This window comes from Dendropsophus ebraccatus, chromosome 8 (genome assembly GCF_027789765.1).
Source record: "Dendropsophus ebraccatus isolate aDenEbr1 chromosome 8, aDenEbr1.pat, whole genome shotgun sequence".
Taxonomy (NCBI): domain Eukaryota; kingdom Metazoa; phylum Chordata; class Amphibia; order Anura; family Hylidae; genus Dendropsophus; species Dendropsophus ebraccatus.
Genome location: NC_091461.1, coordinates 4,635,853 through 4,707,941, shown reverse-complemented (window position 1 = coordinate 4,707,941; position 72,089 = coordinate 4,635,853). Strand labels below are relative to the sequence as shown.

Genomic DNA, 72,089 nt, shown 5'->3' with positions numbered 1-72,089 from the left:
GGTCCCCTCAAGACCGGCTCCGCCTGGGGCTCCTCCGAGACCACTGTTGGCCAAGCTCCTCAATTTCAGAGATAGAGATGCTATATTAAGGGCGGTCAGGCTCAAGGGAGAGGTTATCTACAACAACACGAAGGTCTCCTTCTATCCTGACTTTTCAGTAGCGGTTCGGAAACAAGGGGCAAACTACACGGAAGTCCGCAAGATCCTTCGAGAAAAAGGTTTCTCGTATGCAATGATTTTCCCGGCCAGACTGCGGGTAGTTGATGGACAGACCACCAGATTCTTCAACAACCCTGATGATGCTATTGCTTGGGCTCGGGCCGCGAGAGGGGGAAGAGTCGGGAGTCCGAGGCCTCCGAACCCGTGACCATTACATGGGGCATAACTAATGCTACGACGAAATGTGCCTTTCTGTGTAGCTAGGGGTAAAGCTAGACTTCATAGTTAGGAGCTGTAGGAGCTAGGTATAAGTACATGTTTAGTTCAATATCTCCATTTCATGTTAGCTGGTTGTGTTAGCTGACTCACTCTACTCTAGAGTTGTTGGGTATAGGTCTGCACGAGTTGGGGTTAGTGTTAGACAGGGTTTAGGATACCCCGCGGTATTCTATAGTTAGGATTGCTGTTGTTGTTTTGTGTTTCTTTATTAATGGTTGTGTTTTCCTTTTCCTTTTTCTCCATGCATAGGTGGAAGTCCTTGTTTGTGTGTGACTGGTGTGTGTTTGGTCTGCGACCTCCCGCTCCCCCTCCCGGCTCCAGGTATTTTGGAGTGGCGCTGGTAGTGCTGTCTCCCCTCTTCGGACGTGTATCCTAATGGCGGTCATTAAGGTATTGGCCTGGAATGTCCGTGGCCTCAATTCCAAATTCAAAAGAGCCACTGTGATGGATTTTGTGAAGAAGTACACCCCCCATGTGGTTTGTCTTCAGGAGACCCATCTCACTGGGCAGAAAGTGTTGGCCCTGAGGAGGGCATGGATAGCGCATGGCTACTATGCCTCCTATTCTAATTACTCCCGTGGGGTTTCGATCCTGGTGGCCAAGTCCCTCCCGTTTACCGCTTATAGGGTGGAATGTGACCATTATGGCCGCTATGTGATACTTCATGGGACAGCGGCTGGGTTTACGTTTACGTTGGTTGCTGTGTATGTCCCTCCCCCATTCCAGATCTCACTCCTTGAATCTGTCACCTCTATAATCTCCACGTTCCCTCCAGCCCCCACACTAGTGATCAGGGATTTTAATGTAGTGCCCAATCCCTCCCTAGATCGTATGTCTGGATGTGATCCTGCTAGTGGGTCGTTGACTTCCTGGTGCGATTCATTCGGCCTACACGATATATGGAGGTTGAAAAATCCTTCTGCTAAGGTCTACTCCTGTTACTCGGCTTCACACAAATCCCTGTCCAGAATTGATTTGGCTATGGGGTCTCCAGATCTCCTTCCGCTGGTCTCTGATATTATGTACACTCCGAGGGGTATCTCTGACCATTCAGCTATGGTTGTGGTCCTCCGGACTCAGCCTGCGCCTCAGTCTAAACTGTGGCGTCTCCATCCGGCCTGGCTGCAGACTCCAGAGGTGACGGACGCAGTTCAGAGGGCCCATACTAATTATTGGGAGATCAATTCCTCTCACCCTAACCCCCATGTTAGATGGGATGCGTATAAAGCAGTGATCCGGGGGGCGTTCACATTGGGAATTGCTACTTTCCGGAAAAGCCTACGTGCCCGGGAGGTAAAACTTGAGGGGAGACTGGAGGAGGCCGAGACTCGGTTCACCTCCGATCCGACGGAGTCTCACAGATGCGCGTGGCTCCAACTACAGAGGGAGCATGTTCTTTTGCAAACTGACAAAACCAAGCGTCGTGTATTGTCCACTCAGGCCTCTGTGTTTGCCTTTGGGGACAAGAACGGTAAGCTCCTGGCTTATTTAGCCCATGCTGAGAGTCCATGCGCGTCTGTGCCCTGTATCTCCGCGGGAGCTGGTTCCGTAGTCTCTCATCCAGCCGCGGTTAATACTATTTTTAGAGATTACTATGCTGACTTATATGAGACTCGTCTCCGTTCTGATGGGGAGCATGTTAAGACCTTCTTAGACTCTCTCCCCCTGTGGAGGCTATCGGTGGAGCAGGCGGCCGCCTTGGAGGCCCCCATCTCTCTGGAGGAGGTGGCCTCAGCTATCGCCTCCCTCCCTCCGGGTAAGACACCGGGGTTGGATGGACTGGTGAATGATTGGTACAAGAGCCAAATAGAAATTCTAAGCCCGCATCTCCTCTCACTATTCACCGAGGCTTTGGAGCTGGGTTCTCTCCCTGCCAGTATGAGAGAAGCCCTAATTGTAGTACTCCCCAAACCGGGGAAAGATCCCTTACTCCCTGACTCGTACCGCCCCATATCTCTTCTCAACACTGACATTAAGGTCCTAGCCAAGATACTCTCCAATAGGATGCGAGGAGTCATCTCCTCCTTAGTACACCCCGACCAATCCGGTTTTATGCCCGGTAAGGCTACGGACATTAATGTCAGATGGTTATTTCTTAACATAGATGCATGTAGACTGGGGCGTCAGTCGGGGTTCGTCCTCTCACTGGACACAAGAAAGGCATTCGATTCGGTTGAATGGCCTTATCTCTGGGAGGTGTTGAGAAGGTGCAATGTGGGCCCGGTTTTCCTGTCCTATATCCAGTTATTATATTCTGACCCTATAGCCCGCGTTAGGACGAATTTAGAGGTCTCTGCCCCCTTCCCTCTACGTAGAGGCACAAGGCAGGGCTGCCCGTTGTCCCCATTCCTGTTCGCACTGGCCATAGAGCCCCTGGCTGTGGCAGTTAGACAACTAGTCTCTATCAGGGGTATCCCTCGTGGCTCCTTGGTGGAGAAAATCTCCTTGTATGCGGACGATGTCCTCCTCTATCTGGCGGATGATGGTCCGTCCCTCACTGCATTGTTGTCTCTATTGCAGCAGTTCGGGGCGTGCTCTGGGTTGTGTGTGAACTGGGATAAATCACTCCTCTTCCCCCTTCCAGGTTCAGTGTCGTCACCTCGGGCTCACCCTGTCCCCATTGCTGTAGTCCAACAATTTAAGTATCTGGGAGTGGTAGTCTCCCAGGCCGTCTCTAATTATAAAAAGTTGAATTTGGATCCCCTGCTAGCCTGTACCGAGACTAAACTTAAGCTGTGGGCGCCTCTCCCCCTCTCGCTTCTCGGGCGGATCAATATTGTTAAAATGATCTACCTCCCTAAATTCATTTATCTGTTTCATAATTGCCCCACCCCTCTGTTGCTCTCTTATTTCAAACAGCTGGATAGTGTCTTGCGGGCCTTCTACTGGCAGGGACAGTCCCCCCGCTTCAGCCTCCTCACCCTGCAGGCGCCCAAGGAGTGCGGTGGATTGGCTGCTCCTAATTTTTATGCGTACTATCTTGCCTCCCAGTTGGTTTATGCCCATTGGTGGCTGGACTTGGACTACAGCAACGCAGCCACGTCATTGTATGGGGCTCTAGCGGGTTCATATGAAGGGCTGGCGAATTCGCTGTACAGATATAAAAAGCCGGGTGATGCCCCCCTGCTTCCGGTAAGAGCGGTGGTGGTGGCGTGGGCTCAGTCCCAGAGGAAATTGACTGATGCTACCGTTTGGCTGTCACAAAAAACTCCTCTGTGGCTGAATCCCCATCTGCCTCGCTTAGCCAGACATCCAGCGATGAGATATTGGACGGATAGGGGATTAAAATATTTGGGACAACTATTCTCTGGGTCATCTGGGCTCCTGTCGGCTCGGGATCTGCAGACCTCGCTGGACTGCCCTCCAATCCATCCATTTAGGTACCTGCAGTTGGGACAGTTGGTGCGGGCTGAGTTTGGGACAGGTGCTGTCACCCTAGCGGAGTCTACTCTGGAGACCCTGTTGCGAACGGAAGATCTGGACAAACCCCTGACTAATATTTACACCCTTCTTCAGTCTGTGAGCCAGAAACCATACGATAAAGCGTATACTAAATGGCTAGTGGATATCCCTGAACTCACGGCTGATGAGTGGGAAGATGTTACGGATTACTTTCTGTCCTCTGTTGTGAGTGCCCGTGACATTCTGATACAGTTTAGATTTTTGCACCGGGTCTATTACACCCCGGCCCGCTTGAAACTGTTGGGAATGGCATCTGATGACAACTGTTTCCGTTGCCGGAGCGACACGGGAACTTTCTTACATTCAGTGTTTTCGTGCCCTGGGGTGCTACCTTTCTGGTCTTCGGTACTATTGTTTTTGAATCAGCATTTTGAGTTTCCTAGGATTCTATCTCCCCAGGTATGTTTACTGGGTGTTATAGATACCGTGGTTTTTGGAACGTACCGGCGTCTCTTTTTCCGGATTTTGTTATTTTGTGCCAGGAAGGTGGTGATTATGGCATGGAAGTCTCCTGAAACCCCGTCGCTCTCGCAATGGAAAACACTAGTGAATTCCTATGTTCCCTTATATAGGGTGCTGTATCAAAAGAGGAACTGCCCTAAAAAATTCGATAAGATCTGGATGCAGTGGTTGGCGGTACCTGATACTGCTTCACCGGTGCAGGTTTAATTGGAGGAGACCGGTACCCCCGCGGGGGTTGGGGTGGGGGGACGGGAAGGTTGCAGTGTATGGATGACGAATGAATGTGTTTATGGGTGTGATTGTTCTATTTGTAGTGAGGCTTAGGATTTGGGTCGCCCCAGTTCTGCTAAACTCAGTTGATTGGGCTGCTACGAAGAACAGAGTTTAGTCCTGGACTTGACTATCCTGTTATATATACAGACTGTCGGCTAACAGGTTATGTTTTCTTTTTCAATCTGGTGCATACCCTCTGTGCAAAGCTGTAATGCCCACGTGTACAATGTGTGACCCAAGGTTTATGGGCAGCCTCTAGATGGATGTCTGAAGTGTACTTTGTTATGAGATTGGTATTCATTAAAATTGCAAAAATAAAACCTTTTAAAAAAAAGTATGTCATTAAGGTCCTATCTTTATGAAGCCAATTGGCATCAACATAGAAAATATATAAAACATAAAAGCCTCTTATCAGGCCACTAAAACGAAATTTTATTCTTGAGTTCTCTTGTGTGTTCACACGTCATACTGTCCATCTGCAGCAGCCCCCTCTTGTGTGTTCACACGTCATACTGTCCATCTGCAGCAGCCCCCTCTTGTGTGTTCACACGTCATACTGTCCATCTGCAGCAGCCCCCTCTTGTGTGTTCACACGTCATACTGTCCATCTGCAGCAGCCCCCTCTTGTGTGTTCACACGTCATACTGTCCATCTGCAGCAGCCCCCTCTTGTGTGTTCACACGTCATACTGTCCATCTGCAGCAGCCCCCTCTTGTGTGTTCACACGTCATACTGTCCATCTGCAGCAGCCCCCTCTTGTGTGTTCACACGTCATACTGTCCATCTGCAGCAGCCCCCTCTTGTGTGTTCACACGTCATACTGTCCATCTGCAGCAGCCCCCTCTTGTGTGTTCACACGTCATACTGTCCATCTGCAGCAGCCCCCTCTTGTGTGTTCACACGTCATACTGTCCATCTGCAGCAGCCCCCTCTTGTGTGTTCACACGTCATACTGTCCATCTGCAGCAGCCCCCTCTTGTGTGTTCACACGTCATACTGTCCATCTGCAGCAGCCCCCTCTTGTGTGTTCACACGTCATACTGTCCATCTGCAGCAGCCCCCTCTTGTATTTTCGCTGTCTTTAATCATCTTGTCAGTCGTGGTTCATTGCTTTATATGAATTGTTAAAATCATGTTATAATAAATAAAGTGTATTCATTTTTGTGATAAAAGGAGAGGTTCAGTGTCTTCTTATAGGTAATTGATTAATAACTAGAACCCAGGTTACAGTAACACTTATTCCCCCATCCAGAACACAATACATATTTTCCTTGGTTTGGAGGAGATCTGCCTAACTTTACATATGTGCATCCATACATTATTGTATTGGAAGAAATATCCAGAAAACCCGGATGTTATAAGAAGCGTCCATATGATGCCGCCTCATTCAGGCCATGAGGGATCCATCTTTTAGAGCAAGGATTTGACTTCTATCCCCTCCGCGTATTGATGGATAGACACGGCCATTCCCTCTCACCCTAAGTCCAGTTGGATCACAGTTATGATACTGTTTGAAGTTTCTGGCAAGAGGAGGCAAAGTCCAGAGATCGTCACTTTCTTTGGCAGCTATAATGCCTCCAACATGTTCTCCTACCCGAGTTTTCCAAAGTCTTGATGTTAAGCCGACATAGATCTCTGAGCAGAATCCTGCAACATAGATCACAAAATCCTTGCTCAAAAAGAGACTTGTTGGATGTCGGTATTGAACCCTTGGATCCCTCATGGCCTGAATGAGGCGGCATCCTATGGACGCTTCTTATAACATCCGGCTTTTCTGGATATTGCCATTTCTTCCAATTCAATAATGTATGGATTCTACCTTTTCCAATTTCTGATCCATAGTCTTTGTTGTCAAAGTGGGATCAATTTTAAGATTGGGGGGGGGGGGTGGTATTGTTTAGTCTTTGATTTAAATCTTATTATTAATTTTAACTCGAGAATAAAATTTCGTTTTAGTGGCCTGATAAGAGGCTTTTATGTTTTATATATGTTCTATGTTGATGCCAATTGGCTACATAAAGATAGGACCTTGATGACATACTTACCTTGTGTATATTGGAGACGTATTGGCAGTAAGTTTGTTTCTCTGTGTTCTGTGTGTCTCCGCTTTCTCTCTTTCTGGTTTGTTGGCTTTTCTTCCTCTTTTCTTCTCTTTTTTCCCCTTTTTTTTTTTTTTCTTTTTCTCTTCTTTGTCTGTCTTTTGCTTTCTTTTTTGGCTCGCTCTTCTTCCGCTCTCTGCTTGTTCTTTCTCTCTTTTTTGTCGTTTTAGAGGCTGTGCAGTAGTGCTGTAATCTGAAAGAATTGGAAATGCATTACCAGAAATGGACACTAGGTGGCGACATTGCCTCCCTCTATTCCTTTTCCCTCACCCATTGATAAATACCGCACCCAACACTTTCCTAGACGCACATTACACAATTCTTCTGTTATTCCCATAGAGCAAATGATTCTATATCTATTTTTACTATAATTCACTAATATGACCAATTTCACATTTGTACAGATTTTTGCACATATATATTGTAATTGATTCCTTGGAAAATAATTTATCCCCCATATAATACATGATTGATACACAATAACACATAATCCATTTCGACAATGATAGCACAATATAGCACATATATCACAAGTAAGTGTCGTATATTATATTTAATGTATATTTTTTTCTATTATTTGTATGATAACTGTGTCAATATATTATAAATAGTTTTGTATGTTCTTAGTTTCTTTTGCACTTTTATCACTTTGCACTTTACGGTTTTCACTGATTCACCTAATTATGTGTGATTTTTTAATTATTTTTATTTTTATATTAGAATTATTATGCGCTGTGTGTTGTGTTCTTTGGTAATCATGCGTCTACCTATCTTTATGTATATCTGATTGGCTCTTCACCCTATAAATATCTAGCTCACCTCCCATCATGCACCTCCTGATGAAGGGCGTGACCGAAACGTGCGTTGGGGTGTTCCTGAGGGTAAGAGAGCTGCACGGCTCTGCTGCATGTGGACACTGTTTTTCAGCCCTATCTCCGCTACATTGTGCGGCATTTACCTTTAGCCACTTGTTCCCTATTGACTTCTGCAATTGTTACTTATGGGACTCCCTTTTTTCTGGCTCGGTTATATATGTTCACACACATGTATATCATTTATTTCCTATATCATTATACATGACTAAGATTATCTTTATTATTGCACTTTACCTCTGTTATTTTCTATTGGCACTTAGCACTTTGATATACTGTATATTTATTCAGTATTCTTTACATTCGTGGGCCGTGCAGTCTCTCCCCTTATACTGTGTCTATTTGATTTGCTTCCTTTTATACAGTCATGTTATATGTACTTTATAAATTATTTTTCTTATGAATTTGCAAATAAAACTTATGAATTAATTTTCAAAACTAATTGTGTGGCTCAAATGTTTTTTTTTTTTTTTTTTTTTTTTCATTTTTCCAGTGACGTGTGGTACGCCTTGAAGCGATCTAGTATGCAGAGGTCGGGGGGATCAGGACAGGTGTCACACTGGTAAATGGCGTCCCCCTGTTACGCCACACTCTGCAATTCCTCTGGGGTCTCCTGTTTTCCAGTGTGGGGGACGTCACCTGGAAAATGTTGTCCTGGTGCGATACGGGGTCCTTCATATCCAGAAGCGCTGGGTCCGCTCCATGGCTGCTAAATATTAGGGCTTTATTACTGCTTCTGATTTTTTTGGATTGTGGCAGCGAGGGACCAGAAGAGGGGGTGCTGGTATAAAAGTTATCCCCGTACAGGTGGTGGTGACCTTTATCCAGCAGTGAGAAGATCAGTTCCCAAACGATCTTCCCACTAACTTGGAGGATGGGGGGGGAGGGGGCATCTGGGGGCTGGATTAGGGTGTTCCTTCCTTCATACACTCTAAGGGTACGTGCACACTGCGGAATGGTGACAGATAACCCTTTGCTCATTCTGCAGCTGGCACCTGCCGGCGGACTGATGCGGATTCCATTCTGTGCACTGGTGGATTCCGCCCTCCATCCAAAGAATGAACGTGTGGAGACGCGCGCGCCCGCATCAGTCTTCCGGCGGGTGCCAGCTGCGAAACGAGCGAAGGGTTATCTGTCACCATTCCGCAGTGTACTCTCACAGAGTTTGTAGAGCTTCCCGCCAAACCGTCATCTCTTATTGAGAAGGTACTGGGGGGAAAAGACGTTTCTGGGGGGCAGCGTACGCTACGCTACCCCCAGACACGTCACTGGATGAATGGAGGAAAAAAGGATCCCCCCATTCATCCTCACTGGCTGTTTCGGTGTCGGAGGCAATATTAGCGTATGCGTCCACCGAAAACACCCTGGGGGCCATCGTTATACGGGGATTAGTATATGGGGTATGTAAATGTGTAATGTGGTGTAGTGTAAAACTTTATTTCATGTAGTGTGGTGTAATGTAGTGTTTTTTTTTAACATTAATAAAAAGTAAAACCTACGCCAACAAAGGAGTTGCTGATAAATGCCGCACTTATCATCAAACGGTGGCGGTTGTATATAGGAAAAAAAAACCCCTACGCAAAAAAAGGAGGAGTTGCTGATTAGCAGTCAGCGTCGAAAAAAAACAAACACTCTCTACAACCCTATAGCTACTGATAAGTGTATTATATACACTTATCAGACGCTAGTGGGCAGTAGGACGCAAAAGACGGAAAAAGCGGAAGATAGACGATGGGGGGGGGGCCCGAAAAAAGCCGAAGATAGACGACGGGGGACTGGAAAAAGCCGAAGACAGACGACGGGAAGAAGAAGACGCTGTGGGACCCGGAAGACACTGCTCCGGACCCGGGATCAGGTGAGTATGGGTCAAATACCTGCTCTGAACACCTCAGCCACCAAGCTGATGTGTTCAGAGCGGGTATTTAACTTGTTGGGGACACATATCGCCGTGATCAGGACCATGGCCACCATTACTTTTTACAGTAATGGCGATGGGTGCTGTCTCAGACAAATGTAAATAAATGTAAGCCCGTTTGCTTTAAGGCACGGTCTTCGGGGGGCGTACATTTACGCCTGCGGTCGTCAAGGGGTAAGAGACCCTGGAATTTGAATGTTCACACTTGAAATCCTTTAAAGAGTATCTAAGAGAAGGCAAATTTAAATTGAAAAAACACCCACTACTACCGCCTCTACCAACCTTATTGATCCTGCCTGGTAAACAGGGACTTCTTTCACCTAAAAGCATATTGAAAGAAAATTAGCAGGCCCATGAAGTGAGTTTGAGGTGAGATTTTGTGGCCCTTAAGATGAGGCCTATAACATTCCCACTTGATTCGAATTAATTAAAAAAAAAAAAAAAGTTAAAGTGTGTGTGTGTGTGTGTGTGTGTGTGTTTGTTGGGGAAGGGGTGGGGTAGTTGGTCACAGACATCACAGTAGACAAAGTGCATCATGGGAAAGCCCAAACCAGGAAGTAAAGAAGAAATGAATACAGAAACTGGAGGTTCAGGGACCTGCAAGCAGTGGGAAATTCAAATGGAGACACACTCAGGAGGGATGGTAAGTGTGAAAACTATGTTTATGATTGATTTTTTTTTTTTTAATTAGTGCGGCAGTTTAATTTGAAAAAAAAAAAGCTGCTGAAGTGGCCTTTATTGACTTGCCTGCTTCTGCCTGAAACAGCTACAAAATGAAAGGAAGGTGAAGGACACCCCCAACAATTTTTTTTATCCAGAGAAAAAATGGTTCAAAATGGACAACATAAGGATCCTACTAAAACAGCAAGATTCTGATTAAAAGTAGAAATGCCAAGTTTTTGTCCCACACCCTGATGCAATTGTGCATGAGAGCCTAATTATTGGAGGTAAGGAAGCCAGAAGGCACTAAAATTCAATTATCAATACCAATTGGGATGAGCATTGACAAAGAATAAATTGAGTCCTCCAAAATGAAGTTCAGGCCCTTGAGTTGAGCCCTCCAAAAATGGAATTAGACAACTTTTAATTAAAACTTTCTGGTTCAATAGTTTTTATTTGTATATGTTTTCATAAAACAATCGTAAACACAATTTGGTATGTCTACATAAGCAATATTACAACATGTCAAGATGTAACTAATCACAGTACACAAATCCAATATTATGGATGTGTTTCTAGTACACCTAAATTATCAATAGCCAAATCACAGAAAGGGGTGTAGGACATCTAAAATATAACTTTTAATTTATCTATGTTAAAAAGAACCCCACATACACAGACCAACAAACCACAAAAAACACACATATATGTAGCTACTATAATATATACACTGCTACCAACCAATATACCTTATGCCAATATACGGCATACCAGAACGGCATACCCAATAGGTTGTATAAGGTATATTGGTTAGTAGCAGTTTATATATTATAGTGGCTACATATATGTGTGTTTTTTGTGGTTTGTTGGTCTGTGTATGTGGGGTTCTTTTTAACATAGATAAATTAAAAGTTATATTTTAGATGTCCTACACCCCTTTCTGTGATTTAACATGTCAAGATGAACATACAATTGGGTAACAGAAGCAGTTGTAGTTCATTCGCATTTGAAATATAAACAGAAACAAACATAAAATAAACTTGCAAAATACAAAAATGCAAAAGCACATCCAGGAAATCTACAGTCTTGGCCAAAAGTTTTGGGAATGATACAAATATTAATTTTTACAAAGTCTACTGCTTCAGTTTTTAAAATGGCAATGTGCATATACTCCAGAATGTTATACAGAGGGATCAGCTTAACAGCAATTATTTGCAAAGTCAATATTTGCCTAGAAAATGAACTTTATTCCCCAAAACACATTTCAACATCATTGCAGCCCTGCCTTACAAGGACCAGCTAACATCGTCTCAGTGATTGCTCCAGTAACACAGGTGTGGGTGTGGATGAGGACAGGGCTGGAGATCAATCTGTCATGATTAAGTAAGAATGACACCACTGGACACTTAAAAAGGAGGCTGGTGCTTGGTATCATTGTTTCTCTTCTGTTAACCATGGTTATCTCTAAAGTCATCATTGCACTGCACAAAATGGCCTAAAAGGGAAGAGTATCGCAGCTAGAAAGATTGCACCTCAGTCACCAATCTATTGCATCATCAAGAACTTCAAAGAGAGAGATTCCATTGTTGCCAAAAAGGCTCCAGGGCGCCCAAGAAAGACCAGCAAGAGCCAGGACCGTCTCTTAAAAGTGTTTCATCTGCGGGATGGGGCTACCAGCAGTGCAGAGCTTGCTCAGGAATGGCAGCAGGCAGGTGTGAGGGCATCTGCACTGTGCACTGTGAGACTGCGGAGACTCTTGGAGCAAGGTCTGGTCTCAAGGAGGGCAGCAAAGAAGCCACTTCTCTCCAGAAAAAACATCTGCAAAAGGTCCAGGGAGTGGACTGCTGAGGACTGGGGGAAAGGTCCAGGGAGCGGACTGCTGAGGACTGGGGTAAAGTCATTTTCTCTGATGAATCCCCTTTCCGATTGTTTGGGACATCTGGAAAACAGCTTATTGGGAGAAGACGAGGTGAGCGCTACCACCAGTCTATTCTCATGCCAACTGTAACCGGCATCCTGAAACCATTCATGTGTGGGGTTGCTTCTCAGCCAAGGGAATCGGCTCTCTCACAGTCTTGCCTAAAAACACAGCCATGAATAAAGAATGGTACCAGAATGTCCTCCAAGAGCAACTTCTCCCAACTGTCCAAGAGCAGTTTGGCCACCAACAATGCCTTTTCCAGCATGATGGAGCACCTTGCCATAAAGCAAAGGTGATAACTAAATGGCTCAGGGAACAAAACATAGAGATTTTGGGTCCATGGCCTGGAAACTCCCCAGATCTTAATCCTATTGAGAACTTGTGGTCCAGAAGTTGTATGAGAGCAGCCGGGGAGAATTGCAGAGGTCCTGAAGAAGAAGGCGAAACACTGCAAATATTATAGACTTGCTGCAGTAACTCATTCTGTCAGTGTAAGATTCTGTTACTCAGAATATGATTGCAATTCTATTTCTGTATGTGATAAAAATATCTGACAAACAAACAGAAAAACCAGAGGGCAGCAGATCATGGGAAAATAGAAGATTTGTGTCATTCTCAAAACTTTTGGCCATGACTGTAGCCATAGGCTTAACCCCTTAGTGACCGCCGATACGGCTTTCTACGGCGGTCACTAATGGTCCTTATTCTGCTGCCATCAGCTTTTTACGGCAATGGCAGAGAATAAGGCTGCGGGGCCGGGACGGCCCCCACCCCATCCCCCCGGCTACCGGAGGTAGCTGAGGGGTTGGGGCAGTGTGTGGGGTCCGTCCCGGCCCCCCCCTTACCGACGATCGCCGCTATTAACGTTATAGCGGCGGCCGTCGGTAAAGGGGATTACCGGTGCTGCCGCCGCCTTTCATCTCCCCCCGCCGTGAATCTACGGCGGGGGGAGATGAAATAAGTGTATATCAGACCCCAGATCAGACCCCCCTAGTGCCCCGATAACTAACCCCCCTCCCCCGGCGGCCATCATTTCCAAGATGGCCGCCGCCATCGCTGTGAACCGACTAACGTCGGTTCACAGCGATGAAAAAGTTAAAATGAATGAAAGCCCCATGCTCTCCGCCACCGGAGGTAGCGGAGAGCATGGGGCAGCCATCGGGGACCAATTTGGTCTCTGTCACTGAACTATGATTACTGAGATAGAAAATATCACAGTAATCATAGTAATACAGTGAAAATGAATATGTAAAGTACAAAAAGTGACAAACACACAAAAAAATAAAACACACACTTTTTATTATAGTAATAATTGCAGTTTACTCCCAAATTACCCCTAACCCCTCCCCAGATTACCCGTAACCACCGCACGTTGCCCGTAACCACCGCACGTTGCCCGTAACCACCGCACATTGCCCGTAACCACCGCACGTTGTCCGTAACCACCGCACGTTGCCCGTAACCACCGCACGTTGCCCGTAACCACCGCAAATTGCCAGTGACCCCCTCCAGATTGCCCGTAACCACCCCAAATTACATGTACCCACCCCAGATTACCTATAAGCACTTCAGTTTATCAGTAACAATCCCAGATTGTCTGTAACCCTTCCAGGTTGCACATAACCCCCCCAGGTTCCCCGTAATCATGCCAGATTACATGTAACCCCCCCAGATTGCACGTAACCACCGCGCGTTGCCTCTGACCACGCCACGATGCCTCTGCCCACACCACGATGCCTCTGCCCACGCCACGATGCCTCTGACCACGCCACGATGCCTCTGACCACGCCACGATGCCTCTGACCACGCCACGATGCCTCTGACCACCGCACGTTGCTTCTGACCACCACACGTCGCCTCTGACCACCACACGTCGCCTCTGACCACCACACGTCGCCTCTGACCACCCCAAATTGCCAATGACCCCCTCCAGATTGCGGTGCCCATGTCAGATTACAGGTACCCACCCCAGATTGCCTATAAGAACTTCAGTTTATCCGTAACCACCCCACATTGCCCGTAACCACCCCACGTTGCCCGTAACCACCCCAGATTGTCAGTAAGCACTGCAGGTTGCCCGTAACCACCCCACGTTGCCCGTATCCACCGCAGATTGTCTGTAAGCACTGCAGGTTGCCCGTAACCACCCCACGTTGCCCGTATCCACCTCAGATTGTCTGTAAGCACTGCAGGTTGCCCGTAACCAGCCCACGTTGCCTGTAACCACCCTAGATTGTCTGTAAGCATTGCAGGTTGCCCGTAACCACCCCACGTTGCCCGTATCCACCCCAGATTGTCTGTAAGCACTGCAGGTTGCCCATAACCACCCCACGTTTCCCGTAACCATCCCAGATTGTCTGTAAGCACAGCAGGTTGCCCGTAACCAGCCCACGTTGCCCGTTACCAGCCCACGTTGCCTGTAACCAGCCCACGTTGCCTGTAACCAGCCCACGTTGCCTGTAACCACCCCACGTGGCCGTAACCACAGCAGGTTGCCCGTGACCACCCCATGTTGTCCGTAACCACCCCAGATTACCTGTAACCACCTCAGGTTGCCCATAACCACCCCTGGTTGCCTGTAACCACCCCACATTACCTGTAATCTCATTTTTTTTATTTTATTTTAGTAACTGCGCTATTCTAATAACTATTACTAGCTGCGGTTTTGCTCCTGTAAATTGGCGCTCCTTCCCTTCTGAGCCCTGCTGTGTGCCCATACAGTGGTTTATGCCCACATATGGGGTACCGTTGTACTCAGGAGAACCTGCGTTACAGATTTTGGGGTACGTTTTCTCTCCTGTTCCTTGTGAAATTGAGAAATTTCAAACTAAACCAACATGTTATTGGAAAAATTTGAGTTTTTCATTTTTACTGGCCAATTTTGAATACTTTCCTCTAATACCTGTGGGGTAAAAATGGTCACCACACCCCAAGATGAATTCTTTGAGGGGTTCTCTTTCCAAAATGTGGTGACTTTTGGGGGGAATCTATTCTGCTGACACTACAGGGGCTCTGCAAACGCACCTGGCGCTCAGAAACTTCTTCAGAAAAATCTGCACTAAAAATGCTAATTGGCGCTCCTTCCCTTCTGAGCCCGGCTGTGTGCCCATGCAGTGGTTTATGCCCACATATGGGGTACCGTTCTACTCAGGAGAACCTGCTTTACATATATTGGGGTGACATTTCTCTTGTGTTCCTCGTGAAATTGAGAAATTTCAAACTAAAGGAACATATTATTGGAAAAATTCGAGTTTTTCATTTTTACTGTCTACTTTTGAATACTTTCCTCAAATACCTGTGGAGTCAAAATGCTCACCACACCCCAAAATAAATTCTATGAGGGGTGCACTTTCCAAAATGGAGTGACTTATTGGGAGATTTTACTCTGCGGACACTACAGGGGCTCTGCAAACGCACCTGGCGCTCAGAAACTTCTTCAGCAAAATCTGCATTGAAAAAGCTAATTGGCGCTCCTTCCCTTCTGAGCCCTCCTGTGTGCCCATGCAGTGGTTTATGCCCACATATGGGGTACCATTGTACTCAGGAGAACCTGCGTTACAAATTTTGTGGTACTTTTTTCCTCTTGTTCCTCGTGAAATTGAGAAATTTCAAACTAAACGAACATATTATTGGAAGAATTCGAGTTTTTCATTTTTACTGTCTTCTTTTGAATACTTTCCTGTAATACCTGTGGGGTCAAAATGGTCACCACACACCAAGATGAATTCTTTGAGGGGTGTACTTTCCAAAATGGGGTGACTTATGGGGGGTTTTCTCTCTGCTGACACTACAGGGGCTCTGCAAACGCACCTGGCGCTCAGAAACTTCTTCAGCAAAATTTGCATTGGAAAAGCTAATTGGCGCTCCCTTCCTTCTGAGCCCTGCTGTGTGCCCATACAGTGGTTTACGCACACATATGGGGTACCGTTGTACTCAAGAGAACCTGCATTACAAATTTTGGGGTGCTTTTTGTCTCATGTTCCTTTTGAAAATGAGAAACTTTAATCTAAACATATATATTATTGGAAAATTTAAATTTTCAATTTTTTTACTGCCTAATTGTGAATACTTTCCTCCAGCCCCTGTAGGGTTAAAATGCTCATTATACCCCTAGATTAATTCTTTAAGGTGTGTAGTTTCCAAAATGGGGTCACTTATGGGGGTTTTCAGGATACCAGACTTCTAAATCCATTTAAAAAAAGAACTGGTCCCTAAAAAAATCTGTTTAACGAAAATGTGATAATTTGCTGATACATTTCTAAGCCCCATAACACCCTAAAAAAGTAAAATATGTTTACCAAATTATGCCAGAATAAAGAAGACATATTGGTAATGTGACTTAGTAACTAATTTATGTGCTACGACTTTCTTTTTTTAGAAGCAGAGAATTTCAAAGTTCATAAAATGCAAATTTTTTTAATTTTTCATGATATTTTGATGTTTTTCACAAAAAACACACAAAGTAGTGACCAAATTTTGCCACTAACATAAAGTGCCATATGTCACGAAAAAACAATCTCAGAATCGCTAGCATACGTTAAAGCATCACTGAGCTATAAGAGCATAAAGTGAGACAGGTCAGATTTTGAAAAATTAGCCTGGTCATTAAGGCCCAAACTAGCTGCAGCACGAAGGGGTTAAGATCTGATCTACCGCATTATAATGTAACAGGTTGAATATTCGGTAAAAGAAATTATAAAGAAACAAAGTACCAGAGGTTATATTGTTATCAAAGGAGAAGTTAGCTGCAAAAGTGTTAGTAATAGAGAGGAGAGAATTGCAAAACGCAAGAGTTATAAGATCATGTGTTACTAAACAATAAACGTCAACTCTCTATCATTGATACAATAAGTAGAGGATTGTCAAGGTCAAATACAAATAAAAAGAACAGGTGTATGTCATAAACCGCCAGGCACACAACTATATTTTCAAAGGTATATAAACATCATCTTTATTAATATATTAGTACATACAAAAAACAACCCTACCCAAGCCCCCAAAACATTAAAAACACTTAAAATACCCAAAGAAATATCCAGGAGGGACCCTTAAACAATACATAGGATCCCTGCCTCCCCACACTCAGCTCAAAGTACATGAACTCCACCAAATAAATGCAGGTAATATGAGAGTCACAAAGATGAAACAGATCACAGTATACCAAAGTGCAAGTGCCTACAATCTGCAAAGTGCAATATTCAATGTGCAAATATATAAATAGAAAATATAAGTCAGAATGACTAACTGAACCAAGGTACACAAAATAAAATGTCCCCCAAAGGAGTGTGGTCAGCTGAGTGGGCTCCAAAGTGGTTTATGACATACACCTGTTCTTTTTATTTGTAATTGTGGGTTGTCTGGTATGTCACACCATGAGAACCAGGGATTTGGCTGTGCATGACCCTGTCTTTGTGGTGGGATTGTCAAGGTCCCCATACCTTATGAAAGTTATCCATATTCACAAGACCTCTGGCAATAATTTGTTCATACTGGTATGTTTTATTAGATGCGTCAATGAATTCTTGGTTGGTAGGTAAGAGAAACAGATCACTGATCTCAGGGAGACCAGCCCAAGATAACACTAGCGGCTTCTAGTAAAAGCCCTCAATGCAGTGAAATCCTAGGTGAATTGCCCCCTGGGAAAAATGAAAATGCGAAAGAAGAGCCTGTGGAGGCTCATTAAAGAGTCTTGAGAAACAGGATCAGCCAGATATCCCTCCGGGAAGGACCCAGCCAAGGGGTGGCTCCTTTAGGGAAACCACCAAAACAACCATATTAAGTGGCCCTTTAAGTCAATTTAATGACAAGGGAAAAACCAAGGCCAGGTATCCATCCACAGCTGTATTCAGATGCATTCGATAGATGTTGGCAGCTATGTGGTTCTCAGGGGTCATGACTTCATATAATTAAAACTTTTGCCCTTGAGGTGAGCTCTCCAAAAATGGAGTTAGACAAGTTAGAATTGAGACCTTCCTAAAATTGATTATGGTGCCGTTGAGGTGAGCCCTCAAAAAATTTATTTAGATGCCCTTGAGGTGAGCCCTCCAAAAATGTAGTTTGAGATGTTAAGTGAGCCAAACAAACATACATTTTTAGGCCCATGTGGTGAGTCCAACAAACATTACTTTTAGGCCCATGAGATGAACCCTACAAAGAATGATTTTTAGGCCCATGTGGTGAGTCCTTGAAAACATTATTTTGAGGCCTTTGAGGTGAGCACTCTATTCTATAGATGGCCTTTGATGTGAGCCCCTCTTCATATGCAGTTTAGCCAAATATTTCATAAGACAATGGAAATCCAGCCTAGAATTCTAAAAAATTATATGGAGGCCCTTGAAAGAGCCCCCCAAAATATTATGAGCATAGCACTCTAAAAAATTATATGGAGGCCCTTGAAAGAGCTGCAGAAAAAATTATGAGCATAGCCTTAGAAAAATTATATAGAGGCCCTAGAAAGAGCCCCCCCCCCCAAAAAAAAAATAAAAAAAAATAATAATAATAATTATGAGCATGGCCCTTCAGGTGAGCCTAAATGCATTTTTTTTGTCTACGCTGGTTGAGGAGGAGGAGGAAATGAGCTGAAGCAGACACATAAGATCAATACTAGAGAACTAGATATCCCCCAGTGGCTAAAATGTAACTTTTATTCCAATACTTAAAATGTTCAAAGAGCTACTGTAGTGTACTGTAAGTGCGAATTTAAAATATCAGTGAGACAACCTGTGGTACATCGAATTACCCCTTGCGATCCATATGTGGCATTACTTCATGCACCCATTGGTATACATGGAAGGTATCACAGAGGGGGCAGTGTACCATAGTGTCCCAATTGGGGACCAAGCGGAAAGGACAATGGTATCCTGAACTCTACAGCGTATGGTTGAGTCAACCGCTCAACCGCTGTAAGCGTTATGCAAGGCTATAGTAAGAGTAAAAGGAATGAGGACTGGCTAGTTACTGCCTAGTCATATTTCTACTGAGCGATTTTGGTATACGCTCTACAACCCTCAAACTAGATCACTCCTTACATGCTTAACCATAACGCTCAATGTCTCAATAATAATTAAAAAGAGCCATGACAACTGACATGTTTCGTCAGATATTTCTGACTTTTTCAAAGGGCAAAGGGATCAATAACTATCTGAAGTAGACACATGGCACTTCCCTTTTGGCTGCTTTCCACCGGCGGAGAAGCAAAGTCTGTGTCAATCCAGTGGCTGTTTATTTTTATAAGCGTCAGTCGGTCAGCACTGTCAGTTGCGCTGAACATCCTTTCTTTCTGAACACTGGCAGGAGAGCAGGCCAGCACCTCCAAGGCATACAGGGACCGTTCCAGCCACGTGTCCAGCTTGGAGACCCTGTAAGTGTAGGGCGCCAAGGGATCGGGGAGGATAGGGCTGCGGTTGGCCAGGTACTCCCATAACATCTGCCTATACTTCTCCCTCCTGCTCCCTGCATGCCCCGCAGTTCTGAAAGTTTCACGAGGGGGTGCCATGAACGTGTCCCACACCTTGGAGAGTGGTTTCCTGGTGGCTGTGGACCTGATGGATGTTTTTAGGTTCTGGGAGGAACTCTCCTCTCTGCGGCCAGCGATGGCAGGTGGGAATATTTCCATCATGTTCTGCAAGATTTCTTTATGGTATTCCTGCAATCGATGGCTCCTTTCCTCCACCAAAATAAAAGAGGACACCTTATCTTTATACCAGGGGTCGGGAATACCAAACATCCAGTATCGTTTGCTTTAAATTTTGTGCCAAACAACAAAACTTGTCTCAGCGAAGGAAGGTGGAAAAACAAATGTTTTTACTGAGTGCAATAAAAGCCACAGGAGCAAACAAGAAAATACACTCTTCAGGCTTACACTGGGATTCCCTCGGCCTCCAGCACAACGTAGGTTCCGTACAAATCACGGCTATTGCAACAACGACTGTGATTCATATGGAACTTCCGGTGTGTGAACATGGCCTAAGGGTCCATTAGGAGCACTTATGGATAAATACATAGGTGCAGGAGCAGACTATCATCTGCTTAACCCCTTATGTACCCCAGTGTGTAAGTGACCCAATGTTTAGAAGAGAAGGAAATCTTTGCTCTACTGCTGGTGCACTGATAACCCCTTACCTCTGCACAGGAGGCAGTAAAAACAGAGGTCAGGGGTTATCAGTGCAGGAAAGCAATTTTTTTTCCCCTTCTGATTGTTAACCCTTTTTTGTGTTGGAGCATGTAAGTAAACATTGGGTCACTTACACACTGCAGTACATAAGGGGTTAAGCAGAAGGACACAGGGCCCCCCTCCTGCATGGCCCCGGGCCCCCCTTCCTACACAGCCCCATAGCAACCGCCTACCCTGCATCTATGGTAGCTACGCAACTGCGTTGTACCACCAAATTAAAAACGTGGGCTAGGCATGGTACATGTGTGAGTTTGGCAAGCCCCAGAGCTGCTACCAAGTTACGGCCATTATCGCACATTATCCTAGCTGCAGCAGTGACAGCCACATCTCTGTCTGCTGCAATGTGGTGTACATCCCCTCTGGGGCGCAGTGCTTCTTATCGCCCAAGCTGATGAGCTTGGGCACAACCTTCTGATGTCTCCCCAAACCAATGCTGCAGCGTTTCCAGCTAGCGAATAAGAACGATGTTACCCCGGACGAGAAGAAGGAGTTGTCAGAACCAGTGCTGTCAATCTTGGGTGGGGGTAGGAGGTAGGCCATCCCTGGTTGCCACCCAGTCCCAGCTTTCACAACATTCACCCAATGTGCATGTCACTGGCCACAGGCACTTGTCCACGTGGCCACATGGCTAACTGCATTACTCAGGGCCTGCCCGATGTTAGGGGACACATGCTGATGCAAGGCTAGGGGCGAAGTAGCGCGGTGCGGCCGCCACCATCAGGTTGCGGAAGACCTGTGTCTCCACAAGCCTAAACGGCAACATCTCCAGGGCCAGCAGTTTGGAAATGTGGCAGTTTAAGGCTTGAGCATGTGGGTGACTTGAGGCGTACTTGTGCCTCCGATCAAATGCCTGGGAGATGGACAATTGATGAGACAAGGCGCATGATGGTGGAGGCAAAAGGGAGGTTGAAGAAAAAGGCCCCAAAGTGGCCAAAGTAGAGGCAGATGGGGAGATGTCCTTGCTGGAGGTCTAGACTGCACAAAGGGAAGAACCAGTGGTGGCAACGCCGGGCACAGATTGTCGTGCGTTTGCTCTCTCCCCCTCAGCCCAGTGCTTGGCTTCCAAGTGACGCCGCATGCCTGAGGTGTTCATGGGGCTTTTCTTAGAGTCCCATCTCAGCTTTTAGTGGCAGAGTGTGCAAACTGCTCGCTTGTTGTCGGCGCACACGTTAAAAAATCTCTACACCAAAGAAGGTGTCCTCAATTAGGAAATTTTTCGCGAATGGCTGCTACAGGGAAAAGCTGGAGCCCTGCTGCCTCTGCCCTATGTTCTCTCAGTAGCTGTCCTCTGCCTCTAGCCAGGGCCGTCTTATCCATTGGGCAGGGTAGGCGGCTGCCCGGGGGCCCTTGCGTCCTAGGGGGCCCCTGCCCTCTGAGACATATCTGTATTTTTAGCTTTATAAGACGCACTTATAGAACTAAGTGCGTCCTATAAAGCGAAGACGGCTTCCAAGCAGGGCTGAGCACCGCAAGGAAGCCGTCCCGCCCGCCCCCTCTATTGCCGCTCACTAAGCATATGCATAGTGAGCGGCCCTGAGCCACCCCCTCCGCCCGCCCCTTCTATCGCTTCTCAGCTGAGCCGATCAGAAGCCCAGGAAAGTGCAATGAGCAGTACTTTCCTGGGCTTCTGATCGACTCAGCTAAGTGGCGATAGAAGGGGCGGGCAGTCCAGGAACTCACCCGTCCGCCGGCCCCAGCAGCTGATGTCTCCCGTCATCCTCCGGCACAGGCAGCGGGGTACAGAGACGCTGCCTGTGTCCCGGAGTGTTGTGCAGCCTCTATCATTCATGATACAGGCTGCAGGACACTTCCGGCACAGACAGTCTCTCTGTACCCCGCTGCCTGTGCCGGAGGATGACGGGAGTGCGCGATGCCGGGAGAGGAGCTGCTGGGGCCGGCGGACGGGTGAGTAACTGGTTTGTTGTTTTGGGGGGCACTGGCTACTATGGGGGCACTGGCTACTATGGGGGCACTGGCTACTGTGGGGGGCACTGGCTACTGTGGGGGGCACTGGCTACTATGGGGGGCACTGACTACTATGGGGGGCACTGGCTACTATGGGGGCACTGGCTACTATGGGGGGCACTGGCTACTATGGGGGTACTCGCTACTATGGGGGGCACTGGCTACTATGGGGGGCACTGGCTACTGTGGGGGGCACTGGCTACTGTGGGGGGCACTGGCTACTATGGGGGCACTGGCTACTATGGGGGCACTGGCTACTATGGGGGCACTGGCTACTATGGGGGGCACTGGCTACTATGGGGGGCACTGGCTACTATGGGGGGCACTGGCTACTATGGGCGGCACTGGCTATTGTGGGGGCACTGGCTACTATGGGGGGCACTGGCTATTGTGGGGGCACTGGCTACTATGGGGGGCACTGGCTATTGTGGGGGCACTGGCTACTATGGGGGGCACTGGCTACTATGGGGGGCACTGGCTACTATGGGCGGCACTGGCTACTATGGGGGGCACTGGCTACTGTGGGGGGCACTGGCTACTGTGGGGGGCACTGGCTACTATGAGGGGCACTGGCTACTATGAGGGGCACTGACTACTATGAGGTGCACTGACTACTATGGGGGGCACTGACTACTATGGGGGGCACTGACTACTATGGGGGGCACTGGCTACTATGTGGGCACTGGCTACTATGTGGGGCACTGGATACTATGGGGGGCACTATATGGGGGGATTGGCTACTATGGGGGGCACTATATGGGGGGGATTGGCTACTATGGGGGGATTGGCTACCATGGGGGGCACTATATGCAAAGATGTGGGGGATTTGATGGTGGCGGTTGGGGGGGGGGGCAATTCGCACCTCTGCCCAGGGGCCCATAATACTGTTAAGACAGCCCTGCCTCTAGCTGCCTTTTGTGGTGCTGCACAGCCCTCCTCATCTCCACTGCTTTCCCTGCTGGACATCCCCCCTGGCCAGGTCGGGTGGGTGACCACCATTTGGCACCTCCTCTTCCACACTCTGCTCCTCCATGTGCCCACTGAACATACCAACAGCCTCCCCTAATGGCAACTGTGTCTCATCTTCATCAATCACAATTTGATGTGCAGGTTGGCGGTACACAACACCAAAGTCACCAGGAGATGGCGGATGCGTCAGTGTTTGGGCATCGCTACACAGAAAATCCTCAAGTTCTTTAAAGAGTCCATTTCGGGAAAAGGACCAGAAAAGAGCTCTTGGGAGTGGGCAAGGGTGACATGACTGGTGAGATTGGGCATAGTTGAGAGGAAGGAGTGGACTGGGTAGATGATTGGGTGCTGGACAAGTGAGGGGAAGCATTATCGGATATCCACTTTACCACCTGTTCCCGCTGCTCGGGCCTCAGCTGCGGTGTACCCTGGCCACTGCTTAATTGTTCAATGAACCCAGGGATGCTGGATGACCGTAATGCTGGCTGCCCCTCACCAGCATGCATTGCATCTCCACTCTCTTGACAACGGCTTGTGACCCCCCCTTTCCTCCGTCCCCTCGCGCTAGCCTTACGCATTGTATCCGTACAATGGTTTTCAATTGCGCACAGCACTCAAAAGAGTAGTACCACTCTTAGATTTAGATTTTTTGCCTTGTGACGCATTAAAAGAATGCCCTACGGCAGGCAACAGGCGTTCAACTTTATTAAGTGGTGCACAGCACGCAGAACAGTAGCACCATGCTTACATTTTTTGCCTTGGCACACAAGAAGTATATAGCCGTATACCCTATACTGACAGATACACTGCAGCGTATTCCTCACAGTGCACTCCAGCTGCCTGTCTCTCTTAACACACTGATGTGCTGCTAGCCGGTTTAATAGCTGTATATCTTTAGATAAATATATTCTTTTTATAATTTTAGCCTTTTTGGGGTCCCTCCTGCCTAAAATCCCCTACTGTCACACCTGACTGTCCCTGCTACACACTGTCTCCCTGTCTAACACCTGACTGTCTCTACTACACACTGTCTCCCTTTCTAATACCTGACTGTCTCTGCTACATACTGTCTCCCTGTCTAATACCTGACTGTCCCTGCAACACACTGTCTCCCTGTCTAACACCTGACTGTCCCTGCAACACACTGTCTCCCTGTCTAACACCTGACTGTCCCTGCTATACACTGATTCCCTGTCTAACACCTGACTGTCCCTGCTACACACTGTCTCCCTGTCTAACACCTGACTGTCCCTGCTACACACTGTCTCCCTGTCTAACACCTGACTGTCCCTGCTATACACTGATTCCCTGTCTAACACCTGACTGTCCCTGCAACACACTGTCTCCCTGTCTAACACCTGACTGTCCCTGCAACACACTGTCTCCCTGTCTAACACCTGACTGTCCCTGCTATACACTGATTCCCTGTCTAACACCTGACTGTCCCTGCTACACACTGTCTCCCTAACACCTGACTGTCCCTGCTACACACTGTCTCCGTTTAATACTTGACTGTCTCTGCTACACACTATCTCCCTGTCTAACACCTTACTGTCCTTGCTACACACTGTCTCCCTGTCTAACACCTGACTGTCCCTGCTACACACTATCTCCCTGTCTAATACCTGACTGTCCCTGCTACACACTGTCTCCCTGTCTAACACCTGACTGTCCCTGCTACACACTGTCTCCCTGTCTAACACCTGACTGTCCCTGCAACACACTGTCTCCCTGTCTAACACCTGACTGTCCCTGCTATACACTGATTCCCTGTCTAACACCTGACTGTCCCTGCTACACACTGTCTCCCTAACACCTGACTGTCCCTGCTACACACTGTCTCCCTGTTTAATACTTGACTGTCTCTGCTGCACACTGTCTCCCTGTCTAACACCTTACTGTCCCTGCTACACACTGTCTCCCTGTCTAACACCTGACTGTCCCTGCTACACACTATCTCCCTGTGTAACACCTGACTGTCCCTGCTACATGCTGTCTCCCTGTCTAACACCTGACTGTCCCTGCTACACATTGTCTCCCTGTCTAACACCTGACTGTCCTTGCTACACACCGTCTCCCTGTCTAACACCTGACTGTCCCTTCTACACACTGTCTCCCTGTCTAACACCTGACTGTCCCTGCTACACACTGTCTCCCTAACACCTGACTGTCCCTGCTAAACACTGTCTCCCTAACACCTGACTGTCCCTGCTACACACTGTCTCCCTGTCTAACACCTGACTGTCCCTGCTACACACTGTCTCCCTGTCTAACACCTGACTGTCCCTGCAACACACTGTCTCCCTGTCTAACACCTGACTGTCCCTGCTATACACTGATTCCCTGTCTAACACCTGACTGTCCCTGCTACACACTGTCTCCCTAACACCTGACTGTCCCTGCTACACACTGTCTCCCTGTTTAATACTTGACTGTCTCTGCTGCACACTGTCTCCCTGTCTAACACCTTACTGTCCCTGCTACACACTGTCTCCCTGTCTAACACCTGACTGTCCCTGCTACACACTATCTCCCTGTGTAACACCTGACTGTCCCTGCTACATGCTGTCTCCCTGTCTAACACCTGACTGTCCCTGCTACACATTGTCTCCCTGTCTAACACCTGACTGTCCTTGCTACACACCGTCTCCCTGTCTAACACCTGACTGTCCCTTCTACACACTGTCTCCCTGTCTAACACCTGACTGTCCCTGCTACACACTGTCTCCCTAACACCTGACTGTCCCTGCTAAACACTGTCTCCCTAACACCTGACTGTCATTGCTACACACTGTCTCCCTAACACCTGACTGTCCCTGCTACACACTGTCTCCCTAACACCTGACTGTCCCTGCTACACACTGTCTCCCTAACACCTGACTGTCATTGCTACACACTGTCTCCCTAACACCTGACTGTCCCTGCTACACACTGTCTCCCTAACACCTGACTGTCCCTGCTACACACTGTCTCCCTAACACCTGACTGTCCCTGCTACACACTGTCTCCCTAACACCTGACTGTCATTGCTACACACTGTCTCCCTAACACCTGACTGTCCCTGCTACACACTGTCTCCCTAACACCTGACTGTCCCTGCTACACACTGTCTCCCTAACACCTGACTGTCATTGCTACACACTGTCTCCCTAACACCTGACTGTCCCTGCTACACACTGTCTCCCTAACACCTGACTGTCCCTGCTACACACTGTCTCCCTAACACCTGACTGTCCCTGCTACACACTGTCTTCCTCTCTAGCTCCAAGTCTCATCTGAAATCAAATCTCAAATCCACTATTCTATTACTGTGAAGATCACATGGTTTAGCCAGCCAATGAATGCAGATGTTTTTGTTTTTTTTGTAACGCGTCTGGGAAGGTGGGAGGGGATTCAAATTTTTAAAGCGTTTTTGATTGAATACTCGAACAAAAAGGAGTATTTTAAATAGTGTACTACTAAATCAAATATCTACTCTCAGTACTCAGTCATCTCTAATATAGTTAGTATTAAGCTATTGCACCAACTCTGCTGCTGACCCTCCATACCAGCTGCCGCCTCACACAAGGGATTTTAGTCTATCCCGATTGTTTGGTGTCCAGCATGTTTCCCCTTGTAGGTTGTATTGATTCGGCAGCGAGTTTGTGGATGACGTAAAATGACACCATGTGTGGATCCACCCTCTGTATTACAGCTCTCTATTGTAGAGTAATACAGCCACCATATGGGTGTCCGAGCCCTCTGCATTACAGCTCTCTATTGTAGAGTAATACAGCTGCCATATAGGTGTCCGAGCCCTCTGTATTACAGCTCTCTATTGTAGAGTAATACAGCCGCCATATGGGTGTCCGAGCCCTCTGTATTACAGCTCTCTATTGTAGAGTAATACAGCCGCCATATGGGTGTCCGAGCCCTCTGTATTACAGCTCTCTATTGTAGAACAATACAGCCACCATATGGGTGTCCGAGCCCTCTGTATTACAGCTCTCTATTGTAGAGTAATACAGCCGCTATATGGGTGTCCGAGCCCTCTGTATTACAGCTCTCTATTGTAGAGTAATACAGCCACCATATGGGTGTCCGAGCCTTCTATATTACAGCTCTCTATTGTAGAGTAATACAGCCGCCATATGGGTGTCCGAGCCCTCTGTATTACAGCCCTCTATTGTAGAGTAATACAGCCGCTATATAGGTGCCCGAGCCCTCTGTATTACAGCTCTCTATTGTAGAGTAATACAGCCACTATATAGGTGTACGAGCCCTCTGTATTACAGCTCTCTGTTGTACAGTAATACAGCCGCTATATAGACGTCCGAGCCTTCTGCATTACAGCTCTCTATTGTAGAGTAATACAGCTGCCATATGGGTGTCCGAGCCCTCTGTATTACAGCTCTCTATTGTAGAGTAATACAGCCGCCATATGGGTGTCCGAGCCCTCTGCATTACAGCTCTCTATTGTAGAGTAATACAGCTGCCATATGGGTGTCCGAGCCCTCTGTATTACAGCTCTCTATTGTAGAGTAATACAGCCGCCATATGGGTGTCCGAGCCCTCTGTATTACAGCTCTCTGTTGTAGAGTAATACAGCCGCCATATAGGTGTCCGAGCCCTCTGCATTACAGCTCTCTATTGTAGAGTAATACAGCCGCCATATAGGTGTCCGAGCCCTCTGCATTACAGCTCTCTATTGTAGAGTAATACAGCTGCCATATGGGTGTCCGAGCCTTCTGTATTACAGCTCTCTATTGTAGAGTAATACAGCCGCCATATGGGTGTCCGAGCCCTCTGTATTACAGCTCTCTGTTGTAGAGTAATACAGCCGCCATATGGGTGTCCGAGCCCTCTGTATTACAGCTCTCTGTTGTAGAGTAATACAGCCGCCATATAGGTGTCCGAGCCCTCTGCATTACAGCTCTCTATTGTAGAGTAATACAGCCGCCATATAGGTGTCCGAGCCCTCTGCATTACAGCTCTCTATTGTAGAGTAATACAGCTGCCATATGGGTGTCCGAGCCTTCTGTATTACAGCTCTCTATTGTAGAGTAATACAGCCGCCATATGGGTGTCCGAGCCCTCTGTATTACAGCTCTCTGTTGTAGAGTAATACAGCCGCCATATGGGTGTCCGAGCCCTCTGTATTACAGCTCTCTGTTGTAGAGTAATACAGCCGCTATATGGGTGTCCGAGCCCTATGTATTACAGCTCTCTGTTGTAGAGTAATACAGCCGCTATATAGGCGTACAAGCCCTCTGTATTACAGCCCTCTATTGTAGAGTAATACAGCCGCTATATAGGCATACGAGCTCTCTGTATTACAGCTCTCTATTGTAGAGTAATACAGCCGCCATATGGGTGCCGAGCCCTCTGTATTACAGCTCTCTATTGTAGAGTAATACAGCCGCTATATAGGCGTACGAGCCCTCTGTATTACAGCTCTCTGTTGTAGAGTAATACAGCCGCTATATGGGTGTCCGAGCCCTCTGTATTACAGATCTCTATTGTAGAGTAATACAGCCGCTATATAGGTGTACGAGCCCTCTGTATTACAGCTCTCTATTGTAGAGTAACACAGACGCCATATGGGCGTACGAGCCCTCTGTATTACAGCTCTCTATTGTAGAGTAATACAGCCGCCATATGGGTGTCCGAGCCCTCTGTATTACAGCTCTCTATTGTAGAGTAATACAGCTGCCATATGGGTGTCCGAGCCCTCTGTATTACAGCTCTCTATTGTAGAGTAATACAGCCGCCATATGGGTGTCCGAGCCCTCTGTATTACAGCTCTCTATTGTAGAGTAATACAGCCGCCATATGGGTGTCCGAGCCCTCTGTATTACAGCTCTCTATTGTAGAGTAATACAGCCGCCATATGGGTGTCCGAGCCCTCTGTATTACAGCTCTCTGTTGTAGAGTAATACAGCCGCTATATGGGTGTCCGAGCCCTCTGTATTACAGCTCTCTATTGTAGAGTAATACAGCCGCTATATAGGCGTACAAGCCCTCTGTATTACAGCCCTCTATTGTAGAGTAATACAGCCGCTATATAGGCGTACGAGCTCTCTGTATTACAGCTCTCTATTGTAGAGTAATACAGCCGCCATATGGGTGCCGAGCCCTCTGTATTACAGCTCTCTATTGTAGAGTAATACAGCCGCTATATAGGTGTACGAGCCCTCTGTATTACAGCTTTCTGTTGTAGAGTAATACAGGCACTATATGGGTGTCCGAGCCCTCTGTATTACAGCTTTCTGTTGTAGAGTAATACAGCCGCTATATGGGTGTCCGAGCCCTCTGTATTACAGATCTCTATTGTAGAGTAATACAGCCGCTATATAGGTGTACGAGCCCTCTGTATTACAGCTCTCTATTGTAGAGTAACACAGACGCCATATGGGCGTACGAGCCCTCTGTATTACAGCTCTCTATTGTAGAGTAATACAGCCGCTATATAGGTGTCCGAGCCCTCTGTATTACAGCTCTCTGTTGTAGAGTAATACAGCTGCTATATAGGTGCATGAGCCCTATATACTGCACTATACTTCATGTGTCTCTGATTTATACTGGGTTATTTTTTGTGGACTCAGCGCTGATCCTGCCTGATCCATTGGGTGTATTATCCTGGTATTCTTCTCTCCGTCCACTTACCTATATCTATATATAATACAACATGCAATGGAGAACAGTATCATGTTTACATGGAGTTTAAAGGGTTTGTTTCATGTGTCTGCACTCCATGTACCCACAATACAGATGAGCCCATCCGGTCACCCAATACCCCGCTCTGTGCGGCTGAGGGGCAGGAAGCCCAAAGCAGCATCTACCCCGGGGTACATGTACAGGAGTATAGGGGGGCTGCCTCCAATGGGCGGCACTGGATGGAGTTTTCTTTCTTCTGGAGAAGATCAGTGACTCCATACACCAACTGGACGTCCCCCCTGAGAACCAATACCTGCAGTGTAACACACGGACATCCCCCTCTATGGAGTCCGTATGTCCTGATACTAAATGTCCATAAAGAACGTCACACACAAGGTCGTATGCTGGAAATTTATTGATTAACAAGATGATTGGAAGAGAAAAGAGAAAATTTAATATCAATCAATGGTAAAGAATCCGAGAAATCTGTAAGGAGATGATTGTGAGAACTTTCAGGAAGATCGACAGGTTTCTCCTGTGTCAGATTCATCAGGGTTGGGAACCTGAGGTCCTGTGGGGAATGAAGGAGAATATATCGGATTATACAGGTAACAGTTGTATGTATCGCTCAATCTGGCGTGGTGCACCATAGAGACACATGCAGTAGAAGTATACACATTGCAGCACTGAGTGGTATATATCTGTATGTCAGGGACCCCTTCCCCCCCGAATCAGAGAGTGTTGGGATTGTATCTTTATGAATGGGCAGGAGCCCTCACCCTATATCCCCTCCACTTACTGTAGTGTCCTAGTACAGGTGGTCCACTAAGTCTTGTGTCACCTAAGTAGAAGGTAACTCTGTCAGGTGTCACACAAAAGGGGGTGAAGCTGCTGATTGCACTTTCACCACTAGGTGTCTCACTTTCCCCTGTACTGTATTGTAAGAGCTCAGCTGAAGGTAAAGGGTTAACTGTAGCACTGTATGCTTTTTGTTTAAACCAATCCCAGATGCAGATGCTTTCCATGGTTCTCATCCAACTACTCTTCTTCTTTCCTCTCTTTCGTACACAGCCCCACCAATAATAGGTAAGACCCGGTCACCCCTATATAAGCCCAGTTAGTTCCAGGTGGGAGGTCTTAGTTGGTTTTGGAGAGGGAAAAACTAAAGACACAGAGGACACAGATGGAGAGACTCTTGCTATGACGCAGTGCTAGACCTGCAGGAGGGGTAACTGTCCTCTAGGGGGCCACCTTGTCGGTGCCAGGGAACCATCCAAAGTTTCAGGACAGTCTAAAAAAGGCCTGATCCTCGGTAAGACAAAACGCAGACAAAGTATCTTTCTGGTTTTGCACGGCTATCCTGGGAGGTCTTGGAAAGTTTGCTACGGCCAGTTGTAAAGGCCTGAGGCTCGTACCACCCACCCTGGCACTCGCTGAGCTGGTTGGGCAGAAGGCGCTCAGATATATTTATCTGTTTGTGACATAATTGTAGGTGATATAATTGTAGTCCGTGCACCCGTAACTGCCACAGCTGTTTGTTGTATGAGATATCCGCAAAATATGACCTGTTGGTGGGTCTCGAGGACTGGAGTTGAGAAACACTGTTCTAAGTACTATGACTGAATTCTGCCGGTAAAAGTTTTTCCCTGGCTAAGTGCTGAGCTCTGTCCTATTTTTGTTGTTGCACCTGCACCCACACCTAGTGCTAAGTGTGTCCGGGGTGGGTAATACCACTACTGGCCACCGTGACAAGTGTCCCAGTAGAAAACACCAGAGCCCACCGGCTGTATATCCTCTTCAGCACTCTTGACTACGGCACTACAACCTGAGGAGCAACCCCATAATACTTATATCCAACATCTTAAAGTGAATTTGTCAGCTGCAATTCAAGCCTCCAACTGCTGTTAGATGCTGTTAGGACAAGGAGACACATGGTACCTGTCATATATCTGTCTGTGCTTCCAGATGATAGAAAAATGCTTTTATTCTCCAGTGCAAAGTGTCAGAGAGGATTCATCGGCTGCAAGTGGAGCTCCAAGCAGGGTCGGGGAAGGGAGGGGGAGCAGAGATGAGGAGGGGACAAGGCAGTGTTGAAAACAGGAACAGATCAGGAGCTTGGGACCGCCTCTTTGACACTTTGCACTGGAGAATAAAAGCATTCCTGGAAGCACAGACAGAGACATGAAAGGTAGCAGGTGTATCCATGACCTAACAGCATCTAACGGTGTCAGCCATTTGGAGTGTGAATTACAGCTGTCAGATTATCAGCACCGACACCTTGTAGGAGTACGTTCACACAGGACGGAAATACTGCAGATAGATTTTACAGCAGAAACTCGACAGCAGCAAATCTCTTCCAAATTGTAGGAGTTTTGGTACCTTGGCTCTTTCCCCGGCCGTATGCTGTAATATACTGAGCACGGCCGAAAACAGTGAACTGTCTACAAATATCTCCTGGGGTGGACCAGTTAAACTACAGTACTACAGTCTCTTACTTACCACAATATGTTTCCTTCACCTAACGTCCAAAAAGGTTGGCAAGAAGATTGCCAATACTACTGCCTCCACCTCCTCCAAGAATACCTGGGAGGAGGCCTTCACCATTTCCATTTATCAAACCATCCAGAAGATTTGTCTGTGAAGAGAAGAAATACTGTATGTGAGAGATCTCTGTAGTCTGGCTATAAGAGGTGATGGTGGGGGGTGGCGGTGGCCGCTTGCGTTCATCAGCATGTGAGAACTCAGACCATGTTTGATGGTGGGAAAGCTTGATGGGGAGATGAATGAATGAATGAATGCTTCTTGGCACAAACTGTGTGAAAAATTGGCCTAATGGCTGAAAATGGATCGATGAGAAACATTAACTCTCAGGCCGACCATGATCGGGATGTCGGCCATCTGAATTCTCTCCGGTTTTGGGCAGCTCAGGCTCTTTGTAGTGTAATTCAGAGGTATATAGAACTGCATTCATAAACCACATATACCGATAAAACCAGATACAAGCAATGGCCATTGTCCTGGCTTGCCTGACCTGGACTCGGCCTCACGGGGATGGATCATGCTGTGAGGTCAGGTCAGTAGACCACGGTTATTTGTCTGGAATTGACCATTGGACCATACATACAGCCAGGCGCATTACTCCAAGGACCTCACAGGTGTCCATCTTGAGCGTTTATTCACACTAGGCTTAAAAATGAGCGTCGCGTTTCGGTGTCGGACTGACACCTTTATCAAGCTCCCATATACAATAACATAAATTACTTAATTACACAGACAAAGATCCTCTATATAACTAAGAAACGACATAAAATGAATAATAAATCTATCATGCAGGACTGACCAAACCGTATAGCATAGACATGAACATTGCTAAGGACTATGGCTCAGATTAGAAGGACTGACACAGTTATCCAATATCAGGTCAGTTATGTCAAAAAGGTATAACCGGCCTTAGAACACTAGATGTCCAAAAATGAAACCAATTGGGCAGACTCAATACACATGACTCAATTCCTAAAGGTCATATCGGCTATAGCAAGAAAATCACAAAAATGCTGAGTGTTAGATTGGTTGTAATGTGCCAGCAACTTACCTCCTCACTGCTAAACACCAAGGCCTCCCCTGAGAGCAGCGGCAGCCCCATGACATCACTTCCCCTGACGTCACCTGACTGACATCACCTGACACACATCAGGAGCTGTTAACCCTCACAGCACCGGGGCCTATAGCGGGCAGTGGGAGAATGTAGAGGAATGTTTACGTGACAACATTGGATAACCGTCTGGAATATTCATAGAATCCATTTGCTTTAAATGAGAGGTGTAAAGAGTGTATAAGATCATAAAATATGTATACAAAAGATATAAAGATATATATATGATTAAAATATCTTTGTCTAAAGAGTAAATGAAACACATATAAATAAATAAAAGGCTTGCTAGAATATAATAGTGGTCTGCTGATTTGATGAAAAAACAATATATAATATAACAAGTAAAAAATATATAATAATTTTTTACATACAGAATACATATGCCCAATATTGGTGCAGAACAATGAACAGTTATATCCCAGATTCAAGTGCTTCATTCAGGCCCTCTGGCATAAGTGTTTTCAGCTTGAATATCCAAAAGGCTTCTCGCCTATTGAGCGTTTTTTGTCTATTGGCCTCTGTCGTTGGGACCTGTTCTAAGGGTGTCACTTTAATACAGCTGAAGTCGCTGTGGTGAAATCCAAGTAGGTGCCTGTACACACTGTGTATCGGGATTGGTCGGTTATCGTCTCACAACAGAGACAACCCCTACTGCCACATTTACTCACAGTGCCCTTGTGTCCTCGTAATGGCTCGCTTGCCTTATTGCTTTTCACCCGGCTGGGGGCCAAAATATTTTTTAGGGTTTTACCCCTTCTGAAGATAATCTTTGGTCATTGAGGGATGACCGTCTTGAGAATAGGGTCTTTCAGAAGGATTTTCCAATTTCTTTCTAGACTTTCCCTGATATTTTTGTTGTGTGTATTGTACCTTGCGAAGAAATTAGATTTGAAATTCCCACTGCCCTTCTCTGTATGTTTATTTTTTGGAAATAAGATTTCGTCCTGATTTTCCACCAGGTTAGACTTGAAAGCTGCAGATAGAGTAGCACTGGGATACCCCTTTTGTTGGAATCTGTTTTTTAAAACTTTAGACTGTTTTTTATAATCTACAGTAAGGCTACAGTTTTTTTCGTATCCGCCTGTACTGACTGAAGGGTATATTTTTGACCCACTTTCTATAATGGGCACTTTGGTAGTCCAGGTAGCTGTTTGTGTCCACCTTTTTAAAATGGGTTCTAGTAATGATTTTATCACCAGCGGTGCTTACTTCCAGGTCAAGAAATATCATTTTCTCTTGGTCAACATGTGCTGTGAACTGTATGCCCCATGTGTTATGGTTAAGATGATCAATAAAGGCTTCAGCAGATTGCCTGTCACCCCTCCATATCAGAAAGAGGTCGTTGATGTACCTTTTGTAGTACACCACACGACTGTCAAACCGAGGGAACCTCCGAATGTATAAGGACTTGAACCCGCCCATAAAGATGTTAGCATAACTGGGCGCGGCCCGAGTCCCCATAGCGGTGCCACGTGTCTGATGATAAATCATCCCAGCATAAGTGAAACCATTATGCGTGAGTATAAATTCCAAGCTGGCCAAAATGAAGTCTATTTGTGGCTGTTTGTATTTGCCGCCTTCTTGTAGAAATGTCGAAATTGTTTGAAGGCCTAAGGTGTGCTCAATATTGGAGTATAAGGCTGTCACATCCAATGACATAAGAAGATAGTCAGGGCTCCATGGTATATCCTTCAGGTCACATATAAGGGACGTGGAGTCTCAAAGGTATGGTGGTGACTTAACAACAATCTCTTGCAAATGTAAGTCTACAAAATGAGACAGTTATATGTTGTTCGTCTGCCTTGCTTTATACCGTACCGTGGTCTGACCGCCATATCAACGGTGACATCCAACTGGAGCGATCCAGGAGAAGGTGGAGGCTGCTGTCTAGTGTTGGCAATTCAACTGTGACCGAGTCCTACAATGGAATATTTTGCCGGGAGGATCCTCAAACGTGAGGAATTACTGCAAATGTTTGCAGGTAATATCACATTCACCAAACCCCGTGACTCGGGAGTAAGAGACTTCACAAGGATGAGAGACTTGTTCCTCTAAGTTAAAGGATTTAGAAAAACTGGAAGCCACACATTATGTGGATGCCATGTTCCTCATAATTTACCTAAGGGAGAGGATTACACCGAGAGGCCTTAGGCTCCCTTTTACCTCTACCTTTCCAGAGGACAAGGACTTTATCAAAGACTGGGATGGTTTTATGATAGAATGCACAATGGGTATGTTGTCCAGATTGATTGACAAACGCTCTATGATGTATCGTGAGTTAACAAGTCAGATCAATGTAATACTGGAAGAACTAGAATCTTTCAGTGATTCCCCCGAATTTATAGATTGTAACAACAAGGTGAACCACAGGTTGAGAATGTTTGAAAAAGATCTAATGAGTAGTAAATCTGAAAAACTGAAAAGAGACAGAAATGACCACGTGACCGGCCCCTTGCACCCTAGCAATAAGAAAAGAACAGCTGTAGAGTCCCCCAATAGCGAAAGAGTAACAAACTCCCATTCCCACAAAACACTACCTAGAAGGGAAGAAAAACAACAACGATCTAAAACTGTCTTTTCTGGCAGAGTATTCAAAAATTCCAGTAGAAATGGCCCTAAGGGGAGGAACCAGCAGAACCTTACACCCCCAAAAACATCTGAAGCAAGACAAGCTGGGGATCCTCAACCCTCTAGGAATGACACCAGAGTGCCCTTAACACCTGCACTTAGACAACCCAAAGACAGCCTTCTTGGAAAGATAAGCACACCAGTCAATGTACAGGAAGTGAGAGGTAATCTATCTGAAATTGAGCACTCTCTATTGCCCACTCATGACTCTTTCTGGAGTGGAGAAGCCACCATTATACCTTATAGTCCAGTTGTCATGCCCATCTGCACCCCAGAGACCCAAGAGGAGGACCAGACAGTGGAAGACAACAACAACTTCTCTCCAGCCAGCACTGCATCTACCTTTTCCACCATTTCTTTTTTAGGCCTACCACCCCTTTGTGCCAATATACAACTGGGAGCTACACGGGGAATTACTTCACACCCAGGGAAGGACAGGGCGAAAAAAGAAAAATCAATACAGAGGAGTCAGAAGTGGTAGGAATCGAAAATCAAGAAGAGCCTCATCCCTTGTCAAAAAGAAACAAATTGAAACAATAAAAATATTAAATTTTTCCACCCATATCATGAATTCACAGGAAATATCATTACTATCTAAAGGTTTATCCTTTTGTCTGGTTCAGCTTTCCAATGACTTTGACCTTTTCCTTGATCTCAACACTTTTACCCGCAGACTGACCCTGCTACTCCATTTTGAAATATAGAAAAACAGAAAAGGAGGAGCTGAACAAAGTGGGGAGACCAGCATATCAGCCGATCCATTTATCCACTTAGATGTGAAACCCCAATCTACCTTCTATCCTCACCATCACAAGGGGGGGTACATACAGACATTCTACTCAACCATGTTAGAAGACCTCGAGTCCATTTCCAAGGACAAACAGATCAAGAATAGCAATTATAACATCTGCTGAACGAATAGCGATGAAACAATTTAGGGATAACACCAACATTGTAATCAGATCAGCCGACAAGGGTGGGGGTATAGTGATTCAGAACTCTGATGACTATCACCAGGAAGCCCTCTGTATTTTAGCGGACACTTCCTACTATGACATTCTCGATATAGACCCTTCCAACAAATTCTTCAAAGAATATCTTGATCTAATAGATAATGCCGCCAGGAAGGGTATCCTAAACAAGAAAGAGAGGAGGTTCCTACAGGTGGATGCTACCAATATGGCCTTCTATTACCATCTACCGAAGATACATAAAAATGAGGAGAATCCACCTGGTAGGCCTATCATCTCGGGAATAGGATACCTTACCAGCCAACTGTCTCATTTTGTAGACTTACATTTGCAAGAGATTGTTGTTAAGTTACCATCATACCTTCGAGACTCCACGTCCCTTATATGTGACCTGAAGGATATACAATGGAGCACTGACTATCTTCTTATGTCATTGGATGTGACGGCCTTATACTCCATTATTGAGCACACCTTAGGCTTTTAAACAATTTCGACATTTCTACAAGAAGGCGGCAAATACAAACAGCCACAAATAGACTTCATTTTGGCCAGCTTGGAATTTATACTCACGCATAATGTTTTCACTTATGCTGGGATGATTTACCATCAGACACGTGGCACCGCTATGGGGACTCGGGCCGCGCCCAGTTATGCTAACATCTTTATGGGCGGGTTCAAGTCCTTATACATTCGGAGGTTCCCTCAGTTTGACAGTCGTGGTGTACTACAAAAGGTACATCAACGACCTCTTTCTGATATGGAGGGGTGACAGGCAATCTGCTGAAGCCTTTATTGATCATCTTAACTATAACACATGGGGCATACAGTTCACAGCACATGTTGACCAAGAGAAAATGATATTTCTTGACCTGGAAGTAAGCACCACTGGTGATAAAATCATCACTAGAACCCATTTTAAAAAGGTGGACACAAACAGCTACCTGGACTACCGAAGTGCCCATTATAGAGGGTGGGTCAAAAATATACCCTTCAGTCAGTACAGGTGGATACGAAAAAACTGTAGCCTTACTGCAGATTATAAAAAACAGTCTAAGGGTACAAACACACACAGCGTATACGCAGCAGATAAGCAGCAGATTTGATGCTGTGTTCAGTTATTTACATCTAATCTGCTGCGTATCTGCTGCGTATCGCAGCAGTATATACGCAGCGTATATGCCATGTGTGTTTGTACCCTAAAGTTTTAAAAAACAGATTCCAACAAAAGGGGTATCCCAATGCTATTCTATCTGCAGCTTTCAAGTCTAACCTGGCGGAAGATCAGGACGAAATCTTATTTCCACCTCTCATTTAAAGCAAATGGATTCTATGAATATTCCAGACGGTTATCCAATGTTGTCACGTAAACATTCCTCCACATTCTCCCACTGCTCGCTATAGGCCCCGGTGCTGTGAGGGTTAACAGCTCCTGATGTGTGTCAGGTGATGTCAGTCAGGTGACGTCAGGGGAAGTGATGTCATGGGGCTGCCGCTGCTCTCAGGGGAGGTCTTGGTGTTTAGCAGTGAGGAGGTAAGTTGCTGGCACATTACAACCAATCTAACACTCAGCATTTTTGTGATTTTCTTGCTATAGCCGATATGACCTTTAGGAATTGAGTCATGTGTATTGAGTCTGCCCAATTGGTTTCATTTTTGGACATCTAGTGTTCTATAGCCGGTTATACCTTTTTGACATAACTGACCTGATATTGGATAACTGTGTCAGTCCTTCTAATCTGAGCCATAGTCCTTAGCAATGTTCATGTCTATGCTATACGGTTTGGTCAGTCCTGCATGATAGATTTATTATTCATTTTATGTCGTTTCTTAGTTATATAGAGGATCTTTGTCTGTGTAATTAAGTAATTTATGTTATTGTATATGGGAGCTTGATAAAGGTGTCAGTCCGACACCGAAACGTGTGTAGCCTAGTGTGAATAAACACTCAAGATGGACACCTGTGAGGTCCTTGGAGTAATGCGCCTGGCTGTATGTATGGTCCAATGGTCAATTCCAAACTGCATTTTCGTGCTTTGGTATCAGGATGGGTGCCGGGAGCAGAGAACCAGAGGCCAGGCAGCGGACTAACCCAACAAAAACGCCTACCAGTGTTGTGCCTATGATTTGCACAACACCACCAGGTTAGTTTGGTCATCTTACAAGTCATTTTCCCACTGTTATTGTTTATGCTACACTATATTAGTGCCCCTCTTTGTCCATATATGTTGTTCGTCTGCCTTGCGGTTACCTGTCTGTAATACCCTCACGGTCTAGGACAGACATCTCCTACAATATAAGTGTCCCTTCTGTATAGTTACATGGCCTGAAGCGATCCTATAACCCATACTTACCACTGTGCATCCCAACGCCTGCAGGACGGGACCAAGCAAAGGAACATTCTGTAATATCAAAGGTTTATAGCATTAGATTTTTGGACTCCTGGTTGATCAGGTTACATTATGACAACCACAGATGATAATGAGCTATAATGGAAGTTATACAGAGGTAGGTAGTGTTACCTTCAGATCCCTAACCACACCCTTCAACGCCGGAGCCAGGGCTTCAGCAACCCCTCCAGTGAGGTTTTCCTAGGAAATATTAATGGAGGTTATAGACGATAGAAGATTCTCCAGTGATATAAGTAGATACAGTATTTAGTATATCAGAGCACAATTCCTGCGGCTGGGTTTGTGATGGTACCACGTAGTGACAGACCAAGGTCGGAGGCCGATCATCTCTCCACACACCACCAAGTCTCACAAGCACAGTAACCCATTCATCGCTGTCAGAACTAACAACTGTAAGTAACTGGACTGTCCAAGTGCCTGTAAGTCCATCAGTAAAGGAGTTATTGGTACACTGCCTCCCTCCTCATCTCCCTGTTGCCTGGCCCACCTGCACCACATCACCACCAAGGGCCATATTACTGGACAGCAGTATTTTAGGTTGGCCCCTGGGGAACTACAGGTCCACACCACCGACCACCGTACACACAGGTGCAGCCCCCCTAAAAACCTCTACGCCAGCCCACAGATAGGAGAGAGAAACCTATTCCTGTGGAATCCCTTGTGCCCACCTGAGACCGTGACAAGTCTGTCAGTAAGGCTGCGGTGTACCACAAGGCCCAGCCATCCTGCAGGTAACAGTACTACACTCACTCTGCAGCTCAAAGTATATCCCCTCCCTGCGGAGCTCAGCGCTATACACCGGAGAGGCATAGCCACCTACAAGCTAATAACTATAACAGATTTCTATTAGTACAAGTTGCAAACAATCCATAAAACATGGAGGTCAATGGACTTAAAACCTAATGATGTGGCGGGGACGCGGGGCAGGCAGGTGGGCGCAGTCTCCAATACTGCTTGTAATAATTCTAATATTCTGATATAGCGGTGGCCATTATATCTAAGACTCTCTCATCCATAATCCTCTCTATTGATATTTCATGTTATGGACTGAAGGGTCTTACCAAGACGGCATCAATTCTCAGCGTGTCATCCAGCAGACAGGAAGCGTCTCTCTAAGAAGAGCAGATGGGAAAGTCAACCATTACATTACATTGTTAGTGTTTTAAAGGTTTCTGTCAACTCTTAAAGGGATTGTATTGCATAGGACGTATAGGGCTGCTTCTACTCTACTGTGACCGGATGTTACATTCCTGGTCCTGGTAACATCATTACTATAAGACTTTATGTCAAATAAACGTTCTATTAAAATGATTTGGAATGAGAATCCTTTTAGTAGCAGAATATATGGGTAATATTCTTACCAGAGTCCTTATAGTCAATGCTACATCCAGTTCCTCTTCTTTCTGCAATAAAGACAGGAATCAGCTGTAGGGATATAACGTCTGTGAGTTCACTCCCCATTATTACAGAAGGAAAAGACGACTAAGAGCAACCACAGGGCGCCAGAAGCCACAAGATGGAACACTCCTCACAATCAACGTCCATCACATCATCACCATTACTGCTGGTCTCCCAGAGCCTGAGTGTCCGCTGCTGCTGTCTATGTATGTGTAGGGCGGCACTACTATCATATTTATTACCAGTCTAAAGGTTAAATCTGAAGATTAATATTATATACTCCATGTCACATTTATTTATGTATTGTAAACTATTCAGTGACAGTCTAGTCAGGCGAGTCAAGAGATCACAACCTGTCCAAGTCCAAGGTATCTCTAAATCTCAGTCTAACTTCTACCATAATGATTCCATGCACCAAGGGAAAACACATCTGTAAGAGGAAAGGAAAGAAGAGAGATATATGTAGGAGGAAAGGCAAGGAGGACACATCTGTAGGAGGAAAGGTAAGGAGGGAGACATCTGTAAGATGAAAGGTAAGGAGGGACACATCTGTAAGAGGAAAGGTATGGAGGGAGACATCTGTAAGAGGAAAGGCAAGGAGGACAAATCTGTAAGAGGAAAGGTAAGGAGGGACATCTGTAAGAGGAAAGGTAAGGAGGGAGACATCTGTAAGAGGAAAGGCAAGGAGGACAAATCTGTAAGAGGAAAGGTAAGGAGGGACATCTGTAAGAGGAAAGGTAAGGAGGGAGACATCCTTAAGAGGAAAGGTAAGGAGGGAGACATCTGTAAGATGAAAGTTAAGGAGGGAGACATCTGTAAGATAAAAGGTATGGAGAGAGACATCTGTAAGAGGAAAGGCAAGGAGGACAAATCTGTAAGAGGAAAGGTAAGGAGGGACATCTGTAAGAGGAAAGGTAAGGAGGGAGACATCTGTAAGAGGAAAGGCAAGGAGGACAAATCTGTAAGAGGAAAGGTAAGAAGGGACACATCTGTAAGAGGAAAGGTAAGGAGGACAAATCTGTAAGAGGAAAGGTAAGGAGGGACATCTGTAAGAGGAAAGGTAAGGAGGGAGACATCTGTAAGAGGAAAGGTAAGGAGGGAGACATCTGTAAGAGGAAAGGCAAGGAGGACAAATCTGTAAGAGGAAAGGTAAGGAGACACATCTGTAAGAGGAAAGACAAGGAGGGAGACATCTGTAAGATGAAAGTTAAGGAGGGAGACATCTGTAAGATGAAAGGTATGGAGAGAGACATCTGTAAGAGGAAAGGCAAGGAGGACAAATCTGTAAGAGGAAAGGTAAGGAGGGACATCTGTAAGAGGAAAGGTAAGGAGGGAGACATCTGTAAGAGGAAAGGCAAGGAGGGCAAATCTGTAAGAGGAAAGGTAAGGAGGGACATCTGTAAGAGGAAAGGTAAGGAGGGAGACATCTGTAAGAGGAAAGGTAAGAAGGGACACATCTGTAAGAGGAAAGGTAAGGAGGACACATCTGTAAGAGGAAAGGTAAGGAGGGACATCTGTAAGAGGAAAGGTAAGGAGGGAGACATCTGTAAGAGGAAAGGTAAGGAGGGAGACATCTGTAAGAGGAAAGGCAAGGAGGACAAATCTGTAAGAGGAAAGGTAAGGAGACACATCTGTAAGAGGAAAGACAAGGAGGGAGACATCTGTAAGAGGAAAGGTAAGGAGAACACATCTGTAAGAGGAAACGTAAGAAAACACATCTGTGAGAGGAAAGGAAAGAAGGTAGATATATGTATGAGGAAAGGTAAGGAGGGAGACATCTGTAAGAGGAAAGGTAAGGAGGGAGACATCTGTAAGAGGAAAGATAAGGAGGGAAACATCTGTAAGAGGAAAGGTAAAGAAGGGAGAAATCTGTAAGAGGAAAGGTAAGGAAGGAGACATCTGTAAGAGGAAAGGTAAGGAAGGAGACACATAAAAGGAAAGGTAAGGAGGGAGACATGTACGAGGAAAGGTAAGGAGGGAGACATCTGTTAGAAGAAAGGTAAGAAGAGAGACATTTGTAAGAGGAAAGGTAGGGACACATCTAGAAGTTTGTGAATATAGACTTGGAGGTAACAAATAAGACCCATGTTTTAGCGTTGTCAATAAAAGCAGTTGTATTGGAACATATTTCATTGGTTTTATTGCTGATTTTTACCGTGCATAAGACTGCGTTCAAGTTCCCGCTCACTGCTGAAACATCTTTCTGAAATAAACAAAGCTTCTTGTTAGGCAGAAGATTAGCATTATGGGTAATACCCTAGGCATCCCTTTAATAGCTGAGATATCACATTGAGCCTTTATAGCTACAAGACTTCCCATGTTTGCAAATGGAAAATTGGACTAATTTAAAATACCCCAAAAAGTTGTAGTCAAGTTTAATGTATCATTTTTTTTTATTAGGGTGTATTCACACACTTTTTTTTTCATTTGACTGGAGGGCACCTAACTACATAAGGATGCCTGCTGACAGCATGTGGCACCTGTTTTAAGCATTTCCCGCCTGTTTTGGCAATTCCTGCCATCTAGTTAGGGTTTTAAAGTTTAGTTTGGCCCTTTTTACCTCACCTCATGGCTTGGCACATCCCCCAGGGCGGATTTGTAATTCTGGGGGCCAATGAGGAGCTGTTTTCTCCCGATGAGCCCCATGTGCCCCTACCCTTTCATATACTTCCCTGGCTCGCTTGCGTAGCCTCCCCATTCGCTCCCCACTCCCAATTTTGCCAAGCCTCATTCTCTTGGTTTTGGATTTCTATGTGATGTTATGGTTTTCAAGTCATGGTTTCTTGGCGGAAAAATCAACTGCTTAGCAGATGGGAGCAGTAAGGCGGACTTGTGTGACTGGAGTCTGCCATGGCATAACACTTGCTACAGCCCTATCCAATCAAGTTCTTATCACTGTGTGTTAGTTAATTTTGTTACTTAAAGATGGTTAAAGAAGAAGTCTGTCAATTTTAAATAACTGTAAGCCAGCAGGGGCAGGGGGGAACATAATAACCAAACACTCCTTACTTCTCCACGTGCTCTTGAACCGCTACTCCACCAGCTCCTGGACCCCACCAAAAGGCATTTCCCCCCCTTCCAGGCTGATGGACAGCCTGCTCATCCAATCAGTGACTGGAGCGGTGTCCCGCTCGAGTCACTGACTGGCTGAGTGGGTTGTCAATCAGCTGGGTCGTAACGTCGGCTGAGAAGAAGATCCCAGTGCTTGGCGGGGGTCCTGATGCGGCAATCCAGCATCCAGGGGAGTAGATATGGTTATTATGTGCCCCCGCCCCCATTAAAGGTTAATCTCTGCCATGTCTTTATTTATGGTGGGATAGGGGTAGGAGTATCTACTAGGTGGGTGGTGGGCCTATATGTGGCCTGGGATATGCAAAAATCAAAGTGTTTCCTGCCATTCAGGTGAATGGAATAGAATATCATGTGCAAAACATTTGCAGCATATCTGCTCCATGTAAACTGAAGCTAAAATGGGTGAAATTGTGAAAATGAAGCATATACAATATATATATATATATATATATATAGAGGAGAGGTCAGAGTCGCACTTCTTAAAAACTGTAGCGGGTGCTGTAGGATGCAAGTCCCTTGGCAGGAGGGATCCCCAAATACACAACGAAAGTCCCAGGCACTCCAGCATAGGTGAAAAAAGTAGTGGTTTATTGTAAAGAAAAAATTACAAGGATGCAACGTTTCAGCTCCCTCTCGGAGCCGTTCTCAAGCAATGCTTGAGAACGGCTCCGAGAGGGAGCTGAAACGTTGCATCCTTGTAATTTTTTCTATATATATATATATATACATACATACACACATATATATATGCTACATTTTCACAATTTACATATATATATATATATATATATATATATATATATATTTAGTCTACATATGTTTATGAAGTGTACTTACACTGATGAGCCTTTTCGCGCAGTCCGAGGCCAAGAACCCGCCTAACTGTTAGATAAGATAGATATTAGTAAGTGAACTATAAAATGTGAATAATGCAGAATAATTTCCAAAATTTTCTATACTCTTTATCAGACTATAAAAAGAAAACTCTAAAGTTTTCCAGCTTCTAAAATGACATTATCCTTTATTGGTTTACATGGAAAACATTGCATTTTGAGCTTACTGGCCCCTCGTCATGGATCTGGTTGTGTTAACATTAGGCCACATGTATGATGATGTACAGGGTCCCATGGTCCCCCATCATCCAAATGGATCTGACAATGGGCTAATGAGATCAAACACCGCTCATGGTGGGCTGCGGGCCATATTGTATCAGACACAATAGAGAACATGGAAATGGGATGAATGTAATACTATAGAGAGTGTGAAGTGCTGCCAGGATACAGGTCATTACCGCACAGTAGTTCTCTGTTAGAGATGAGCGAGTAGTGAAATATTTGAAAACTCGAAATTTGATTCGAACAGACAGCGGCTTTGACTATGCGATCGAATATTGAACTCTATTAAAGTCTATAGGAGAAACATGCTCGCTGAACTCCAAGCGGTCGAGTTTAGGTTTCCAAGTCCACCGTTACAGCTCAGAAATTGATGCAAACACCTCTGGATACAACTGGGAGAGCAGGGGAAGCATGCCTGGCTGGATCTAACAAGCCCAAGTCGCAGCATTACGCCATTATCACAGCCTCCAAACACAATGTATGGTGACAGGTGAAAGGTGTTTTACTGGGCAATAAACTACTGCGACAATTACTAAGTAGGACAAAATAGTCCGACACAACTCTATGCAAGATAGTTATAAGCTGCGTGACTGCCTGTCTGTGTCACTACTGATATGCTGCTAGACAGTCTATGCACTCTTATTGGAGGAAGCAGCTATACGCTGTGCTGTGTAGTAGCCCTGATAAAGGCTTTTGTGGTCTCTCCTGCCTACAATCTTCTAAAATCCTCACTGTTTCTACTCCAAAATCTATCTGCTCAGCTACCTGCAACACGTACAATGAAGGAGGAGGTAGATACACTGCAGCCTATTCTTCACGGTGAGCAGCAGCTGCTAGCCTGTCTGTGAGAATAAGCTGATGTGCTGGTAGCTGGTTAATTTGCTGATTATCCGCAGATATATGTATACTTATAGCCCTAACAAGGGCTTTTGGGGTCTTTCCTGCCTACAATCAGCTAAATCCTCAGTCTTCCTGCTCCAGCCTCTCTCCTTCACTACCTTCCAGATGGCGTCTGACGACGAGCAGGAAATTCCAAGTTTTTATACTCTGAAGATCACATGAGTAAGCCAGCCAATGAATGTACACGCTGTTGTTGCGGTGCCAGCGTGCCCCTGGGGCCTCTCCCCCCCCCCCCGAGTCATTGAAATGAACTCGGTAGGAGCACAGAATTTCCCATGATAGGGTTAATGTCCCATAGACAAGTATGCAGAAAATTATCTGTTCTCACCAAGTGGCAGAGTAAGTCAAGAACAACACCATCTATGCCCAAGGCGCGCTGGAAAACAACAGAATACATCATTATAAAAAAAAAAAGTTGATGTCCAATACCTAAAAGAGAAAAGTATATGGTGCAAAAAGTACATGGATGTAAATGGATGACAACAGCTAAGAGCAGAACCGGAGCCGAAATCCCCAATGACACGACGTCTCTGATTCTTCCAGATTTGTTTTGTGCCTCAGATTGTGTGATGTGTTTTTGTACTGTATGGCGTCCACCATATTGCTCTGTTAAAGGGGACCAGACGAATCTTACTTGCTGCTAGCCATCTATTGCACAGGAGGCGCCAAGGATGAGGGCATGTTTCTTACCTTCCTCCTGGGTGCTGTTCCCGTGCAGTCACTAATTTACTCCCCGGTCTAGTAAGACCTCTAGGAACACTTCCCCACCCCCCTATAGTGCCGATCTGGGCTGCTCAATCCATTGATAATCATTGGAAAGGGTGGGCCGGTCGAAGGCAGATCGGTGCTATAGGGGTGGGGCAGTGCGTCTATGGTCTTACTGGACCAAGGAGTAAATGACTAATGTGGAATATTATCTATGGGCTGTGGGGCCGACCAGGCAGGATACAAAGCACCCTCCCGACAAACAAACCTCTGATGGAAGTTATAACACGACTATTCTTGCCCTACAACTTTATTCTGTTATATCTGTGTCCCATGTAGCTTCTGACTTCAGTAACTGTGGACTATAAAGAAATATCAACTAAGAACCTACTTTAAGGCCTTCTACGGCTTCAAGCAGATCTCCTGTAGTTTGACCGACGTCAGATCCCAAATCTCCCTAGAAGAAAGAATAGAAATTGCCAGCGTTACTTTCATGTTTAATTCCATGTAGCTGTATGAATCTTTCCTTCTGTAGGTGCCATGTTGGAGAAGACACACATAACCATTGCTGCTATTTCTTTTAGTTTTTGAAGATACCAAGTGCCTGCTATATACAGGGGGATTCTCACCTACTAAACTTTCTTTTACTTGTCAGATAATGCAAAAGTAAGCAATTTTGTAAGTGTCTTTCATTAGCAAAATAGCTTACTCTTCACTCTGTTCCTATGGTTGACAGCTCATTGCCTAGGTAACCAACCACTGCACTGCACTCTGTGAGCGGTGGCCGGGCTGCAAACGTCAGTCGGTGGCCGAGCTGCTGGTGTCACCCAGTGGCCGGAGCTGCTGACGTTACTAGGTGGCCGAGCTGCTGACGTTACAAGGTGGCCGGGCTGCTGGTGTCACTAGGTGGCCGGGCTGCTGGTGTTACCCAGTGGCCGGGCTGCTGGTGTTACCCAGTGGCCGGGCTGCTGACGTTACAAGGTGGCCGAGCTGCTGACATTACAAGGTGGCCGGAGCTGCTAACGTGACTAGGTGGCCGGGCTGCTGGTGGCACTCGGTGCTTTGTCTGGTGACGTCACTCTGTACTTTGGCTACTGAGCTCTTTCATACACCTTCTGTGTCTCTCTTTCTTAGACCACAGACGTCTCCAGGGCTTGTGGACTAAAATTACTGACAAGCTCCAGTACGGACTGCAATTGCGGCACAAAAGATCCCATAGAAGTCTATGGAAAAGTCCATAATTTTTACGGAGGAAACGTCCATAAATCTGCAATCCATCATTTTCACTTATTTAACTATAAGTGAATTTCTTTACAGATGCATTATAGACAATTTTTTTGGGGAGTTGCACAAATTGTATACGGTCCTGAAAAAGTACTGAACGTGGGAATATAGCCTTATAGTGAGACTTTATCTGTTACCCATAGCAACCAATCACAGCTCAGCTTTCATTTTACCAGAGCAATGTGAGAAATAAAAGCCACACTGTGATTGGTTGCTATGGGCAACACAGAGAATCTCCCTATAAGACAGCAGCATAAGTCTCCCCCAAATTTTATAACTCAATGGCCCAGATTTATCAATAGCAACACAAAGTAACCAATCACAGCTCCCATAGCAACCAATCACAGTTCAGCTTTTATTTCTCATATGGATGCTATGGGGGCTGTGATTTGTTGGCTATAATGTCTCCTTGCTCCCCCTCCCATCCCTGTCCCTGCTTCCAGCTGACTGACAGTTGAGGAGGGATAGGGATGGAAGGGGTATTGATAAGGTGTCACCACTTCAGGGGATTGGGAACGCCTCTTTGACACTTTGTGAAGTTCTGGAAGCACAGACAGATATATGGACGGTACCAGGTGTCTCCTATACTGTAGTCTTACTTACCAGCAGATCATCTAAACCAACGAGATTCCCAGCTCCACAGCCAGTACATCTCTGCCAGGGGAATAGAGACATGACTGTAACACTTATAAAGCAATATAACCCGGCTAGAAAGCGAGAAATCCGCCATTTACTATGGAAACTTCCCCAGTCAGAGGGTGAAATACAGATTCATGTTTCACTGGGCAATCAGCACTGCCGAATGTATGTACAGGAGCAGGAAGGCCTAACAAGGGCCGGACTCTCTGTACACTGAGCAGGTGTGTGCACAGGTGTGTGGAGTGTGTGTCTATAGTGTACAGGTGTGCAGAATGTGTGTCTATAGTGTGTCTATAGTGTGTACAGGTGTACATACAGGTGTGGAGAGTGTGTGTCTATAGTGTACAGGTGTTTATGCAGGTGTGCAGAGTGTGTGTATATACTGTGTTAAGATGTGCATACAGGTGTGCAGAATGTGTGTCTATAGTGTGTACAGGTGTACATACAGGTGTGTGTGTGTAGATTTCTGCGTAAGTACTGTGATGGGTGTGCACCCCTTAATAAATCTGGCTGTGTAAATGGAGCTTTATTTATAACTGGTGTATGAGTGCGATAATGCTTCCCAGTTTGTCTACAGTGTACAAGTGTACATACAGGTGTGCAGAGCGTATGTCTATACAGGTTTGCAGAGTGTGTGTCTATAGTGTGCATGTGTACAAACAGGTGTGCAGTGTGACTATAGTTTGCAGGTGTACATACAGGTGTGCAGAGCATGGTATGTGCATATAGTGTACAGGTGTAAATATATTACTATATGGAGGCACAGCAGAAGGAATTATTACTATATGGAGGGCACAGCGGGAGGCATTATTACTATATGGGGCACAGCAGGGATATAACTATATGGGGCACAGCAGGGAAATTAATACTATATGGGGCACAGCAGGAGACATTATTACTATATGGAGGACACAGCAGGGGACATTATTACTATATGGAGGACACAGCAGGGGACATTATTACTATATGGGGCACAGCAGGGATATAACTATATGGGGCACAGCAGGGACATTAATACTATATGGGGCACAGCAGGAGACATTAATACTATATGGGGCACAGCAGGAGACATTACTGCTATATGGAGAGCACAGCAGGAGACATTATTACTATATGGAGGCACAGCGGGAGGCATTATTACTATATGGGGCACAACAGGAGGCATTATTACTATATGCAGGGCACAGCGGGGGACATTATTACTAAATGGGGGCACAGCAGCAGACATTATTACTATATGGGGGTCCAACAGGGGACATTATTACTATATGGGGGCACAGCAAGAGACACTATTACTATATGGGGGTACAGCAGGAGACATTATTACTTTATGGAGGGCACAGCAGGGGACATTATTACTATATGGGGGCACACCAGGGAACATTGTTACTTTATTGGGGTACAGCAGGGGGCATAGTATACTATATGTTAGCACAGCATGGGGCATTATTACTATATGGAGGGCACAGCAGGGGACATTATTACTCTATGGGGGCACAACAGGGGACATTATTACTATATGGAGGCACAGCAGGAAACAATATTACTATATGGGGGCACAGCAGGGGACATTATTACTATATGGAGGCACAGCAGGAAACAATATTACTATATGGAGGGCACAGCATGGGACAATATTACTATATGGGAGGCACAGCAGGGGCATTACTACTATAACTATATGGGGACACAGCGGGGGCATTATTACTATATGGGGCCAGGCATCTAATTCCCCATGGTTACTAATAGTCATAGATTAGTCTCACCAAGAACAGTGAAAACTCATTCGTGAATTCAGCATAGTATTCTTTGGTCTTTTCATCCTGAAAGGAAATAAAGTAAAAGTAAAATAACCAGACGACACAGAGAACGTCCATCACTTATCAGAGGATTCAGGTTGGGGAGACTGCCTTACTGGATGACATTCCCTTTAAGAGCACAGAACATAGATCTGCATAGGCTTCTGTGATAATCTAAGCCTGGTCCAGGCCCTGAGGCCGCCCATCATCTTACGGGAGCCCGTAGCCCGGCAGACCACACATTTCGGGGGCATCTGACACTTTATACTTTTTCAGGGCATATGTCCTATTTCAGGCCTCAAATCCAATGTGAACCGAACGTATCCAACCCTGTATCTACAAAGAGAGGCCGTGGATAGTGGCCGTGCAAATAACTAGAGCCGAAGTGTGCCACCGTCCTGGCAGAACTCTACACCTGCTACATTGTAATCAATATATAATGTAATTGTCCTTAGAAAGAAGTGTCTTCCGTACCTCATTGTTTTTGTGCTTACAGACCAGTCTCTGTCCGCTCTCCATAAGGAAGGGAACAGTCTGTGGGCACAATAGAAAGCCATGAGAACAATAGCAACATGTAACAATAAGAAGCAATCAGGGGTGGGTGTATATCAGGGTCGCTATATCTGGGGGTGGGTGTATATCATGGGTGGTTATATATAAGGGGTTCATGTATATCAGGGATGGGTGTATATAAGGGGTGGGTGTATATAAGGGGTGGGTGTATATAAGGGGTGGGTGTATATAAGGGGTGGGTGTATATAAGGGGTGGGTGTATAGATGAGTGTATATAGGGGTAAGTGTATATAAGGGGTGGGTGTATATAGCGGTGGGTGTATATAAAGGGTGGGTGTATATCAGGGCTGAGTGTTTATAAGGGGTAGGTGTATATTAGTGTGTGTGTGGGGGGGCAGTATATCAGGATTATTGGAAGTGAATAGTATCTGCTGATCCAAGGTCAGAGTCTTATATATACCTTGGGCTACGGGGATGTGAGTGACATCCTATTACAGCGCTCACCCCGTCTATAGATACATCTCACAGAACTTACAGGAATATAATAAAGCCAATTTACCTTCAATGCGTTTTTGAAGCACTCCTTATCATCGGCAAAGTCATTTTTATATTCTGAATTACACTTTATAGGTGATGAAGAACCTTCCTGACCTTCCTGACCTCCCTGGCCTCCCTGACCTCCCTGACCTCCCTGACCTCCCTGGCCTCCCTGACCTTCCTGGGGTTGGGGTTGGTTGCCATCATCTAAAACACATAAAAGATTGGGAGTTAAGTAAATCCCTAGAAAACCTGTAGTAAATACTGTATATATGTTCCTGTCCGGTACTTACCCTGGCAGACACTGACACCAACCAGTGCGAGGAGTATGAGGATCTTCATGGTGCAGGTAGTTGGGTTCAGCACAGATGTGGAGCTCCATCTCTTGTGTCCGCACTCTTATAGTGTGAGGATCAGAGACACCGGTACCAGCCCACTGTGGCCCCACACTCATGGAAACTTGGTTTCCCTTCTGGCAACTCTAACACGGAAGATTGTCAGAAGTCTTGGCAGCAGAAGAAGTGGAATGTGCCAATGTTCTCTCCCCGTCTTTACAAGTAAACATTCACCTTCACAGTAATTGTTGTTTTGTTCTTTTCCGGGTATCTGAGTTTCCCCACAAGTTATATATCGGGGTGACTGGTATTGCTGCATTTTGGACCCAGACAACAATTTCTACATATTTCTGTTTCCTGGACTCCTCTACGTGAGACATCAGGGTCCGAATATTGTAAGAGACATTGGGGTTTATTGCTTTGCAAAATATGTAAAAATATTAAAAGGTTAATAGCCTAGAATCTGGTGTACCCCAGCTGTTGCTCCCCTCTCATTCCTGTTCCTGATCCCCATCATGGTTTACCTTTTATTCCGCAGTCTCCCTTTTATTCTTGGTCTTTGGTATGGCTCTCCCTCTCATTCCTGGTCCTGGACTTAGCTCTCCCTCTCATTCCTGGTCCTTGGCTTAGCTCTCCCTCACATTCCTGGTCCTTGGCTTAGCTCTCCCTCTCATTCCTGGTCCTTGGCTTAGCTCTCCCTCTCATTCCTGATCCTTGGCTTAGCTCTCCCTCCCATTCCTGGTCCTTGGCTTAGCTCTCCCTCTCATTCCTGGTCCTTGGCTTAGCCCTCCCTCTCATTCCTGGTTCTGGACTTAGCTCTCCCTCCCATTCCTGGTCCTGGACTTAGCTCTCCCTCTCATTCCTGGCACTTGGCTTAGCTCTCCCTCTCATTCCTGATCCTTGGCTTAGCTCTCCCTCTCATTCCTGGTCCTTGGCTTAGCCCTCCCTCTCATTCCTGGTCCTTGGCTTAGCCCTCCCTCTCATTCCTGGTCCTTGGCTTAGCCCTCCCTCTCATTCCTGGTCCTTGGCTTAGCTCTCCCTCTCATTCCTGGCCCTTGGCTTAGCTCTCCCTCTCATTCCTGGTCCTTGGCTTAGCTCTCCCTCTCATTCCTGGTCCTTGGCTTAGCTCTCCCTCCCATTCCTGGTCCTTGGCTTAGCTCTCTCTCTCTCATTCCTGGTTCTGGGCTTGGCTCTCCCTCTCATTCCTGGTCTTTGGCTTAGCTCTCCCTCTCATTCCTGGTGCTTGGCTTAGCTCTCCCTCTCATTCCTGGTCCTTGGCTTAGCCCTCCCTCTCATTCCTGGTCCTTGGCTTAGCCCTCCCTCTCATTCCTGGTCCTTGGCTTAGCTCTCCCTCTCATTCCTGGCCCTTGGCTTAGCTCTCCCTCCCATTCCTGGCCCTTGGCTTAGCTCTCCCTCTCATTCCTGGCCCTTTGCTTAGCTCTCCCTCTCATTCCTGGTCCTTGGCTTAGCTCTCCCTCTCATTCCTGGTCCTTGGCTTAGCTCTCCCTCTCATTCCTGGTCCTTGGCTTAGCTCTCCCTCTCATTCCTGATCCTTGGGTTAGCTCTCCCTCTCATTCCTGATCCTTGGCTTAGCTCTCCCTATCATTCCTGGTCCTTGGCTTAGCTCTCCCTCTCATTCCTGGTTCTGGGCTTAGCTCTCCCTCTCATTCCTGATCCTTGGCTTAGCTCTCCCTCTCATTCCTGATCCTTGGCTTAGCTCTCCCTCTCATTCCTGGTCCTTGGCTTAGCTCTCCCTCTCATTCCTGGTCCTTGGCTTAGCTCTCCCTCTCATTCCTGGTCGTTGGTAGTGATGAGCGGACAGTAAAATGTTCGAGTTCCAGTCGAACCTCGAACAGTAGTGAAGTTTGGTTCGAAGATTGACTCGAACTCGAACTCCATTAAAGTCAATGGGAGATGTTCGGGTTAATTTTGACACCTATACAGGCGAGGGGAACATGGAATTACCATCCAGTAGAGGAAACTGGATACATGGAACAACTTAGTGAAGAAACTTTGGCTCTAAGAATGACAGAAAAAAAATTAAAAGGGGTAAAATACCTCATTTAGTGATGAGCGAATAGTACGCTATTCGCGATAGACAAAAATGTATGGTTCAATTTAAGTTCATCACTAGTGTTAGATGCATCCAGGCACGCTTCCCGTGCAAACAGCACCTACCGCTAACTGTGTGTGTGTGTGTGTTATTTGGTCAGACACATTCTGGTTTGGTTGTCATAGAAACCATGGAAGAGACCCTGTAATTTGAATGTTCACACTTTAAATCCTTTAAAGAGTATCTAAGAGAAGGCAAATTTAAATTGAATTAGATGGAAAAACCATCCACTACTACCGCCTCTACCAACATGATTGATCCTGCCGGCTAAAAACAAAAATTGATTTTGTGGCCCTTGGGAGTATTTAATTCGCAAAACACAGCAATCACTGAGTTCAAGGAGATCAGTGAAAGAATTCCAATTAAGTATGAATCAAGAGTCTCCACTGATGCCCCCAAAATTTAAATATGCAAAAAAGGAGTCCATGGAGCCTCGGTTGCGAGTCTCAAAACACGGGAATAGCCAGATATCTCCCGCCTGTTGCCAGGGGGTGCCTCAAGTATTCAAGTTGATTCGATAAAAAAAAAAATGAAAGATTGAATTGAATTTGATGAGTCATTAAACACACTAGAGAATCATTATACTCAACTCTCTGACTTTTTCTAAAGCATCACTATGACCATGCTGCACTTTCACTGTCTGTTCTTTTGATGTGATTTGAAATCGAAGATTAAAAAAACAACCGATAAAGTGGCCTTTACTGAGCTGCTGGCTTCTGCCTTTGAAACAGCCACAAAATGAAATGAAGGCAGAGGACACCCCTCAGATGTCTGGGTTATTTTGACACTTATATGTAGGAGAAACTGTAATTATCCTCCAGAACAGTAAGCTGTAAACATGGAAAAACTTATAGCCTAAAATTTGGCTTTAGGAAGCAAAAATTATTATGTTAATTTGTTTTCCCTTAGACCCATTGGCATCACAACAGATGGGGTTAACTCGCCCCTGCGAGCCCTTGGGACGAAGGAATATTTTAATGAACATAATTAGCCTAAGCTTTTAATCCCCTCCTATGGAAGTATAAATAGGCCCCGCCTCCCCAATATCATCAGTCAGATAACAAGAACATAAAGGGAGAGAGCCTTGTGATGCCAATGGGTCTCAGGGAAAACAAATTAACATAATAATTTTTGCTTCCCTATCGTCCCATTGGCATCATAACAGATGGGGAACTAGCAAGATATCCCCAGGGTGGGTTACTTCAGAGCAGCGGCACTGAGCACAGATCTGGCGAAGGCTGTTCTGGCCTCAAATTTGGCATTCAATCTATAATGCCTGACGTAGATAAGGATGACCAGGAGGCAGCCTGGCAAATGCTTTCCAAGGGTACGGATGACCTTTCAGCCCAGCTGGAAGCAACCGCTCTCGTAGAAAGCGCTTTTGTGAATTCAGGAGGAGTTTTGTCTGCCGCCAAATAGCATAATCCAATTGCATCGCAAATCCAGCGAGATATAGAAGGCTTGGAGGCTTTCTTCCCCTTGTTTTTACCAGCAAACAAGATCAGCAAATTTTCGTCCTTACGGAAATCTGCGACTCTAGACAAATAAATTCTAATTTTTCTAGAGACATCCAAGAGGGAGAGATCCACCTCATCTTGGGAATGACTTGTGGGAGAAAAAACTGGAAGGACCACTGGTTCATTCAAGTTCACAAATGAAGGCACTTTAGGTAGAAAACCTGGCAAAAATCTGAGGGTTACCTTATCTTCCACGAAAATAATATAAGGAGGAGCTGAACCAAGGGCTTGAAGCTCCCCTACACGTTTGGCTGAAGTTACGGCCAACAGCAGAGTAACCTTGAAAGAGAGAAATTTTCAAGTCTACCTCCTCCAACGGTTCAAATGGCGGAAGGCAAAGGCGCCTCAGTACGAATGAGAGGTCCCACGAATCCACTTGTCTGGTTATTCTTGGCCTCAACCTTGTAATATCTTTACTTCCAGAAATTGAAACAGTCTACAATTTAAGTGAACTGAAAAAGCTGCAATTTGTACCTTGATGGAGCTCGGCGTTAAGCCCTTGTTAAATCCTTGCTGAAAAAACTCCAACAGCCGGGGAATAGAAGGCTTCAGAGTGTCAATCTGCCTTGCAGAACACCATGAATGGAAAATGTTCCATATATACGATCATAGGATTTGTTTGTAGCAGTACTTCGAGCATGAGATAGTGTACATAATACATTCGCAGAGAATTGCTCCGATCCCAATACGGTCCCCTCAGTCTCCATGCTGTAAGACTGAGACTGGCTAGGTCCTGGCAAAGGTAATGTCCCTGTGGGATTAGGTCTGGATCCAATGGAAGTTTCCAGAATTCCCCCCTGCTCATATTCATGAGCAGGGTGAACCAGGCTCTCTTCGGCCAGAAGGGTGTGTTGATGATCACCGACGCCTGGTCCAACCTGATCTTCATGAGAACCCTCGGAATCATGGAGATTGGGGAAAAGATGTATGCTAGTTTGAAGTTCCATTGAATTGACATCGCATCCACGATTGACGGTCTGTCTGCTGTGTACAGGGAACAAAAATTCCTCAGTTTGGCATTCTCTGCCGATGCCATTAGATCTATCTGAGGCAGTCCCCATCTCCAGGTTAACTGAATGAATACTGTTCTCAACAGAGACCATTCTCCCGGGACCGTCAGTCCTCGACTCAGCCGATCCGCCAGAGTGTTGTGGATGCCCCTGATGTGCATGGCAGTTAATCTGGACACTCTGGGTTCCGCCCATCTGAAGATACATTCCACTTCTCTGAGAAGTAGAGATGATCTGGTACCTCCCTGCTTGTTGATGTATGCCACACAAGCAGTGTTGTCCGTCCTGATCCTTACCGCCTTCTGGGATAATATTGGAGAAAAATGTAGAAGAGCTAGATAGATAGCTTTGAGCTCCCGAACGTTCGAGGGGAGCAATGACTCCTGCACGTTTCATACTCCCGAGACCATCTTCTCCTCCAAATGAGCACCCCAACCTGTGCCTGAGGCGTCGGTTGTGATCGTGATCCACTGAGGCTCGATTATTGAGGCTCCATGCCTGACCTGTCTCCACCAGGTTAGAGACTGTCTTGTTTCCGTGGACAGTACATGAAGCGCATCCAGATCCTTGATGCTGCGATTCCATGTCTTTAGAACTTCTTGCTGCAGATATCTCATATGCTATAGAGCCCATGGCACCGCATCTGCAGCTGAGGAGAGAAGGCCCAGAAATCTCATGAGTGTGCGAAGAGACACTTGACGAGGTGGGATGAGAAAATGGGCCCCTCTCTGTATGCGAATCACCCTGGGTGTTAATAAAAATTGTTTAATCTGGATGGAGTCTATGACGAATCCCAGGAATGTCTTCGTTGTGGACGGAGCAAGATCTGATTTCTCCTGGTTGATTAGCCATCCCAATTGATGAAGTATGTCCAGGACATAACTCAATTGAGACATCAGAAGAGTCTGAGTCTGGGCCATAATCAACCAGTCGTCTAGGTAGGGAATGATCTTTATTCCCTGCAACCTGAAGAGAACCGTGACGGCTGAGACGATCTTTGTAAATACAAAGGGGGCTGAAGTTATTCCAAAGGGAAGGTCCTTGAATTGAAGGTGCCTTACCACCCCCTGTAACTGAGTAGCTATGCGTAGATACTTCCTGTGGGCTGGCAAGATAGGAACATGAAGATACGCATCCTGAAGATATGACCTTTTTAAAGGCCACCTCCACCCTTCTGTCCATAGGATCTTTAAGATTAGATCCATCTTCGGCGGGTAAAACTGTTCTTGGACAGTTTAGCTATGGCTGTATCTACCTTAGAGGTTCGTTCCAATCCTTAGTTTGGTCCTCCTTGAGGACATATAAGGTTTTAAATTTTTTACTTAGAACCGGAGCTTTTTCCGGTTTCTTCCACCCAGCTTTTAACATGGACATAGATGTCTCCCCTACAGGGAAAGCCCTAGGCTTTTTTGCAGGAGAAGCACCCCCTTCTAATTCCTCGGGGTGAATTTCGGCCTGGACAGCCCTACGCAATTTGTAAATGCTGTCCATGGGAAAATAACTTCTAAGGGTCTTCTTCTCGTCTTCAGATGGAGAAGATGATTCCGAAGAGGAGGAGGACTTCACCTCATCAATAACCGTAAATGCTGACCCCTAGGGCAGAAAGGAATGCTTAGCTTGAGGAGAGCATAATAACCCAGCCCAATATTACTCACAATACTTACAGGCTGGGAAACAGAAGGAGAAATGCGACGTTTGGATTTCTTTTTATGACATGAATGGTGAGACTATCTGTTAGTGAAAGCTTTCTCAACATAGTCTTTCACCCAAATTACAACGTCCTGTACGTCAGGCTCCTCAGTATTCGGTTTAGGGCGACATGAAGCACAACAAACTAAAACATATAAAATCCATATAAGCATATTATATAGAAAAAAGGAACCTTATCTTGCTAGTGGGTTCAGGCGTACGGTATTCATAACCATCAGGCAGAGGTGTTTCGCATTCAGCGCAAGTAAAATGCTTGCGTTTATTTCGTCTCTTTCCAGACGGACTGGTCTCCATTGCTGACATCTACAGAAATATGTGTATAAGTCTCACTTATAACAACACAGAATGCAGAAATGCAGGCATGATTATAATGAATACACAGGCCTAGCCTGTAATCATAGATGTAGTAACACAAAAAATCCACTAGATGGCAGCAGAGTACAGAAAAGTGATACACTTACAATGCCCTTGAATAGAAGGGCAATCTGTACAAACGAGCAGGCGAAAAGCACTGTAGGGATACAGTAGACAATCCTCTAACTCCTAGGAGCGCATACCTGAAACCGGTGCCAGAAATACCCGAGCGCGCGATGAGCCGCCGGCTTGTGACATTATCACACGGTGCGCAACCGCGATGACGCAGACCCCGGAAGTCATCCGGCACGGTGACACGCAAGGCCTAAGCTCTGCGTTTCACAGCAACAGAGGAACCGGCGGCCCTGAATCCACAGCGATACACACAGGAGCGATATGCTCCTATGCATAACTACCATGGCAGAAAATAGATCTAAAAACAGATAAGGTAGGAGGGGGCAAGGTCCCCTAGGGCTTACAGAGTAACAAAGTAAAAAAGACTGATGATATTGGGGAGGCGGGGCCTATTTATACTTCTGTAGGAGGGGATTAAAAGCTTAGGCTAATTATGTTCATTAAAATATTCCTTCGTCCCAAGGGCTCGCAGAGGCAAGTTAACCCCATCTGTCGTGATGCCAATGGGACAATAGGGAACATACATGCAACAGATGAAGAGATTATCGAAAAAAGAGTGGATCTACAATGCAGACTGTCAAAAATGGGCTCTGTACCCACTCAGGATAAAATTAAACCAGTCATTAACCACACTAGAGAAACATTATACTCAACTCTCTGACTTTCTAAAGTAAATTAATGAATAGGATAGCTGTTACTATGTGTACTTGAAATACAGAAGAGAACTGCGAGAATGTGAAGATGTTCTAAAGCATCACTATGACCATGCTGCATTTTCACTGTCTGTTCTTTTGATTTGATTTGAAATCGAAGATTAAAAAAACTGCCGATAAAGTGGCCGTTACCGAGCTGCTGGCTTCTGCCTTTGAAACAGCTACAAAACTAAAGGAAGGCAGAGGACACCCCTCAATGAGAGATGATTCGGTTAATTTTGACACCTATATGTAGGGGAAACTGTAATTATCCTCCAGAACAGTAAACTGTAAACATGGAAGAACTCATAGCCTAAAATTTGGCTTTAAGAACATACATCTAACAGATGAGATTTAACAAAAAAGTGGATCTGCAATCCAGACTGTCAAAAATTGGCTTTTTACCCACTGAGGATAAATTGGTACCATTGTTGGCAGCGAGAAGAACCCAGTTGGAAACACGAAGGTTGCGATTCAACTAAATCAGGTAGCCGGAGAGGAAGAGGCATTTGAAAAATAACCATTTTGAGGCCTACAAAGAGGATGAGGAGAAAGAGGATGTATGTAGTGCGCATCATGTTCATACAGGTGTATTTTTCAAAAATATATTCCGTTAAAACACTTGGAACGCTAGCTGTGACCTTGACCGTTCTTACTGGTCCATGTGTCTGTAGTCAGATGGACCTTGGTGGACACAGATGCAGCCAACGCGCTTGAGATATTTTCTGCAACGTGCTGGGCCAGGGCAGGGACAGCTTTTCTTGCAAAGACATGTCTGCTAGGCATCTGATACTGGGGACAGGCCAGGGCCAGAACGTGGTGGAAGCCATCTGTGTCCACCAGGCGGAAAGGCAACATTTCCAAAGCCAACAACCTGGCAATGGCGACATTACGTTTTTTGGCTTTGGGATGGTTGGGGTGAAAGCATTTTTTATGCTCCTACACCTGGTACATAGAAGGCTGGCTGCCGGACTGGCAGCTGTACGGCGTGCAGGTCACACTGGGGGATAGGAGAAGGTGTCAGCCGTGCTGGTGGCGTGGGGAACGGCTGACAGGGTCTTTGAGTGGAGATGGTGCTTGGTCATCCTGCACCGGCATATCGGCAGAAGAGGGACGCTTTGGCTTGGAAGTGGAGGAGGAGGCAGTAGAGGTGATGGTAGTGCCAGGGCCAGAACGTGGCGGAAGCACTACCTTGTGCATTACCTCTATCTCCCCTTTCTACACCTGATATTGCTCGCCTATCACCTCTGGTTCTCACCATGTTCACAAGATAGAAGATAAAAATAAAAAATAAAATCCAAAATTGGTATGAGGGGTGTTAGAGTTGATTCTCCATATAGCAATACAGTAGCCATCTTTTATATAATGGCCTCTTATATATAATGGTATATAGACATTATAATATATTACCTTGTTTTCTATATTCTGTGGAGCTGAAAGAGGCTTCTTCCAGGTATCAGCTAGCACTGGAATGTTTAAACATAAGCTCGTCTTATCTCTTGCGTAAAAGAACTCGTCTTGAGAATGTCCACCTGATATCTATACACACATCTGTGATATATATTGATGTAAGTATTAATCTTAGGATATTTGGCCATGTATTCTTGCTTAATCCACGAGCGCTGTGTGTTAGAGTGAGTTCTCTCCCATCCGGTCGTATAACATCAAATCAGAATCTCTACAACATACTCTGAGGGAAACCTTTGATGTCCCTAACAAACCTGGCGCATCCACCGTGGGGCTCGAGGAAAAAGGAGAATAATTTACTGACCTCGTGGACCTAGACGTGGAACCACAGATCCATCAAAGTCAGCGCTGCGAGCTAAGAGTTTTTATCTCACCAATTTTGGTTTGTGTTTCTAAGTGCTTTTGTTGTCCTGTTCGAGGGTGAGGTAAATACTTTTTTTTCTCCTTTAAACCCTTGAGTTTTAGAACCTAACTTGAGTAGTATGAGGATTGTCTTAACTGTAATGCTCCCCATCCCAGACCAGAAATAGGATTATATCCTGTAATATCTAAAACTGTATTTCTCCCTGCAGGTATTGCTCCACCACCTGATAATGTGGCCCCTGCAGGTGGGATTTATATTGGAATAGACTCTTCTGGAGTATCAAGCCCTTCTTCCTCTACACCCAGGCAACCTGGCATCCAAACTAGACATGCCGTAGACTATAAACCTTGGTCTCTCTCTGAGCAAACTAGTCTTATTTCTCAAATGCCGACCCTGTTACCAGACCAATGGCTTTCTACCGTCATATGGTGCAAATTCAAGCCACTTATAATGCAACCTGGGCAGACCTAGCTCCCCTTATATCATTAAAAGCTGGGGAGGCTATGGGTAAAGGAATAATGGATGCCATTAGTAATATAGAACCTGAACCATCCACAGCTGAACACAAAACTGTTTCCAGTGGTAAAACCTGTGTACTGGACTTAGTGATTGGGCACAGGAAAAACTTAAAGAGACATCTATAGCTCTCACTGATGTAACTCAGGGTACGGGAGAGTCTGTAGAACAGTACTCTGCCAGGCTACAACAGAGGTGGAGGGATTTGGGATATGATGAGGTGGAGGGATTTGGGATATGATGAGGTGGAGGGATTTGGGATATGATGAGGTGGAGGGATTTGGGATATGATGAGGTGGAGGGATTTGGGATATGATGAGGTGGAGGGATTTGGGATATGATGAGGTGGAGGGATTTGGGATATGATGAGGTGGAGGGATTTGGGATATGATGACCTGGCAAACATGGGGAACGCCCTTATGGCTTCAGCCTTTGTTGAGGGTCTTATTCAGCCTGTAAACCAGAATGGCGGCATAGTGAATCTCCTGGTCTATTACAAGCTGCCAAGGGACTTGAGTTAGATCTCAGGTCTGAGAAGGAGAAGAAAGTGTTGTTTACCTCTGCGAGTAGAGATTCTGGCCAGAAAAATATAGCAGGGCAACGAACACAACAAGACCTGTTTTTAAATGTCATTATTGTGGAAAACCTGGTCATTTTATAAGAGATTGCAGAGCCTTCAAGGCTGGGAAAGCCCCTCCACGAGACACTGGTCAATGTGCGCACGCCCCTCAATGAAGCTTTGCCACTCCTGTACCACTCCTGTACCACTCCTGTGCCACGCCTGTGCCACTCCTGTACCACTCCTGTACCACTCCTGTGCCACTCCTGTGCCACTCCTGTACCACTCCTGTGCCACTCCTGTGCCACCCCTGTGCCACTCCTGTACCACTCCTGTACCACTCCTGTGCCACGCCTGTGCCACTCCTGTGCCACTCCTGTACCACTCCTGTGCCACTCCTGTACCACTCCTGTGCCACTCCTGTGCCACTCCTGTGCCACTCCTGTACCACTCCTGTGCCACTCCTGTGCCACTCCTGTACCACTCCTCTGCCACTCCTGTACCACTCCTCTGCCACTCCTGTACCACTCCTGTACCACTCCTGTGCCACTCCTGTACCACTCCTGTACCACTCCTCTGCCACTCCTCTGCCACTCCTGTACCACTCCTCTGCCACTCCTGTACCACTCCTCTGCCACTCCTGTACCACTCCTGTGCCACTCCTGTACCACTCCTCTGCCACTCCTGTACCACTCCTGTGCCACTCCTGTACCACTCCTGTGCCACTCCTGTGCCACTCCTGTACCACTCCTGTGCCACTCCTGTGCCACTTCTGTACCACTCCTGTGTCACTCCTGTACCACTCCTGTGCCACTCCTGTACCACTCCTGTGCCACTCCTGTGCCACTCCTGTACCACTCCTCTGCCACTCCTGTACCACTCCTGTACCACTCCTGTGCCACTCCTGTACCACTCCTGTGCCACTCCTGTACCACTCCTGTGCCACTCCTGTACCACTCCTGTGCCACTCCTGTACCACTCCTGTACCACTCCTGTGCCACTCCTGTACCACTCCTGTACCACTCCTGTACCACTCCTGTGCCACTCCTGTACCACTCCTGTGCCGCTCCTGTGCCACTCCTGTACCACTCCTGTACCACTCCTGTGCCACTCCTGTACCACTCCTGTGCCGCTCCTGTACCACTCCTGTGCCACTCCTGTGCCACTCCTGTACCACTCCTGTGCCGCTCCTGTGCCACTCCTGTACCACTCCTGTACCACTCCTGTACCACTCCTGTGCCACTCCTGTACCACTCCTGTACCGCTCCTGTGCCGCTCCTGTGCCACTCCTGTGCCACTCCTGTACCACTCCTGTGCCGCTCCTGTGCCACTCCTGTACCACTACTGTACCACTCCTGTACCACTCCTGTGCCACTCCTGTGCCACTCCTGTACCACTCCTGTACCACTCCTGTGCCACTCCTGTATCACTCCTGTACCACTCCTGTACCACTCCTGTGCCACTCCTGTGCCACTCCTGTACCACTCCTGTGCCACTCCTGTACCACTCCTGTGCCACTCCTGTACCACTCCTGTACCACTCCTGTGCCACTCCTGTATCACTCCTGTACCACTCCTGTACCACTCCTGTGCCACTCCTGTGCCACTCCTGTACCACTCCTGTGCCACTCCTGTACCACTCCTGTGCCACTCCTGTACCACTCCTGTACCACTCCTGTGCCACTCCTGTACCACTCCTGTGCCACTCCTGTACCACTACTGTACCACTCCTGTACCACTCCTGTGCCACTCCTGTGCCACTCCTGTACCACTCCTGTACCACTCCTGTGCCGCTCCTGTACCACTCCTGTACCACTCCTGTACCACTCCTGTGCCACTCCTGTGCCACTCCTGTACCACTCCTGTACCACTCCTGTACCACTCCTGTGCCGCTCCTGTGCCACTCCTGTACCACTCTCCCTATAAAAACCTGAGAAGAAGGTGTGGCAATATACCTGACGGGGAGGTGATGGGAAATGAAATCCCATTCTTAGTGGACACAGGAGCCGCCGTATCAGTTATTCAGGGAGGCCACATACTGATTTAAGAGCTGAGGAATCCCAATCCTGTATAGAATTAGGGGGGAAAGAATATATCTAAAAGAGACAGCACCACTTCATATGAAATTCAAAGGACCAAATGTTCTCACTGAATGACTTGTCAGCGATGATATACTGTACCAGTCTCTTTAGTTGGTACTGATGTGTCACCTTGGTGCTAACATTACATTTCATCCTAGTGGTGAGGTGTGAATAGTGACATCAGCCCCTCGCACTGACGAATTCTGTATGCTGGCTGCTACATTGTCTGAACCATTTCCTGTTTTTCTATTATTAGAGGAGGAGTCCGTCTGGCTTTCCAGGTACCTGACAAATTATGGGCCTGGTCAAAGACAGATATTGGTAGGCTGCAGGTACCGCCCCAGATGGTATACTTAAAACCTGGCTGTACTCCTCCCAGAATCCAACAATATCCTTTCAGTATTGCCCAAGAGAATGCTATCGCTGAACAAGCTGATGAGTTTCTGAGACTCAAAGCTTTAAAGGAAACAATGTCACCTGCAAACACCCAGGGGTGGATTAACTTTACCATAGGCCCCGGGCTGTTCACCAAGCCTGGGCCCCCCCACCCCACTGTAACTATGGCAGCACTAGCCTGGCCCCCCCACCCCACTGTAACTATGGCAGCACTAGCCTGGGCCCCCCCACCCCACTGTAACTATGGCAGCACTAGCCTGGCCCCCCCACCCCACTGTAACTATGGCAGCACTAGCCTGGCCCCCCCACCCCACTGTAACTATGGCAGCACTAGCCTGGGCCCCTCCCCACCCCACTGTAACTATGGCAGCACTAGCCTGGCCCCCCCACCCCACTGTAACTATGGCAGTACTAGCCTGGGCCCCCCCACCCCACTGTAACTATGGCAGCACTAGCCTGGCCCCTCCACCCCACTGTAACTATGGCAGCACTAGCCTGGCCCCCCCACCCCACTGTAACTATGGCAGCACTAGCCTGCCCCCCCCCACCCCACTGTAACTATGGCAGCACTAGCCTGGCCCCCCCACCCCACTGTAACTATGGCAGTACTAGCCTGGGCCCCCCCACCCCACTGTAACTATGGCAGCACTAGCCTGGGCCCCCCCACCCCACTGTAACTATGGCAGCACTAGCCTGGCCCCCCCACCCCACTGTAACTATGGCAGCACTAGCCTGGCCCCCCCACCCCACTGTAACTATGGCAGTACTAGCCTGGCGTTCATAATACAGGACAGATAATGTCATGATGTCCTGATTTGTGCAAAATTGCCATTAAAAAAAACTGTTTTTTGCAAATCATGGCGGAAGTGTAGCCAGGAGACAGTACACCACTGAAAGTATAAGTCTTTTTGGGTGGTCATGGGCCCCCCAGGAGCTCAGGGCCCCGGGCTGCCGCCCAGAACGCCCCTATTATAATCTGCTACTGCAAACACCCCATTGTTTCCAATAAAGAAAATGACTCCAAAATATACCCCAGACACACTCCGGATGGTACATGATCTGAGACAAATCAACAAAGTCACAGTGTTAGACACACCGGTGGTCCCAAACCCACTCACACTCCTGGCACAAGTGCCACCTACTTACACTTATTTTAGAGTCATAGATTTGACAGATTTCAGCGTTCCCCTGGATATCAGGTGCCGGGACCTTTTTGCATTTTTCTTCAGGGGTAAACAATACACGAGGACTGTTTTGCCACAAGGGGCGCACAACTCCGCTAACATGTACACTCAGGCCCACTACATGTACACTCAGGCCCACTACATGTACACTCAGGCCCACTACATGTACACTCAGGCCCACTACATGTACACTCAGGCCCACTACATGTACACTCAGAGTCAGGCCTACTACATGTACACTCAGGCCCACTACATGTACACTCAGGCCCACTACATGTACACTCAGAGTCAGGCCCACTACATGTACACTCAGGCCCACTACATGTACACTCAGGCCCACTACATGTACACTCAGGCCCACTACATGTACACTCAGGCCTACTACATGTACACTCAGGCCCACTACATGTACACTCAGGCCCACTACATGTACACTCAGAGTCAGGCCCACTACATGTACACTCAGGCCCACTACATGTACACTCAGGCCCACTACATGTACACTCAGGCCCACTACATGTACACTCAGGCCCACTACATGTACACTCAGGCCCACTACATGTACACTCAGGCCCACTACATGTACACTCAGGCCCACTACATGTACACTCAGGCCCACTGCATGTACACTCAGGCCCACTACATGTACACTCAGGCCCACTGCATGTACACTCAGGCCCACTACATGTACACTCAGGCCCACTACATGTACACTCAGGCCTACTACATGTACACTCAGGCCCACTACATGTACACTCAGGCCCACTACATGTACACTCAGAGTCAGGCCCACTACATGTACACTCAGGCCCACTACATGTACACTCAGGCCCACTACATGTACACTCAGGCCCACTACATGTACACTCAGGCCCACTACATGTACACTCAGGCCCACTACATGTACACTCAGAGTCAGGCCTACTACATGTACACTCAGGCCCACTACATGTACACTCAGGCCCACTACATGTACACTCAGAGTCAGGCCCACTACATGTACACTCAGGCCCACTACATGTACACTCAGGCCCACTACATGTACACTCAGGCCCACTACATGTACACTCAGGCCCACTACATGTACACTCAGAGTCAGGCCTACTACATGTACACTCAGGCCCACTACATGTACACTCAGGCCCACTACATGTACACTCAGGCCCACTACATGTACACTCAGGCCCACTGCATGTACCCTCAGGCCCACTACATGTACACTCAGGCCCACTACATGTACACTCAGGCCCACTACATGTACACTCAGGCCCACTACAAGTACACTCAGGCCCACTACATGTACACTCAGGCCTACTACATGTACACTCAGGCCCACTACATGTACACTCAGAGTCAGGCCTACTACATGTACACTCAGGCCCACTACATGTACACTCAGGCCCACTACATGTACACTCAGGCCCACTACATGTACACTCAGGCCCCACAGTCAGTTCTGCAATCACAGGATCAGCCACAAGGTGGTGTGCTTTTACGATATGGGGATGATCTGCTTTTGTGTGCGGAAACCTGGCTAATCTGCTCCCATTCCCAGCAGACAGCGGGTGCAAGGCGTCTAAGGACAAACTGCACTTCTGCAAAACTAAAGTGGTGTTTCTAGGACATTGCTTGTCACGAGGTGCTAGACATTTGACTGAGGAAAGGAAAACTGCCATTCAGACTTTACCTGTTCCAAACACACTGCAGAAGCTGAGAACTTTTCTTGGATTGGTCTCATATTACAGACCTTGGATAAGATCTGCTTCTGTTTTAATGCGACCATTGTATGACTGTCTCTCTTCTGTTCCTTTTTCTCTTTCTCCGCCATTGACAACTTCCACTCCCTGAAGCTTGCCCTTCTATCTTCTCCAGCTCTTGGAGCACCAAACTATTCTCGACCTTTTTCTCTTTTCTGTGTTCTTACACAACAGCATGGTGGTAGGCCCAGACCCCTAGGATACTGCTCTATGCGTCTGGATACGGTGATCAGAGGGGCTTCCTCATGTGTCAGAGCCGTAGCCGCAGTCCCGGCTCTTGTGGACAAATCCTCTGAGATCACACTGACACCTTTGACTGTTCTCACACCACATTACATACAAGGTATCCTGACACAGGTACAGCCAAAACACCCCTCCCTTGCAAATCTGGTGCAAATGATCACAACCAAAGACCTGGAGGTAATGCGACGTTTACACGAAACCATAATTCGCCCGATCATACAATTAATGATGTCAGGGTAACAATTTTTTTTCATAACAATCAGCGTTTAGACGGTACGCTATATTGTATGGAAAATTAGTTTTGCGATTGCTTAAGCCTATCTCACACATTGGTTAAATCGGCGCACGGCTGTTCACACAGAAAGATCTGCGAATGTTTTGTGAACGATCAATGATGATTTGACAAGTTGTTGAAAGATCAAAATGATGATTTCTCGCTCGTCGTTTTATCGTTTGCAGCCTTTACACGTACCATTATCTTTCGAATTTGATCGTTATCGTGCGAATTCGCACAATAATCATTCTGTGTAAACGCAGCATACGTGTCTTAAAGACTCTACACAGGCTACACCAGCAGAGAAACAGAAATGGACTGGGATGGGAGCCAGGGAGAAAGACGGCCTATGGGGGACCTCTACCAGAACCCGCCTGCCACAAGCCCTTTTTCCGATGATGGCGCAAGCAGTCCATGGAAATAACATTTGTCAAAAGGAGCTATGATCGCCAAAGTGGACAAACTATGGATGGCTCCAGGCTTCAGCACAGCAGCTATGAGACTTGTACAAGGTTGTATGATTTGTGCATTAAAAAATCCAGGACAAGCTGTGAAGACGCCGAGGAAGAAGACGCCGAGGAAGCACACGCCTCAGCCGCTCTACCCGTTTCAGAGAATTCAAATAGATTATATTCAGCTTCCTCGAGTGGACAAGTATGAATATGTGCGTGTTGGTGTTGATCTCTTTTCAGGATGGGCTGAAGCATTTCCAGTGACGAGTCCAAATGCTCAAACTACTTCTCGTAAGATCCTAAGTGAGGTTGTGTGTAGATCTGGAGAACCAGAGGGAATCGAATCTGACAGAGGTAACAGGGGAAGTTATGAGACCCTTCAACCAAGTGACCACACACTGCAATACCTATGAGCACCCTCCACACTTCCGAACTCCACCAGTCCGGTAAAGCAATCCAATATACACAATAAATGTGAAGGAAAGTAGCCGCAATCTTCGGGTAATGGAACCCACTTTACTCCAACATAATGGAGCACGATACTCACACAGTCGACTTGACTTCAGAATTCTTTTTTATTTTCTTATTTAGATAGATGCAGCATACACAACGTAACATGCTCACAGCTGATGTGACTCTCACATCCGGACGCCCAAGTACGTCCTCCTGGCGGACGTTTCGGAGGATACAGACTCCTCCTTCCTCATGTGCGAGGACGTAAGGGACAGAGCGGGATTATAAAGAATCAGCATTTAACCCTATAAGTGTAACTCATCAGCAGTATACATATAAATGAACATAATGCTACAAATTCATTATAATACGCATGATAATAGGGTGAGATAGAAGGTAAAGACATCACGTGCTTAGTACTCACAAAAATGCACTAAAACTGCGCGCTTGATTGAGTCCATTAGGGCCGAGTGTATCTCATTTGGAAATCCAATACGTCTCACTACGGAGTAACCTATTGCGGTTCTCCTCTCGGTCTGCACACAGCTCAACCTGCTCCGCTATCTGCCATCTTAGATCACAAATATTATGGCGATTTTCAGAAAAATGTCTCGCAACTGTAGTTTCACCAAATGATTTCTGCTCTTCTTTTACTCTACTGTCTTGTTTAGTGCCAGATTTCCGTATTATTCCGCCTTATGTTCATTGAGGCGAATTTTTATCGGGCGACTCGTCTGGCCGACATACCCTAGTCCACACGGACACGTTAGAAGATACACTACATTTTTGTCATTACAGGTAAAAAAGCCTTTCACGGGATATTTAGTCCCTTTCCTAGGATGACTGATATATTCTCCTTTTATAATAGCGCTACAGTGGTGGCAAGATAAACAACTAAATGCGCCTTTCCGCCTGCTGGCTAGAAATGTCTGTTTAGAAATCCTTTTCTTGGCTACATCTCCTCTGATCAGGTTATTACCCACTGACTTGTTGTTCCTATAACAGAAGATCGGATTCTCTCAGGGTATGTGCACACTGAGGAAAAGGCGAGGAATTCAGCTTGAAATTCAGCTTCAAATTCAGCTTCAAATTCCTCCTGTAAAATATGTACAGAGCAAAGTCCCATTGTGTTCAATGGGTTTTCTGCTCTGTTGTTCACACTGCAGAATTTCCGAGCAGAATTTTCTGCTGTAGATCTGCTAGAGGAATCCTATAGTAGTCAATGGGGGGCTTAAATTCTGCTTGAATTCTGCCTGAAAACTTTCAGCTACAATTCCTCGAGAATATCTCAGTGTGCACATACCCTCTGTGTACAAACACACACACCGTATACGCAGCAGATTAGATCTAAATAACTGAACACACCATCAAATCCACACCATCAAATCTGCTGCGTATCTGCTGCGTATCTGCTGCGTATCTGCTGCGTATACGGTGTGTGTGTTTGTACCCTAAAGATGTTACTATACTTAGGGTCACTCTTTAACAAGCCCCAATGCTTCAGAACGCTTCTTCTGATTATGTCAGCGTGTCTATCATAAGTGGTACAAAATACCAGTTTTTCTTTCTTGTCTGTTTTTACACGTTTTTTCCTTAGATCCTCTCTTTTTATCATACCAACCTCTTTTTCTGTTCTTTCTACCTCTCTCATATTATAGCCCCTCTCTTCAAACGTAACCTTAATCTTATCTGCGTTTTTTCTGTACTCCTTCTCAGTGCTGGCTATTCGTCCAGCTCTTATAAACTGCGATTTCGGTAAGCTTTTAAAAACATAATGGATCATGCTGACTGTCTCCATGCAACAAATTATTACGATCAGTGGGCTTAGAAAACATTGTTGTCTCAAACCTTGTCTCATGTTTTATAATCTCCACGTCCAAAAAATGAATATTCTTCCTGTTATATTCCAGTAGTCTCAACGAATGCCAACAAAGATTCTTCATCTGACGTCCAGAGCAGGGCCGCTTTAACCAGAGGGCACATGGTGCACGTGCACCGGGCCCACTGGTTAAAGGAGCCCCCCCCCGAGCAGGCCGGCCGTTGCTATGTGCGACCAATGCGGTCGCACAGGGCTCCGGCCACCAGCCTGTCAGGGGGGAGCGCCATGGATGGGTAATCTACTTTACCCCTCCATGGCGCCCCCTGCAGGGCCCCCCGTCCGCCGCTGCCCCTGCCCGCCCGCTGCTGCTGCGGCGCTTCAGCAGCAGCAATACTGACAGAGAGAGAGCCATTGGCTCCCTCCCTGTCAGTCACTCTTGTGGCCGCACTTCCTGCGGTCACAAGAGGCCGCACTCTCCCTCTAGTGCCCGACGTCACTGGAGCGTCGGCGCGAGGGTGAGGGGAGTGCAGCCTCTTGTGACCGCAGGAAGTGCAGCCACAGGAGGGAGGAGAAGAGGAACGCGTGGACCTAGGTGAGTAAGTGTTTGTTTTTTTCAATATTATATGGGAGGGGGAGCGCATATGCTATTGGGGAGCACAGCAGGCTATATACTATGGGGGGGCGGCTATATACTATGGAGGAGCACAGGGGAGCTATATACTATGGGAGGGGCGGCTATATACTATGGGGAGCACAGGGGAGCTATATACTATGTGGGAGCACAGGGGGCTATATACTATGGGGGAGCACAGGGGAGCTATATACTATGGGGGAGCACAGGGGAGCTATATACTATGGGGGGGTTATATACTATTGGGGAGCACAGGGGAGCTATGTACTATGGGGGGGCGGCTATATACTACTATGGGGGAGCACAGGGAAGCTATATACTATGGGGGAGCACAGGGGGCTATATACTATGGGGGAGCACAGGGAAGCTATATACTATGGGGGAGCACAGGGGGCTATATACTATGGGGGAGCACAGGGAAGCTATATACTATGGGGGAGCACAGGGGGCTATATACTATGGGGGACCACAGGGGGCTATATACTATGGGGAGCACAGGGGAGCTATATACTATGGGGGGGGTTATATACTATTGGGGAGCACAGGGGAGCTATGTACTATG

At 46.4% G+C, this 72,089-nt stretch overlaps 1 protein-coding gene across 1 annotated transcript; it reads right to left on the bottom strand.

Annotated features, from left to right (window-relative positions):
• Window positions 1-30,242: 30,242 nt before the first annotated feature.
• Window positions 30,243-51,863, bottom strand: LOC138798375 (uncharacterized). The gene is made up of 15 exons (XM_069978800.1): window positions 51,760-51,863; window positions 51,489-51,673; window positions 50,891-50,950; window positions 50,384-50,440; window positions 48,582-48,632; window positions 47,086-47,151; window positions 46,318-46,365; window positions 44,812-44,856; window positions 43,058-43,105; window positions 40,866-40,907; window positions 40,566-40,616; window positions 39,616-39,684; window positions 39,448-39,495; window positions 32,345-32,480; window positions 30,243-30,416 (listed from the first exon to the last, which is right to left on the bottom strand). Exons 1-14 carry the CDS (start codon window positions 51,806-51,808, stop codon window positions 32,364-32,366), a joined length of 936 nt encoding a protein of 311 aa, XP_069834901.1. The 5' UTR covers window positions 51,809-51,863; the 3' UTR covers window positions 30,243-30,416; window positions 32,345-32,363.
• Window positions 51,864-72,089: the final 20,226 nt, after the last annotated feature.

Coding starts and splice junctions, on each gene's coding strand:
- LOC138798375 (XM_069978800.1), bottom strand. CDS start 51,808: ATGAAGATCCTCATACTCCTCGCACTGGTTGGTGTCAGTGTCTGCCAG. Junction 50,951..51,488: donor GCTTCAAAAACGCATTGAAG/GTAAATTGGCTT, acceptor TTGTGCCCACAG/ACTGTTCCCTTCCTTATGGA. Junction 50,441..50,890: donor GTAAGCACAAAAACAATGAG/GTACGGAAGACA, acceptor ATTTCCTTTCAG/GATGAAAAGACCAAAGAATA.